The sequence below is a fragment of the Arachis stenosperma genome, chromosome 3, assembly GCF_014773155.1.
Source record: "Arachis stenosperma cultivar V10309 chromosome 3, arast.V10309.gnm1.PFL2, whole genome shotgun sequence".
NCBI classification, from domain to species: Eukaryota; Viridiplantae; Streptophyta; class Magnoliopsida; order Fabales; family Fabaceae; genus Arachis; species Arachis stenosperma.
Window position 1 is genome coordinate 23,910,446 of NC_080379.1, and position 72,089 is coordinate 23,982,534.

At 36.7% G+C, this 72,089-nt stretch overlaps 3 protein-coding genes, 1 long non-coding RNA gene and 1 other non-coding gene across 7 annotated transcripts; 2 read left to right on the plus strand and 3 right to left on the minus strand.

The window, feature by feature from the left end:
* Positions 1–27,029: 27,029 nt before the first annotated feature.
* On the minus strand, positions 27,030–28,031 carry LOC130965695 (uncharacterized). Its single transcript, XM_057890452.1, has 2 exons — positions 27,447–28,031; positions 27,030–27,287 (listed from the first exon to the last, which is right to left on the minus strand). The coding sequence occupies exons 1-2, from the start codon at positions 28,029–28,031 to the stop codon at positions 27,030–27,032; spliced, it is 843 nt and encodes a 280-aa protein (XP_057746435.1).
* A 5,970-nt stretch (positions 28,032–34,001) lies between these two features.
* On the minus strand, positions 34,002–38,082 carry LOC130965697 (tetraspanin-19-like). Its single transcript, XM_057890453.1, has 7 exons — positions 38,071–38,082; positions 37,336–37,772; positions 36,739–36,838; positions 35,961–36,041; positions 35,724–35,828; positions 35,146–35,298; positions 34,002–34,436 (listed from the first exon to the last, which is right to left on the minus strand). The coding sequence occupies exons 1-7, from the start codon at positions 38,080–38,082 to the stop codon at positions 34,425–34,427; spliced, it is 900 nt and encodes a 299-aa protein (XP_057746436.1). The 3' UTR covers positions 34,002–34,424.
* TRNAV-UAC (transfer RNA valine (anticodon UAC)) lies at positions 37,864–37,936 on the plus strand. The gene has a single exon. It is a non-coding gene; the product is annotated as a tRNA-Val (tRNA).
* A 5-nt stretch (positions 38,083–38,087) lies between the features above and the next one.
* On the plus strand, positions 38,088–41,116 carry LOC130965432 (uncharacterized). The gene is made up of 4 exons (XR_009081223.1): positions 38,088–38,366; positions 38,463–38,535; positions 38,637–39,110; positions 40,846–41,116. It is a non-coding gene; the product is annotated as an uncharacterized LOC130965432 (long non-coding RNA).
* A 3,582-nt stretch (positions 41,117–44,698) lies between these two features.
* On the minus strand, positions 44,699–47,289 carry LOC130968104 (uncharacterized). Of its 3 annotated transcripts, none has more exons than XM_057893186.1 (3): positions 47,120–47,289; positions 46,606–46,927; positions 44,699–45,214 (listed from the first exon to the last, which is right to left on the minus strand). In XM_057893186.1, the coding sequence occupies exons 2-3, from the start codon at positions 46,850–46,852 to the stop codon at positions 44,985–44,987; spliced, it is 477 nt and encodes a 158-aa protein (XP_057749169.1). In that variant the 5' UTR covers positions 46,853–46,927; positions 47,120–47,289; the 3' UTR covers positions 44,699–44,984. The 3 variants fall into 3 exon arrangements, with proteins under 3 accessions (XP_057749169.1, XP_057749170.1, XP_057749168.1); XM_057893187.1 differs by having other exon boundaries at positions 46,606–47,032; positions 47,120–47,214; XM_057893185.1 differs by having other exon boundaries at positions 44,700–45,214; positions 47,033–47,231.
* Between the last annotated feature and the right edge of the window lie 24,800 nt (positions 47,290–72,089).

Sequence of the window (72,089 nt, forward strand, 5' to 3'; positions counted from 1 at the left end):
CTCTCAGCCTTTTTCAACTCATGGCTTTTTCTTAAGCTTTCTCACTTTGCCTTTTCTCTCAAGAAATTACAGAAAGATAAGCTTAGAAAAGTTCATTACAATTAGAAAAACATGAAGGAGATTGACTTCATCAACAGCCTCTGTGCTATGCGAAAAACCTGATTAGCAAGCCTCTGATTTAGTTCTTCATACTGGCGGAATACACCTTTGAATAGGTTACACTGTCCAGTTAGTTGAACTTCTTCAAAGAGCTCTCTCAGAACAAACACCTCAAGTTCACTGGTTATCTCTCCTTACCCTGAATGAACAGAAAAACTTCTTTTTAACTCCTTGCATGTTGCTGGGTCCTTCTTCCAAGGTCAACATCTTGAGCCTTGAGCTTCACCAACCACAGATTCACTTTTTTTTCTCCTTAATCCTCAGAGTAGAAACTTTCCCTCTGACTTCCTCATCTTGACCGAAAGCCACAAAGTAGTAACCATAGAAATCTTCTCATGGTCAACTTGATCTTAGCCATAGAAAAGCTACTTGGTCCCCAAGTATCACTTGTGACCGTAGATGTGAAACAGAATAGGGCAGAGAACCACTTTCCCTTGAATGCCATTTTCGGATATAGCAGAGAGTTGGGAAGAAGAGAAGAAGATTTGATGCAAGCAAGATGAGATGGATTACCTTTGGCCTAAGCTTGATTTGGTTTGGATTTTTTGATTAAGTTTCTGTGTGTCAAGCTTTACCTTTCTCTCTTTTGCTTCTTTGGTGTTTAGTTTGGTGAAGAAGCTTTTTCTCTTTCTTGCTTTTCTGAAGGTTTGATTTGACTTGATTTGAGAGGAGGGGAACGTTGCTTTGGTTGGAGCAATATGGTGGGAATTGAAAAATCAATTCGGGCTTGGATCATGTAACCCCGTTTGGCCTATCTGATTTCTTTGGCTTCTATCCTTTGCTTTTGTTTGGGCTTTACCCATTAGCCTTGCTATATTGTCTTTATACCATTTGGGCTGCATAAAAGAATTTGGCCTGCAACATGAAATAAATAATTAGTAATATGCCATTAAAATTGATCAACACTAATTATTTATTTTGCCCAAAAATAATGTTTGTCATCACTAATTAATTTAGTTAATTTCTTAACTCAACAATCTCCCCCTTGATGACAAACATGATTTAAGCAATAATCAAAAGGAAGTGAAGTAAGGTATAGAGACTCCCTTTGATTTTTGTCATTTGCTTTTTTTTTTTATGTTGCTCCCCCTTTCCTTTTCAAGATTAGCTCCCCCTGGATTTATGCTTTCCTCTTTGTTCCTGTTTATGCATTGTACTTAAAGAAAGCACAATAAAGAGCTATACACATTTATCTTGTCTAGGGTTTATCATGTGAAATCAAATTTTAGTGCAGCAATTAGACAGAAATCCGAAAGAATTACTAGTAGCTGCATTAACATCAAAAAATACCATCATTACTCCCCCTTTTGTCATCAAGGGTGGAAATTACAAAAGATCAACAAAAACATCAATGCAAATCCTGCAAGAAAAGGTTAGATCACAGTTCAAAGTTCTAACTAAACCAACAAAAGTGCAGCAGTATTTAGAGTTATTACAGTCATCCAAAAAAAATTAAAAAAGTTCAACAGATGCAGAATAAATAGAATTCATGAGACAAAAAGAGAGCAGCAGCAGCAGTCTTCATGAGACAAATCTTAGGCATCAGAACCATCCCCTTCTGATCCAGCTTCCTCTTCATCCTCAGTGGCAATGTCTTCATCATTTTGAAGGTTATCAATGAAGGTCATGAGCACAGCCACCCTATCCCTCGATTTCTTCAGAAAGTTCTCATGCTTGCTAGCTAGTTTCCTTTGCTCCTTGCTCATGGCAATAAAGTGATTTGATTGGGAGACAAACTCTTGAGCAACATCCTTAACCACATTTAGCAGAGTCGATTTCTTTCCAGTGGAGATAGATGTTCCCTCAGTGGAAGGAGCAGGAGAATCCTCAGGGACAAAATCATCATCTTCATCATCTAGGACAACTCTTTCAGATCTAGTGGGTCCTTTGTTCTGTTTCACTGAACCACCTCCCTTTAGATATGAATGTCTATTTTCATATTTCTCATTGGTCAAGTCAACACCAAAATACTCAAAAATACAAGTTAGAAACATGCCATAAGGAAGAGCTTTGTCCTTTTCACTTCTAACAGAGTCAAACATGTATCTAACCATCAAATATGCAAATGAAATTTCAGTTTTGGTGAGAATGGCATATAAGACAAAAGTGTCAGTGTATGAAACCCTTTCATATGAACCACTTTGAGGAAGTATAATGTGGTTGACCATTCGGTGCAACTGAGCACGTTCATATCCTAGGGCTTTGTGTGTGGGTGTAATGCCATCTATTAAGGAAACATGTTCACAAATGCTAGCCAGGGCATCATTGTAAGAAACACCAACTCCTTCATCCCACTTAACTGACGTGTATGCACAAGGCCCAACATCAGTATACTTTAAAGCTTCACTGATGGTCTCATTGTTTAAAATGATGTCTCGGCCTTTGACATACGAATGAGCGGTGCCTTCATGATAAGTCATGTTTGCATAAAACTCTTTGACCAACAATGGATAAACAGGTTTTTTGATGTCAAAAAGGTGATTCCAGTCCAGGAAAATTAAGTTGTCAACAAAAGGAAAACCTTTTCTTTTCAAAGAAGGCAGATCAGCGAGAAATGAAGAGCATAGGGTACGATACTGGATGACTCCCTCATAAAAATCATTATTCATGGCAGATTTGAATCTATAGGGGTTATAGTTTGAATGAGAGGTCATAAAATGGGCTTTGTGATCAAATGGTCCAATTTCTGGTTCTTTAACATTTTTGAGAGAGACTCGAGTGTTACCTCTCTGTGAACGCACAGGAACTGACCTTGCCCTGGGTTGTTGTGGCTCAGGAACAGGTTCCTCCGTCGCCGGACGCTTCCCTTTGGATGAGGGTGGCCTTGAAGAGCCAAGTTTTGAAGAGGCAGGTTTGGAAGGCGTCGCCTTTGGTGGTGGAGTTGGTTTGGCAGAGGCAGGGAACCTTGGAGTGTTCTTGGTTCGAGCCATGGGGTCACAGCGAGGAGGAGAGGTAGGAGGAGAAGGAGAAGGGGTAAAGGTTCAGTCTTGAGAGCGAGTGGAAGGCTTTGTGGGTGGTTTGTAAATCTTCTCACGAGGAGCCCTTTTTGCAATGACTTTCTTCCTCATTTTGGTTAAAATGATGCCTTTGATGAAAGAGAGATAGTGGTGTGAGAGGGAAGAAACCGAAGGGTTGAGGAGAAGTTATGGAGGGAAGAGAGGGAGTGTTGGTAACCGTACCCAAAAGCAAATTTCCAAAACCATGCAACTGCATCACCATTTGAAAAGACTTGACAAGACATGACCTCATAAAAGAGAAGATCTTATTTGATTTTTAAATTAAAACAGGAAATTAATTTTAAATTTTGAAAGGCAATCAGAATTAAATTGAAATTCATTTCGGACCAAAGTAAAAAAAACTTTTTCGGGCCACACAAAAAACTTTTAATGAAAACTTAAACACACAAGTAAGAATGTAACATTCACATTGGGCCCAGATGTGGTTTGAATTAATGAAACATATAGGACTACCCAGATCTGAATTGATGTTGGCCCAGATTGATTTTTCACTTACAATAAGCCTAGAACACGCTATTTTGAAGGAAACATTCATCATCTGCCCAGAATTGTCTCATACCTGTTCATGAGACAAAATTCTCCAGCAAACACATCAGCACTTTTTAAATAAAGAATTATAACTCAAAATTCCTAGACAAGTCCTAAGCATGCAGAATCTATCTTCAGCTAATGGTTTAGTGAAAATATCTGCTAATTGCTCTTCTGATTTAACAAATTGAATGCAAATATCCCCCTTTTGGACATGTTTTCTTATTGAGTGAAATTTCACTTCAATATGCTTAGTCCTAGAGTGCAAAACTGGATTTTTAGAAATATTGATGGCACTCATATTATCACACATTAAGGGAATATTTTCAGCATTTAATTTGTAATCAGTAAGCTGTGTTTTTAACCATAAAAGCTGAGAACAACAAGAAGAAGCAGCTATATACTCAGCCTCTGCAGTGGATAAGGCCACTGTTGGTTGCTTCTTACTTGACCAAACATTTAAGGACTTTCCAAGGAAGCAGCATAAGCCAGAAGTGCTCTTTCTATCAACTCTATCACCAGCAAAATCTGCATCACAATAACCAATTGCAGAAAAATCATCAATCTTAGGATACCAAAGACCAAAATTGGATGTGCCATGAACATATCTAATGATCCTCTTAACTGCCGAAAGATGTGACTCTTTTGGTTTGGATTGGAACCTAGAACACAATCCAACACTTTGCACAATATCAGGTCTAGAGGAAGTTAAGTACATAAGAGAACCAATCATTCCTCTATACCTCGTCTCATCAACATCTTTCTCATTTTCTCCCTTATCTAATTTAGAATTTGGGTGCATGGGAGTTCCCATGGGTTTGGCATTTTCAAGGCCAAATTTCTTAACTAATTCCTTGGCATACTTTTCTTGATGAATGAAAATACCATTTTCAATTTGTTTAATTTGTAGCCCAAGAAAAAAATTAAGTTCACCCATCATACTCATGTCAAATTCACTTGTCATGAGCTTTCCAAATTCAGTACAAAGGGATTCATTTGCTGATCCAAAAATAATGTCATCAACATATATTTGGACTAAAATAAAAGAGTCATTAGAATTTTTGATAAATAGAGTTGTATCAGTGGTGCCTCTTTGAAAACCATTTTTTAAAAGAAAAGAGCTAAGTCTCTCATACCAAGCTCTAGGAGCTTGTCTTAAACCATAGAGAGCTTTAGACAATTTAAAAACATGATTGGAAAGCTTTTTATTTTCAAAACCAGGAGGCTGCTCCACATATACTTCTCTATCTATCACACCATTCAAAAATGCACATTTCACATCCATTTGGTATAGTTTAAAACCACAAAATACAGCATAGGCTAGGAGAAGTCTTATGGCTTCCATTCGTGCAATAGGGGCAAAAGATTCATCAAAGTCTATTCCTTCTTCTTGGTCATATCCTTGTGCTACTAGCCTTGCCTTGTTTCTTGCAATGCTACCATCTTCTCCCAACTTGTTCCGGAATATCCACTTGGTGCCGGTCACTTTCTTTCCACTTGGCCTTGGAACCAACGTCCACACTTGGTTCTTTTCAAACTCAAGAAGCTCATCTTCCATAGCCTTAATCCAAGAGGGGTCACTAAGGGCTTCCTTGACGTTTTGAGGCTCCATTTGTGAGAGGAGGGCAATGTTTGAACCTTCATTTGCCTTTCTAGTGGAAGACCTAGTTTGCACTCCATGAGAGACGTCCCCAATTACAAATTCTTCAGGATAATTCTTCAAGAATCTCCATTCACGAGGTCTGGTGGACTTGGAGGCAGATTCGGTCACCAATGGATTCTGTAATCTGCTGTCTGCAGAATTTCCTTCAGATTCATGAGACAAAATGGAATTGTCTCTTGAATTTTCAGCATTTGCTGTTTCTGGTTCAGCTTGTCCAGAATTTTTTTTTCCATGATTCTGAGTAGCTTCATCATCCTTTTGAGCTTGATTTCCTGCATCACCATCTTCCAAAATGCTTTGCACCAAGTTAGTATCACAAAATGTAACATGTATGGATTCTTCAATAATTCTAGCATCTTGATGATAAACTCTATATGCTTTACTAGTTGTGGAATATCCTACAAACAAGCACTCATAAGCCTTTGGATCAAATTTTCCCAAATTTTCTTTGTTATTCAAAACAAAACATTTGCATCCAAAGATGTGCAAGTAATCTAAGTTTGGTGGGTAGCCTTTCCAAAGTTCATAAGGGGTTTTCTTCAAAAATTTTCTTATGATTGTTCTATTCAAAATGTGGCAAGCCGTGTTAACCGCTTCAGCCCAAAGAAATTTTGGAACATTACTCTCACAAAGCATAGCTCTTGTCATCTCTTGTATGCTTCTATTTCTTCTTTCCACAACACCATTTTGTTGTGGTGTCCTTGGACAAGAGAAGTTGTGAGATATTCCAAATTCCTCACAAAAGGATTCAAACAAATTATTTTCAAATTCAGTTCCATGATCGCTTCTTATAGAAGAGATTTTCAAATCCTTTTCATTTTGAATTTTCTTGCAAAAAGGTTCAAAGGCCGAAAAGGCTTCATTTTTGTGTGCAAGAAATAAAACCCAACCAAACCTAGTATAGTCATCCACAATTACTAAACCATAATGTTTACCACCTAGGCTTTGAGTTCTTGTTGGACCAAATAAATCAATGTGTAGCAACTCAAGTGGTCTTTTAGTAGAGATGCCTTCCTTTTGTTTAAAAGAACTTTTTGTTTGTTTTCCCATTTGGCAAGCATCACAAGTGATGTCTTTGTCAAACTTTATCAAAGGAAGACCTCTTACTAATTCTTTCTTTACAAGTTTGTTTATTTGAAACATACTTGCATGGCCCAATCTTTTGTGCCATAACCACTTTTCAGAATCTTTAGAGTGGAGACAAGCTACATTTTGATCTTTTAGTTCATCAAGAGTAAGTCCATACATATTATTGAAACGCTTGGCAACAAACATCACTTCATTTGTCTTTTCATTTACAACACAACATTCAAGCCTTTTGAAAACAACTAAATATCCTAAATCACACAGCTGACTTATGCTCAAAAGATTGTGCTTTAAACCACATACCAAAAGCACATCATCAATGAAAGTAGATTGCTCATTACCTACTTTTCCAACAGCAATGATTTTACCTTTACCATTATCTCCAAAGGTCACAAAACCTCCATCATACTTATTTAGTTTGATAAAGTAAGTTGACCTTCCAGTCATGTGCCTTGAACATCCACTATCCATGTACCACATGTCCTTTTTGTTCTTGGATGCTAGGCAAATCTGCATGAAGAGTTTCAAGTAGCTTTAGGTATCCAAACTAATTTGGATCCTTTGAAGTTAATCCATCTTGGTTGCCCAAGTGCATTGAAATCACAAACAATATTGTAAACTTTGTTTCCTACAACTCTCTTTTCAATGAAGCATTGTGCATATGAGCGACCAGATTTTTTGCAATTAACACAATGATTTTCTGATGTGTGCCGCTGAAATTGAGGTGAGTTATATTGCTTGAAATGATTAAATGGTTGGAATTTTCTGGTTTTTGGAGGAGATGCATTTCTTTTGACAAACTGATTTTTGTTATAATTATTCCTCTTTGTAAAAATGTTTTCACCAGAATTTTTTTGAATATTTTTACCTTTCAAAAATGAGGTTTTGTTGTAAAATGGTGGTTTCTTGAAAACATCCTCATTTTTCGAAATGTAACCCAAACCTGGCCGGTTTGAACTCGGTTCAGTTTTTGGTGAATGCTTAGTTTCACTTGTGTATATTTCATCAATTTTTTCTTCAAATGTTGGAGCATTTTCAACACCAATTTTGTTTGGTATAGTTTTGGTATTTGATGAAGAAGCCACAAACTTTATAGTGGAAATATTAGAAACTGCATCTTCCTTGGCTATGTAGCCTAAACCAGATTTTTCAAACAATGGTCTTTGATTTGCAAGTAATTTGTCCAAGTTACTAGAACCTTGAGCAAATTTTGCTAAGTCACCATTCAGCCTTTTAATTTTATCATTTAATCTTTCATTTTCAGCAATCAACTCATGAGAAGGATCCACAATGTGCTTTCCTTTTAATTTTTCAAGTTCAGATTTTAGAAATCTGTTTTCTTCAATGATGTCCAAAGCACATTCAGTTTCCTTCACTTTTTCTTTTAAAAAAATATTTTCAGCTCTTAGCACATCTCTTTCAGATCTGCATTCATTGTATTTGTCAAGCAGTTTTGAGGTGTTTAAGGTAAGATCATCAATAATAGCATGCAAGTCCTCAATGGTCAAATCATAATAATTTACCTCATCCAGATTGTTGTTTCCAGCCATGAAGCAGTCTTTGTTATCTCCTTCTGATTCTTCTTCTTCATTTGAGTCATTCTCAAGATCCTCCCAAGCTGCCATGAGTACTCTCTTCCTCTCCTTCTTTCCTTTGTCCTCCTTTTTGAGCTTTAGACAGTTTGACTTGAAGTGTCCAGCCTCCTTGCAATGATGACACGTCACCTTGCTCAAATCTATCTTGTGCTCCTTTGAACTTGAGCCCTTGTATTTGCCTTTGCTCTTCAACATCCTTCTAAATCTCCTAGCAAAAAACAAAAGCTCATCATCTGAAATACCATCACTTGACTCACTCTCTTTCGGTTCTATTTGTGACTTAAGGGCTATTCCCTTTTTCTTTGAGTCTGTGTTTGTGTGTGTGGCTTCATAGGCAAGGAGTTTTCCTCTCAGCTCATCATAGGTTATGGGACTTATGTTGTTACTCTCGGTTAGGACAGTGGCAGTGTTTTCCCACTCTTTTGTGAGGCTTCTAAGGAGTTTTCTCACTAAGGTTTGTTCTGCATAGTTTGTACCCATAGCATCAAGGTTGTTGATTATGATTGAGAATCTCTCAAATGCTTCATCAATGCTTTCTCCATCCTTCATGCTAAACATCTCGTACTCTTTTCGCAGCATATCAATCCTCGTTTCTTTGACTTGTTTAGTGCCTTCGTGTGTAACCTGGAGTTTTTCCCAGATTTCTTTGGCTGTCTTGCATCTAGACACCTTCCGGTATTCTTCAAAGCTGATAGCACAGTGAAGAAGGTTGATTGCTTTAGCATTCAGCTCTATCTTCTTCTTATCATCTTCATTCCATTCAGCTTCTTCTTTTGGAGTCACCACTCCATCAGCACTTGTTTTTGTTGGGATCTTTGGACCGCTCACAACGATCTTCCATAGGTTGTAGTCAATGGATTGGATGAAGATCCTTAACCTTTCTTTCCAGTAGGAATAGTTCTTCCCGTTGAAGAAAGGTGGTCGGTTGTTTGACTAACCTTCAGTGAGGGTGTAGGCAACTGTGGTTGTGCCCAAGTTGTTCGCCATTGGATCTTTGCTCCAAGCGGTTAAGCTTGATTCTTGAGACCTAAGCTCTGATACCAATTGAAGGTTGTGGTAGGCTTAGAGAAGGGGGGTTGAATCTTTGCCTTCCTTTTCAGTTGCTGTTTTGACCCTTTTTAATCAAAGTTACAAATCTGATTCTGTTTGAACTCAGCAGCGGAAATTTATGAGACAATTTATTTTTGTCTCATGAATATCAGAAAACAGAACATGACAAAGAAGAAAAAGCTAACACCAGCATATATCCTGGTTCGATTGCTTTGTGCTATGCAACCTACATCCAGTCTCCTCCACAAATATGGAAGAATTTCACTATAGTTAACAGTATTACATACACCAATTTCACACTCAAGTTCTAACCTAACTTGACATTGGCTATGCTAACACCTAACTATTTACTCTTAGTGCTAACCCAACTAAGAAAGGGATACCAAACAGGTACATGATACAAGACACTTAACCAACCTAAAGAAATCTGAAAGTAACTCTAGGCTTTTCTCTCAAGTGTATCTCTCAGCCTTTTTCAACTCATGGCTTTTTCTTAAGCTTTCTCACTTTGCCTTTTCTCTCAAGAAATTACAGAAAGATAAGCTTAGAAAAGTTCATTACAATCAGAAAAACATGAAGGAGATTGACTTCATCAACAGACTCTGTGCTATGCGAAAAACCTGATTAGCAAGCCTCTGATTTAGTTCTTCATACTGGCGGAATACACCTTTGAATAGGTTACACTGTCCAGTTAGTTGAACTTCTTCAAAGAGCTCTCTCAGAACAAACACCTCAAGTTCACTGGTTATCTCTCCTTACCCTGAATGAACAGAAAAACTTCTTTTTAACTCCTTGCATGTTGTTGGGTCCTTCTTCCAAGGTCAACATCTTGAGCCTTGAGCTTCACCAACCACAGATTACTTTTTTTTCTCCTTAATCCTCAGAGTAGAAACTTTTCCTCTGACTTCCTCATCTTGACCGAAAGCCACAAAGCAGTAACCATAGAAATCTTCTCATGGTCAACTTGATCTTAGCCATAGAAAAGCTACTTGGTCCCCAAGTATCACTTGTGACCGTAGATGTGAAACAGAATAGGGCAGAGAACCACTTTTCCTTGAATGCCATTTTCGGATATAGCAGAGAGTTGGGAAGAAGAGAAGAAGATTTGATACAAGCAAGATGAGATGGATTACCTTTGGCCTAAGCTTGATTTGGTTTGGATTTTCTGATTAAGTTTCTGTGTGTCAAGCTTTACCTTTCTCTCTTTTGCTTCTTTGGTGTTTAGTTTGGTGAAGAAGCTTTTTCTCTTTCTTGCTTTTCTGAAGGTTTGATTTGACTTGATTTGACAGGAGGGGAACGTTGCTTTGGTTGGAGCAATATGGTGGGAATTGAAAAATCAATTCGGGCTTGGATCATGTAACCCCGTTTGGCCCATCTGATTTCTTTGGCTTCTATCCTTTGCTTTTGTTTGGGCTTTACCCATTAGCCTTGCTATATTGTCTTTATACCATTTGGGCTGCATAAATGAATTTGGCCTACAACATGAAATAAATAATTAGTAATATGCCATTAAAATTGATCAACACTAATTATTTATTTTGCCCAAAAATAATGTTTGTCATCACTAATTAATTTAGTTAATTTCTTAACTCAACAAGATGAGTATCAAAAATGTAGAGAAGTATGTGCAGACAATGATCAAGAACCAGGAAGAGGAACAAGCAAATTCCTTCCCAAAAGATACAATGCAAGATCCTATGGAAGAAAGTGAGAAAACCAATCAAAGGAGTTTATACTCCAGTGAATTAGAGAACTTTCCACCCTCACATATGGAAGAAGAGGAAGATGCCCTTGGTAAGTAATGAAGAAGGGATTGAATTAGAAGAAAGCTACCAAGAGAAAGAGGTTGAAATTGAGGAAGCTTGCAAAGAGGTGGAAGAATTCAAAGAAGAACACAAGGGAGTGGAGCTTGCAAGACCTCTTCCAAAGTCATCACCATCCAATACAACATTCAAGTGGGTAAAATTCCTATCCTTAACCTTTACTTTTCCACTTGAATATGGGCTACTGGAGACGGATGGTCAACTTAGAGCTCTTTGTGGCATTAAGAGTAAGAGGAAGATGGTTAGTGGCAAGAGTTGTCAAGCAAGGTTCAATATGGTTGCATACTCCAAATTGAAGTGCAAGGATTGGTGTAGAGCTAATCTAAATGGGTCTAGATGGTTGTTTGGATGTCTCTGTGAGAATTCAGATCGCTTGCCACCTGGTGAGAACAATGGTGATACACAAGAAGACGGGTGTAAAAGCAAGATTTGGGACCCTAGAATTCATTCCCACAATCAACACTCTTGGAGTCTTGTCACTTGCTTCAACTTGTTCGAAGGCGTTATGCGCCTAGTTTGGGATCCCAGTAGCCATGGGAATTACAAACATTGGTGGAGATTCCTGGATCAGTACAAGCACAAGCCACCATGACAAGTAGCTCACCACATGTCCAACTTAAAGACTTTAACTAAAAGTGCTTGGTGGGAGACAACACACCGTGGTATGATCGTTCCTTTTCATTCTTAGTTATTTTTCGTAGTAGTAGTTTTCTTACTTATTTGGTTTTTATTGAGTTCTTACTAATTTTTTGATCATGCAGCTATTTTAGAATAGGAACCGGATAAATAAAAAAAAGAAGAAGAGCACCCGACGCGTAAGCGTCAGATGGGTGCGCGTAAAAAAATTAAATATGAACAGAGAGTTGTGCGGGAGTGGCGCCAGAATGAAGCCTTTCCCACAAACAAGCTCACGCAAACGCGTACCCCACGCGTGCGCGTCATTGGTGATTTTGGCACACCACGCGTACGCGTGACCTAGAAAAACGGCGTAAATATATATTTCGGCAGAGAGTTGTGCGTGCGCGCGGCTGCCTTCGCACGAATCGCACAAAACCTAGGGCAGGCGGACGCATGCCTGACGCTAACGTGTCATTAAGAAAATTTCCGCGACCCACGTGTACGCGTGCTGCACGCATACGCGTCGCCTGCGCTACACAACTACACTAGTTCCTAATTCTCTCTTGTTCTTTTATCCTTTTATTCTTCTTCCATCTTGTTATTTGTTTCTATTTTCAGATTTTCTTTACTTGAGGACAAGCAAACCTTTAAGTTTGGTGTTGACGCATCGCTTAAGAGTTTTCTGTTTAATTTTATGGCACTAAGGGAGGTGAATCATCTTCACAAAGGAGCACAACCTGAAGAATAAAATGACCGCTCGGATAACTAAGGTGGTTGAGTTCCTTTCATTTCTTTTATCCCTTCCCGCTTTTACTATGTTATGTTTCGGTTTTTTGCTATTTTGCTTTGTTCGTTGCATAATCCTTTATTAGTTAGAATCCTAGGACTAGTTTCATTCTCCCTATTGCTTTAATTCTGAAAAGATGTCTCATGTATTACTCACTGAGCTTGAATCCAAATAAAAAAAATACAGGAGTGATATATTGCATGAAAAAGTGGGTCTATATTGAAGAATAGTCTTTTTTACTTAAATGTGGTGGTATTTTCTGTGATTCTGAATGCATGACATGAACAGTGCATATTTTTTATAGTGAAGTTTATGAATGTTAAAATCATTGGCTCTTGAAAGAATGATGAAAAAAGAGAAATGCTATTGATAATCTAAAAAATTATAAAATTGATTCTTGAAGCAAGAAAAAGCAGTGAAAGACACAAAGCTTGCGGAAAAAAAAAGAGAAGAAAAAAAAGAAAAAGCAAGCAGAAAAAGCCAAGAACCCTTTAAACTAAAAGGCAAAGGGTAAAAAGAATCCAAGACTTTGAGCATTAATGGATAAGATGGCACAAAGGAATAAAACCCCTGGCCTAAGCGGCTAAATTAAGCTGTCCTTAACCATGTGCTTGTGGCGTGAAGGTGTCAAGTGAAAAGCTTGAGACTGAGCGGTTAAAGTCGTAATCCAAAGCAAAAAGAGTGTGCTTAAGAACTCTGGACACCTCTAATTGGGGACTCTAGCAAAGCTGAGTCACAATTTGAAAAGGTTCACCCAGTTATGTGTCTGTGGCATTTATGTATCCGGTAGTAATACTGGAAAAACAAAATGCTTAGGGTCACGGCCAAGACTCATAAAGTAGCTATGTTCAAGAATCAACATACTGAACTAAGAGAATCAATAACACTATCTGAATTCTGAGTTCCTATGGATTCCAATCATTCTGAACTTCAAAGGATAAAGTGAAATGCCAAAACTATTCAGGATTACAGTTGTAAACCCCACTATAAGAAGAGACATGAGGTTAATCAAACTTTCATTCTCATGAAAATTCACATCCTAAGCTTATATTAGTTTTGGTTGCTTGAGGACAAGCAACAGTTTAAGTTTGGTGTTGTGATGCGTGAGCATCTTTCCTATCTTTTTCTAGTGAATTTGTATCTAATTTGTTGAGTTTAATTAAGAATTAATTATATTTTAGCCACTATGGATGCTATTTTGAGTTTTGTGCAATTTTATTTATTTTAGGTAGCATTCGGATGGATTTGATGAAGTTTCTGGAGAGAAAGAGAAGAAACCAAGGAGATGGCAGCGAGGAGCGACGCGCACGCGTGCCTGACGCGTGCGCGTGATCTGGAAGTATCCATGGCGACGCGTACGCGTGACTGACGTGTACGCGTGATTTGAAGATTTGCTCAGAGACGCGTCCACGTGACCGACGCGTCCGCGTGACTCGCAAAGAAGACCAGCGACGCATCCGTGTGATTGACGCGTACGCGTGACATGCGCCACGTGCAAAAATCGCAAAAATCGCTGTGGGGTGATTTCTGGGCCCCATTTTAGCACCCAAGTTAGGCGCGGATCCAGTGAAACCAAGTGGTCCCCACGTTACAAGACGCGGATTAGTTAGTTAATTCTGATTTAAATTCAAATTTGAATTTGAAAATAGGAAAAGATATTATCTTAATTTTAGATATTAGATTTTAAAATTAATTAGGATTAGTTATAAAAAGGGGAGACTTCTATTCCATTGGAGAGAATTCTACCTCATCCCATCAGGGGGAACATAACTGACAATCCTAATTTTCTTTCTTTTCCATGAGTAACTAAACCTCCACTGTTAAGGTTAGGAGCTCTATCCATTTGTATGAATTGATTTTATTACTTTTTCTATTTTAATTTATGCATGGATTTATAATTTAAGAATTATTTTCGCTCTTTATTTTATGAATTTGGGTGGAACGGAAGTATGACTCTCTTTCTAGTTGAGTTCTTGTATAACTTGAAAAAGCTCTATACTTGAACAATAGCTTGAAAACATATTCTCCTAAATTTTAATTATCTGGATTTAATAGCATACGTGACATATAATCCTTTTATTTTTGGGTAATTAGAATTTTTGTGGCATATAAACTGAAATTTGATCATCAACCTCTAATTGGAATTAATTGACCAAGGAATTGGCTGTTGATGAATTTTAGAGGAGACTAGGAAGGTCTAAGGAATTAGGGTCTAGTCACATATAGTTTGCCATAAATTAAATCCTACATAATTAAAATAGTTAGTAAGAAAAGTTAATCCGAAAAAATTAGATAACTCTGAAACCTTAACTGTTTTCTCCATATTTTCTTCCCAAATTATTTACTCGCCTTCCTTCAATATTCTTTATATTGTTTAATGTCTTTTATATTGCCCAAACATTACTTTCTGTTTGCCTAACTAAGCCTATCAAACACTATTGTTGCTTAATCCATCAATCCTCGTGGGATCGATCCTTACTCACGTAAGGTATTACTTGGTACGACCCGGTGCACTTGCCGGTTAGTTTGTGGGTTGTAAAATACCGCACCATAAACCACAAAAAATGTTATTCTACTTTGTCATAAGCCTTACTCATGTCTAACTTCACAGTCATTTCAGTTTCACAACCATGCCTTTTAGTCTTGAGGTAGTGCATATATTTGTGAGCTATAAAAATATTGTCTGAGTTTCAGCCTTCCCTTGAAGTCTCTGGACAAGAACTTTAGATATAATTTTGTAAATGACAAAAGATAAACTAATGGATCTTACCTGAGTCATATTAGAGGCATCCGAGATCTTTGGAATCAAACATATATATGTATGGTTGAAACTTTTCAGTATTCTTCTACCTGGATAGAAACTATGTACTGCCCAAAATACATCTCCGCTAGCCAAATCCAAAAAATGTTGAAATAATTTTGCAGTCATGCCATCATTTTCTGGAGCACTTTAAGGATGTACACTAAAAGTAGCCCTCTTCACTTCCTCAAAAGAGATCGGCCTTCGTAACCATCGGTTCATGGAAGCTATAACCTTAGGTTCGAAGTCCGTAAAAAATAAATATGGATCAGCTTGGCAAGTTGAAGTGAAAATTTCTCTGAATTAGTTTTCAACCACTTTTGTAATATCCGCATTCAAAGTAGCTACCTCGCCTTTAGGACTCACAAGCCTCCAAATTTTATTACCCCTCATTCTGTTTTTAAACTTTTGATGAAAGAATTTTGTGTTTTGATCTCCCTCTTTGAGCCACTTGACTTTGGATTTGGCTTTCCATTACAATTCTTCATCATGATAAACTACCTCAAGTTTTCTCTCGAATTCAGTCAGTTCAGTGTCACAAAAAATCTCAACTGATCTCAGCTCCTCTATGCGATTAGTGAGATGCTCGATTGCCTTTCTTGAGTTTTGGTTGCGTGATTGCTGCCATTGTACTAATTTATGTATGCACCCTTTAATCTTCTACGTCAAAATAAACATAGTTGATCCTTCTATTCTCTCCCCCCAAATATCACAAACAATCCTCCTAACCTCTAGCATAGAGCACCATCTTTTTTGGAATTTAAACTTCTTGTAGATCTTTCAACACTTGGTTTGGAATCTATAAGAAGAGGCGCATGATGCGAACCAGTTTCTGATAATCTAAGTATCCCAGAAGAGGGATAGATATTCATCCAATCAGCACCAGCAAGAATCCGATCTAAGATTAGTGATAGAAGAGAGAAGTATCATGAATGAAATCTTGAAAATTGTTGATAGAAGATTGATATTTATCGTTACCACCCTATTTTTTAGCTTGGGAAAGAATGGCATTGAAGTCACTCGCAACCACAAACTTTAGAATCGAAAATTGTGGAATTATAGTTTGTAAATGCATGAATTGAGAGTAGTGAACCTGCTCATTTGTACTCAAATAAACTCCTATTAGCCCCCAACTCTTGCCAGAATCAGATTCTCTAATCTAGCTGCAATGTAAAACCGGTCAGATTGCAAAATTTGGATCTGTGTCTATCAAGAACTAGTTTTTAAAATTCGCAGACCACATTTCAATTTCTACCTGGTAAGCTTGGGTTTTTGTCTCGCAAAAAAAAAAAAAATTGAGCTCCGGGGAGTGGGATCATATCACCCCTTTAAGATTATGGACTATCAGGGGTCTCCTTAAATTCCGACAGTTCCGTATCAGTAGATTCATGTCTTCTTGGGTGCCATTTGACGGCTGGCACCCTCTACCTCAAAGTCAGCAACATGTTTATCATTTGGACAGAATCTCTTTTGAATACCTTCATTCTCCTTGTTTGTCATCATTTTTTTGCCTCCCACATACTTCTTGAGTGAAGAACTTTCGTGTCGCGTTAAATGTTTCATGTTTGGAGCTTTGATCTATTTTATAGTGATAGGAGTAGTGGTATTTTTGGGGGGAATCTCCTTTAATGGCAATCTAAGCTCATCCAACAGAGTTGGAATAGAAGCTTCTGAAGTAGCTAAATCAGTTTCGACAGTATCACCCTTATTACCTCCTATGTTAGAATTTGTTTTGCTCATTACGTTTGCTTTGAAATTTCTCTCATCTCCAGTACTTAATTTTGAAAAATCCTCCAAAAGCCAAGAAGGTGTGGGTTTCTTTTTTAGTTGAAGGACATTCTCATGTGCTGACCTGAATTTGAATAATGGGTCTCAATTCGGGGGGAAGAACTGGTAAGAGACATAAAACCATCCATTCCGGATTTATATTTGTTCGGATAAAATGTTTAGCTAATTCTATACGTCGAACCAAAAATTTTTTTCTTCTTCCAACTTTTCGAGCCTCCCATTCATTTTCATTGCCCGTGGATCCCCCTTCTCCTAATTCTTTCCACTCTACTAATGAAGAATTTATAAGAATTGTCAAATCCAGATCGCCTAGTTGTTCTCGAATAGCACCCGCTCCACTAGAAATTTCTCTATTTCGAAATGTATCGAAACCCTGTATAGTAAAAAAAAAGTGGTATGCTATATTTCTAGGATTGGATTTCATATTCGAATAAACCTCGTAATCGTAAGAAAGTAGGCTTTTTAACGACGGGTCTAGCAAACGAAAAATTTGGATAGGATCCAACCAATGGATCAATGGGATCTCCCCCTTTCAAAATCGGACGTGAAAGTTTCCTTTCATCCGGCTTAAATAATTAAGTCCAACATCCTCTTTTTCTTCAATCCTTTTTCCTACTTAATCTGCTTTTACCCAATCTCCGATTTTGTTCTACTGTATCTGATTATTTGTTGAATCCACGATCTAAATTGGGCATGTCTTAGCTTCCTGACCCAACCTGGCGCAATAGGTGCAACAATTGCCTAATTGTTCATACTGCAACCTTACTTTAGTTAGTTTCTTATTCGAGCCAGCAACTTTAACACTCTCTTGGATCTCCTCTCCATCAATAAAAATTTTTGCTTTGAGAATCCTTGTTTCCTTGCCCCGAACCTCAAGAAATTTCATGTTGTAGACTCTCTCCAACTTTCACCAAATTTTCTCTCTACTTCCAAAGTTTTGAATATCTCTGGCAAACCCCAGAATTGCGTCCAAACTAAAAATTCTGTGATAACTATTCCCTCCAATTCCTCTAAAACGCTCCACCTTTTAACGTATAAAACATAGTTCTTAAATAGTTATGGAGAACCTTTCTCAATTCTCACCAATTCGGCTTCCAGATAAAAAAAAGGACTAAAATTGATTATGGCCAATTCGAATCACACGAAACCCAACCGGTTTTTCCCATATGACCCTTAGTGCGTTTTTCATAGTGCTTACTAGAAAGGATTTGTCCGTAAACATTCTCCCTCTTAAGCTATTGGCACCAGATTGCACTCCCTCAAATATATTCTCTTCTTCAGGATAGATAATCCCCTCATCACGCTCCTCTGGTTATTGTTCAAACACGTGGTGATTCTCACATTTTCCATCTATACTAAATTGCCAGCGTCAACTAGTCACACAATGTAGGGATTAGAGATACTCAGATCTGAGAATGAAAGTGAAAGAAATCCTAGTGAACACTAGAATTCTAGTAGAGCACAAATAGTTTTAATGAACTACACGAATACCAATTATAGATTCACAATAAATTAGTCTTAAAAAAAAAACGAAAAAATATAAGTCGATTAGAGTAGCACATATGTTTTGAGTTGAAATATTAGTTATGAAGTGTTCAATGCCAGAAACAAATGTTTTTGTCACTAACATCTTCCGTCTTATAACGTTAATCAAAGTCCAAAGACTACCCTGTTTTTTTACTTTGAAGAAACCCAACTATGCCGTAAAGTTTAAGATATATGAGCAAATTAAGAGTAAATTTGTCTCTGAGACAAATGATTATTAGTATTTCTGTTTTCAATTATAAAAGTATTAAGTAACCAAATGCTATCCTCTTTAGGATATAGAAAATATATAGGAGCTAACTATGCACCAAAAAGCAAAAAAAAAAAAAAATATAGGAATTTGTCACACCTCCTTGGAACACATTATGAAAGCAAATAAATTGTTTCTTAGCCTAAAGGTAAGACATGGGAAGAGGAAGTTTAATTTGTTGTGTACCTTATTATAATGTATGCTTCCTGCTTCTTATATATGCTAGTAGCTCAATTAGCTTAGCTTATTGTATTAGACATCATTAATTATTATTAACCAATTAAGGTGCTCGAGGGTACCACAAAATCCGCGGTTATTGTGGCTTCAACTGAGTACACTATGAGAGATCCAAGGTCACGATTCTGGAACCTGAAATTCTGATTACCAACGTAGTAGCACTTAAAAAATTAAATTGAATAATAAATATATATTGGGAGGAAGTGAAAAAAAAAAAGAGTACTAGTATTCCTACGACTACTACTAAATTTTGAGAAAGGGTTTTGTGATTTCTGCATAAGATTCTTTTACATTTGTTTTCTTGTGTGCAAGATTGGAAGATACACACATGACACAATTAATAGCAGCTATAAAACATTATATTTCTGATTTATACTCGATTTGGTCGCCGAGTTATAAGTTGAACATTTCTAACTATACCATTCTAGTTACTTAATTACATACCAATAATTTTACATATATATGACCTTAAAGATAAAGTACTGCATAACTGCGGTTTTTTTATTTAAATAAAATAGATTAATTATTTACTCGAATAAATTAATTTACAGAATTTTTTTAACATTTAGTTAAAATTTTGCTAGCACAAAAAGCAAAAACGAAAATTACATATTTACACTGAAAACGGATAAAAGAGAGAAAAGAAAAATGTGGGAGTGATTGACAATATTCATTTTTTCTTTTTGCCCATTTTCGATGATAGCGTAAACGTAGAAAAAAAAATTGTTCTATTTTTGCTAATAACAACAGCAAAAATACAAAAATAATTCAGTACTATTTTTGCTGTCAATACTAGTGCAAATATCGTCATCTTCATTTTCTTTTGGTGTGTCAGCGAAATTGTAACTAAAAATTAAAAAAAGTAAAATTTAATAAATCAATTTATTTAAGTAATTAATTATTTTATTTTATTTAAAAAAAAAACTAGCATAACTGCATTATGGCCAGTAATTACAGATTTGCAGTTGTTATAGATTAGTTGTAGAGCTCCATCTTATTTTTTACTTTTATGTAAATTTTTAATTGTAAATATATTTTATGTTTAGTAATTTGAATTTATTTTAGAAATATAAATTTAGTTTATAAACTTTCAATTAATTTTATATGTTTATTTTACCTTATAAATATTGTTTTAGGCAGAAAAGTGCTTCTTACAAAATGTGATTTTAAAAATTAATTCTTTTAAAATTTCAAAAACTAAATTAAAATAATTTACTTATAATTTTAATAATAAAATTAAAATTTTTACCCTTTTCTATGAAGCACAAAATATTAATGAGTAAAAAAAATGTATAATAATAAAAAGTTGGATTATATTAGTTGGATTAGTATATTATATATGGATGTTGAATATATTCATCACTTATTTTTTTGTTGTAAATATAATTGGCAAGTGTGGAGTGTATGAGTATTGTTCATACCCTGGCCCAATGTTAAGGGCCCAGGACCAATCGAAAGGCCTGATCCACTAGGTTAAGCCTATCAAAGCACCCACCTCCATCCAAGAGGTCGGTGTTAACCCCGACTTGGTATGAAGAAGTCGGTTGCGAGATTAGCTGGCAGATAAATACTCATTCAAATGAGTAACCGCCCCTGAAATCTCTCCAACCACTTCATAAAGCCATATCTTAACCTCCCTAAGATAATGGGACGGTTATTATCCTAAAGATACGGCACTACTCCAACGGTGGTTATTGGCTCACCACTATAAGTACACTGACACGCCTCAGGTATTCCTAAGTCCAATACTCTCTAAGACCCGCTCACACCCTTGCTAACTTAGGCATCGGAGTGTCTTTGCAGGTACCACCCCCCATTCACACGCGAGCACAAGTCGGACGGAGCCTCCCGAGTTGCGGACCCACACGGAGTCCTCCTCCATCATACACTTGGGCCGCCGAACGCCATCCATTGGACTAATCTCCGGTTACCCATCGTAACATTGGCGCCGTTGCCGGGGACCCGAGAGATCATCCCTTGATGGCAGAAAGATCCCATGAAGAAGGCCATGTTGAAACAGATTCTGAGCAAGAGAATCTAGGCCTGGGCAACGACAATGAAGACACAGCCCAACATCAAGATAACGACCAACACAGAGAGGGTACCTCTGGAATGAAGAATCCAAAGGTAAACTCCTCAGATGGACGTGAATCAGAAAAGGGTGGACCATCCCACGTAACAGAATTGATGGGACTAGTCCATAGCCGCCTGGAGCAATTGGAACAAGAGCGGGAGAGGCAAAAGGAAACCGAAAGGTACCTTAAGGAAGAGATGGAACGGCGAAGAGAGTTGGAAAGAAAACTCTTGCAGCTAGAATCCTCTCTCAAGAACTCCCGCGACGAAGGAGAAGATCAACCCCCAGGCGGAGAAGATCCTTTCAGCGAGGACATAATGAGGGCAAAAGTTCCAACGAACTTCAAAAGCCCTGATATGGACCTCTATGATGGAACTACGGATCCAAAGCATCATCTTAGCAACTTCAAAAGTCGGATGTATCTAGCTGACGCCTCCGACGCTACGAGATGCAAGGCTTTCCCGACCACTTTGTCGAAAGCAGCGATGAAGTGGTTCGATAGCCTTCCCCCAAGATCCATCACCAGTTTTGAAGACCTCTCAAGAAAATTCTTGATGAGGTTCTCAATCCAAAAAGATAAGGTAAAACATGCACCGAACCTCCTGGGGATAAAACAGGAGGTCGGAGAATCTCTACGAGCCTATATGGAAAGGTTCAATAAAGCATGTTTAGAAATCCAAGACCTGCCCACGGAGGCAGTAATAATGGGGTTAGTCAACGGACTTAGAGAAGGTCCCTTCTCACAGTCCATATCTAAAAGACACCCCGTCTCTCTAAGTGATGTACAAGAAAGGGCCGAGAAGTACATCAACATGGAAGAGAATGCCAAATTAAGAGACCTAGGTTCACGACCTGGACCCACTTCCTCCCCTAGGGAGAGGGAAAGGGAAGTCAGGAAGAAGGAAGAACCCGGTCTCGAAAGGCCCAGAAAGTATCACTCTTATACTCCTCTAAAGACTTCTATAGTGGATGTATACAGAGAGATATGCAACACTGAAAGGCTGCCACCCCCAAGACCTATTAAAAACAAAAAAGGGGGAAGTCGCAGCGAGTATTGTGAGTACCATAAAATATATGGTCACTCCACCAACGACTGTTACGACCTCAAAAATGTGATAGAAAAGCTGGCTAGAGAAGACCGGCTTGATAGATATCTCATGGAGAGGTCGGACATCCATGGAAAGAGAAAGCGGGATGACATGGACAGGAGAGATCCGCCACCACAAACCCCAGAGAGACATATCCACATGATCTCAGGAGGATTTGCGGGAGGTGGGATCACTAAATCTTCTCGCAAAAGACATCTCAAAAGAGTCTATCAGGTCGGGGATGAGACACCCGACCTCCCCACTATCTCATTCACGAAAGAAGATGGGCAAGGGATAATCCCCGGGCATGATGACCCCGTGGTGATAACTATGATCCTAGCCAACGCCCATCTCCACAGAACCCTAGTAGACCAAGGAAGCTCGGCGGACATCCTTTTCAAGCCCGCCTTCGACAAACTAGGGTTAGATGAAAAAGAACTGAGAGCTTACCCCGACACTCTATATGGGTTAGGGGATACGCCAATAAAGCCACTGGGATTTTTACCCCTTCACACCACCTTTGGAAAAGGGGAAAAATCAAGGACTCTGAGTATAGACTTTATAGTCATCGATGAAGGGTCAGCCTACAATGCCTTAATTGGCAGAACTACCCTTAATCGACTTGGAGCAGTAGTGTCAACTCCTCACCTCTGCATGAAATTCCCGACTCCAGGAGGAATAGCAACGGTGAGGGGAGACCAAAAATTGGCAAGGAAGTGCTACAACGAAAGCCTGAATCTGAGAGGAAAGGGCAAAGAAGTCCACACCATAGAGTTAGGTGGGACAAGGACAAGAGAAGAGCTACGACCCCAGCCGGGTGGAAAAACCGAGGAGATACAAGTCGGTAAAGAGGAAGGAAAAACGACTTACATAGGAGCCAACCTAGGGGAAACCCTGAAACAAAGGTTGGGTGAACTCCTAAAAGCTAATTCCGACCTCTTCGCCTGGAAGGCTTCCGACATGCCCGGGATTGATCCCGAGCTCATGTCTCATAGGCTCTCGGTTTACCCAGGGTCCCGACCTGTACAGCAAAGGAGACGCAAACTCGGCCCAGAGAGGGCCTCCATAGTAGAAGAGCAAGTACAGGCGCTCCTGGAAGCCGGCTTCATCAGAGAGGTCAAATACCCAACATGGCTAGCCAATGTAGTGCTAGTCAAAAAACAAAACGGTAAATGGAGGATGTGCGTCGACTATACCGACCTGAATAAGGCCTGTCCTAAGGACCCTTATCCCTTACCAAGTATTGATACCCTAGTAGACTCCAGCTCAGGGTACCAATACCTATCATTCATGGACGCCTACTCGGGATATAACCAAATCCCGATGCACGAGCCCGACCAAGAAAAAACATCGTTCATCACACCAAAAGCCAACTATTGCTACGTGGTCATGCCATTCGGACTGAAGAATGCAGGAGCCACGTACCAAAGGCTGATGAACAAAGTATTTTCCCCCCATTTAGGGAGCTTAATGGAGGTATACGTCGACGACATGTTAGTAAAAACCAAGCAAGAAGTCGACCCCTTAACCGACCTCTCACAAGTCTTCAACACTATAAGGTCGCATGGGATGAGACTAAATCCCGCAAAATGCGCCTTCGCAGTAGAAGCAGGGAAATTTCTAGGCTTCATGCTAACACAAAGAGGGATTGAGGCCAATCCCGACAAATGCAGAGCCATCCTAGAAATGAAGAGCCCGACTTGTTTAAGAGAGGTTCAACAGCTCAATGGCCGACTTGCAGCCCTCTCCAGATTTTTGGCAGGATCGGCACTAAAATCCCTTCCATTATTCTCCTTGTTAAGGAAGAGATGCCAGTTTGAATGGACTCCGGAATGTGAGGAGGCGTTCCAAGAGTTCAAAAAATTCTTAAGCCAACCTCCTATCTTAACCCGACCAATACCGGGAAAAGACCTCGTCCTATACCTATCCGTGGCAAACAGGGCTGTCTCCTCAGCCCTGGTCCGAGAAGACGAGGTCGGTCAACACCCGGTCTATTTTACCAGTAAGGTTCTACAAGGCCCTGAGCTAAGGTACCACAAACTAGAGAAGTTTGCCTACTCCTTAGTGATAGCCTCACGAAGACTACGACCTTACTTTCAGGCTCATACAATAAGAGTCCGTACGAACCAACCCATGAAGCAAATCCTCCAAAAGACGGATGTTACAGGGAGAATGGTTCAATGGGCAATAGAACTCTCCGAGTTCGATTTGAAATATGAAACTCGGACAGCAATCAAAGCCCAGTGCCTTGCCGACTTTATTGCAGAGTATGCAGGAGAACAAGAGGAGAAACCGACTACATGGGAACTCTATGTAGACGGATCCTCCAATAAAACAGGGAGCGGCGCAGGCATAATATTGGTAGACGGAAAAGGAACCCAGATAGAGGTCTCCTTAAAATTTGAATTTCCGGCTTCAAACAATCAGGCAGAATACGAAGCCTTGATTGCCGGATTAAAGTTAGCAGAAGAAGTTGGCGCTACAAAGGTGATGATCTATAGTGACTCACAAGTGGTGACTTCCCAAATAAGTGGAGAATATCAGGCGAAGGATCCCAACATGAAGAAATACTTGGAAAAAACCTTGGAACACCTAGGGCACTTTGCGGAAATCGAGGTCAAGCATATAACTCGGGATCTAAATAGCAGAGCCGACGCCCTATCCAAGTTAGCAAGTACCAAACCTGGAGGGAACAACAGAAGCCTGATTCAAGAAACTCTCCAAGAACCCTCGGTAACAAAAACGGAAGATGAACAAGAGGTACTTGAGGTAGTCGGCCTAAACCTCGGATGGATGAATCCCTTAGTCGAATACCTGAAATTCGACATCCTCCCTAAAGAGGAGAAAGAGGCTAAAAAGATCCGAAGGGAAGCACAACATTATACATTGGTGAAAAATGTCCTTTACAGAAGAGGGATATCAACACCATTACTGAAGTGCGTACCGACCTCAAGAACCACCGAGGTGTTAGAGGAAGTACATAGTGGAATCTGCGGAAATCATCTCGGAGCAAGATCGTTGGCCAGGAAAGTAATCCGAGCAGGATTCTATTGGCCGACCTTGCAGAAAGATGCTACAGACTTTGTGAAAAAATGCCAGCCATGCCAGATGCATGCGAATTTCCACGTGGCTCCACCAGAAGAGCTCATTAGTATAACTTCCCCTTGGCCTTTCGCAAAATGGGGAATGGACTTGTTAGGTCCTTTTCCCCAAGCACCAGGACAAGTCAAATACTTGATCGTGGGAATAGATTACTTCACAAAGTGGATAGAAGCAGAACCACTAGCCACCATCACAGCTCAAAGAAGTCGCAGGTTCCTCTACAAAAACATTATCACAAGGTATGGAATACCTTATTCCATCACCACTGATAATGGGACCCAGTTCACCGACGCCACCTTCAGAAGTTTGGTTGCCAGCATGAAAATCAAACATCAATTCACCTCGGTAGAACACCCACAAGCCAATGGGCAAGCCGAGGCAGCTAACAAAGTCATACTGGTAGGACTAAAGAAAAGATTACAGGAAGCAAAGGGAGTTTGGGCTGACGAGCTCCCCCAAGTGCTATGGGCTTATAGGACGACCCCCCAATCCGCCACAGGAGAAACACCCTTCCGATTAGTCTACGGCGTAGAAGCCATGATTCCTATAGAAATCAGTGAGCAAAGCCCAAGGGTAATTCTCCACGATGAGGTCGGAAATGTACAGGGGCACAAAGAGGAGCTTGACTTGCTCCCCGAAGTCCGTGAAAACGCCCAGATCAGAGAAGCAGCACTAAAGCAAAGGATGACTACCAGGTACAACAAGAAAGTCATTCGAAGAACATTTGCCTTAGATGACTTGGTCCTAATCAGAAACGACATTGGAGCCAACAAATCGGGAGATGGAAAGCTCGCCGCAAATTGGAAAGGGCCATACAAAATCAAGGAAGTGTTAGGAAAAGGTTATTATAAAATAACCGACCTGGATGGCGTTGAACTACCGAGGTCGTGGCATGCTTGTAATTTAAAAAGGTACTATAGTTAAAAGCGAACTCTGCTCCCTGGTGTACTCTTTTCCCAACTTCATGATTTTTTCCCAAAAGGGTTTTTTCTGGAGAAGGGTTTTTAACGAGGCATCATAGTAGAGGCTAAGGGAAAATATGCTATCAAAACCCTTAGTAGCAAAAAGTACCTTCTCGATTAATAAAGATCTTTTTCATTTCATAATATCTCTTATAATATCCTCCTTTATTTTTCTAAGTCTTTCTACGAAACGCGCCGACTTAAGCTCGACAAAACGTGAAAATCCCATGAACCGACCTAGATGGTCGTCAGGATAAAACGACGAGGTACAAGTCGGTGTAAAGAGGTTATACAAGTCGGTCGTAAAAGCTCGGTAACTAACCCAACTCATAAGTCGGAAAGAGATCCCGAGTAGGAAAACTTGGAAAAACTTTGATCCGCAGATCGGAGTATAACACCAAGTAGAAGAAAAACGCATGGCAAAAATAACCTAAGTCATAAAAACTCACTAAAGCAAAGTCGAGTATAAAGGATAACAAAAGGGATATGACAACCTGAAAAGTTTAAAGCTTGCATACAAGCCTTTCCACGAAAGAGGCTCGAAAAAATAATGCAAGCTAACAGAAGGTTTTTTGAAAAGATCAAACATATTTCAAAAAAGAAAAGCACGTGCACGCGTAAAGTAACGTAAACCCTTATCCAAAAGGGCACCTACTTCGATTAGATAACCCTTATCCAAAAAGGGCATTTATTTCGTTTAAAACCCTTATCCAAAAAAGGGCAACAAACAGAATATTTTGTTTACGGCCTCAAAAGGCCAAGAAGCAAATTGTTCAACACCACCAGAAAATAAATAGAAGTTTAAAAAAGGGGGGACCCACAGGCCGGGCCCCCATATAGCCATAAAATTAAAGAAGTTATTTTTTGGAATCACCACCACCATGAGGAACATCACCAGGGCTGGAAGGAGGAGCCAAAGAAGAAGTCGGAGCAGGAGCTGAAGAACTCGGTGCATCTTTAGAATGAGGAGGAGACTCTATAATCCTCTGCCCCCGAGTCTTTAGGTCTGACTCGGAAAGGACCTCGGGAGCAGGAGGATCAACAATGACGCTATCAATCACCACTTTGTCAGGATGTAATGGAGAAAGATCCAAGTCGGGGGCTATAACCCTGACCTGCTCTAGGAAAATTCTCCAAGACTCCTCGGCGCCATCGGCGATAGAGTCCTCCAAGTCAGCATAAGCATTCCGAGAGTTCATCAAATCCTTCTTCACCTCCACCATATCTTTAAATAGGCTTTGGTAACTCTCCTGGGCTGCCTTCCTTAAATTTACCTCCATAGTACATTGGGCTCGCAGCTCGCTCTCCTTCTTCCGGAGGTCGTCTCTCTCCTTCCTCAACTTATCCCTCTCCTCCTTTAACTCCTTCTGATGTTTCTCAAACATAAGAAGCCTCTCCTCCAGCTCCTCGACCTTTGGGGAAGTACCCAAGGAGCTGAGGGGAGTCTTCTCAAACATGTCCAGAAGTTTGCCACAAACTCCCGCCGCCCTAAAACTTTCTTCGGCCAGAGTGGCAAGGTGCTTCCGAACAGAAACATCATCCATATTAATAAGTGGATAGATGTTCTTTCGGACGAAGGCAAGAGCCTCCGCCCTAACACCACCTTCCCAAGAAGGGCCAGACTCTGAAGTCTTGCGCTTCTTACTCTCTGGCTCGGAGAACGGTTGGGCAGAAGGGAGTGGTCGAGTCAAATTTGAGGAGGAGGAAATAACAATAGGTTGAGATGGAGTACCCACGTTCCTAGGAGGAGGAGGAGGAGGAGGAGGAGAGACGACCGCCTTACCTCCGGACCTAGCCCGGGACTTCGCCTTAGCTTCCTGTACCCGCTGGTAGGACTCTTGAGCATTTTTCTTTGCCATATCTACAAAAGTAACAACCAAGTCGGTAAAATGCAAGTCGATAAAATGCAAGTCGGTAAAATGCAAGTCGGAAAAATACAACTCGGGAACAAGAAATGCATGCACTACCTATGCAAGATTGAACAAAGACCGACGTCCCCTGAAGGATTTTTCTCGTGTCCAAGTATGGGGCCCTCCCCCATGCTTCTCGGAAAAACCCAACAATGGCTGCCTCCACTTCATCTAGGTCATCTAGACCAATCTTTTCGCAAGGAGTGGCCGGCAGCCAGTAAAGGGGAAAGCGAGGGGAGGAATGCTCGTCCAGAAAAAAGGGGTGGTGACCCTCTACAACTTGAACCTTGAAGAAGAAGTTTTTGAAATCGTGGAAGGACTCGTCAAAAAGGGTGAAAATCCTCCGACCTTGAATGGCTCGGAAGGACACCCATTGTTGCTTGTTGTTTAGCCCACTGAAGGGCTTAGTCATATGGAAAAGATAGAAGAAGATTCTCAAGGAAGTCGGAAAGTCCAAAGCGTGGCTTATAAACTGGTAAATCTTCAAAAAACCCCATGAATTGGGGTGGAGTTGAGTAGGGGCAACCTTACAGTGGTGCAAGACGGATATCTCGAAATCAGAGAAAGGAAGAAAAACACCCAAACGGGTAATCATACATTCATACATGAAGAAAAAATGAGGGGCCGCCTCATTAGCCCTTCCAAAACAGACCCGGTCTTCAAGACCTGGGATTATCAGTTCATATTTGGGCTCGTTCTCGTCCGAAGTACAGAGCCTATGGTGGGTACGAAGGTGGGTGATAAACTCAGCGTCAACCAACGGTTCCTCCCCAAGGACCGTATCGTCAACCCACTGAGAAAGAATGTCTACAGAGGCCATTTTTTATAAAGAAGAAAGTGGCAGAAAACCTACAAAAAGGAAAAAGAAAAAGAAAATCAAAAATTACGGCCACTAAAGAAGAGAGATTCGAAACTAGAATCTACAGGTCAACCTATCTACTCGCGAAACATGCAAACATAAAGCATGGCATGAATAAAACAAAACTAACCTTTATCCGAAAATGGAGGTTGGAGAAGAACGGAAGTCTTCGAACGCAAGGATACAGTACGAACAAGATAAGGAGAAAGTTTGAAAGATTGCAGAAACGGAAAATGGAAAGAGAGGGAAAGTATTTATAAAAAAGGCTAAGGGGCATAATGGTAAAAACGAGGCAGTCATTAATGAGACTGCACCGTTACCAAAGCCCTCAAATCCCTAAATAAACCCTCAACGGACACGACGCTTGAATTGACGTAACTGTCAGAAACCAAAAGTTGCGAAAATCACGTCGGTTTCCAAGATCCGTGTTCTTTCAAACAAGTCGACTACGAACCCGAGTTAAATACTTGAACCCAAACTTTAAAAGATTTGGGCTCAAGTAGGGGCACTGTTCATACCCTGGCCCAATGTTAAGGGCCCAGGACCAATCGAAAGGCCTGATCCACTAGGTTAAGCCTATCAAAGCACCCACCTCCATCCAAGAGGTCGGTGTTAACCCCGACTTGGTATGAAGAAGTCGGTTGCGAGATTAGCTGGCAGATAAATACTCATTCAAATGAGTAACCGCCCCTGAAATCTCTCCAACCACTTCATAAAGCCATATCTTAACCTCCCTAAGATAATGGGACGGTTATTATCCTAAAGATACGGCACTACTCCAACGGTGGTTATTGGCTCACCACTATAAGTACACTGACACGCCTCAGGTATTCCTAAGTCCAATACTCTCTAAGACCCGCTCACACCCTTGCTAACTTAGGCATCGGAGTGTCTTTGCAGGTACCACCCCCCATTCACACGCGAGCACAAGTCGGACGGAGCCTCCCGAGTTGCGGACCCACACGGAGTCCTCCTCCATCATACACTTGGGCCGCCGAACGCCATCCATTGGACTAATCTCCGGTTACCCATCGTAACAAGTATCTAATTTTTATAGACTAGTCTTTTTTAAATTTATTGAAAGAATATTTTTTAAGTTGGACAAAAATAATAAAAAGAAAGAAGGATCGAAAGAAATGATTAATGTGTTTATTTATTATCATTTAAAATATTTGAATAAAAAATAGAATAATATTTTAGAATAAGAACAAATATGTAAAAAAAATTATCAACATATCCTTACTTAATTATAAAGAGTGAAAAAATATAGATATTTTTTTGTTGTTAATGATTATGCTGAAAATAACAGTAAAATATATTTTGTGTTGTTATGTTACTGACTTATTGATTAGCTGATTGATATATTAGTCTGTATTGTTTCGTTTCACTTTATTAGATTGAATTTTTTGTTTAAAAAAACATAGAGCATGAATTTAGAAACTATACTAAAATTTCTTCATTGGCACATTTTGCAATGTAGATAATTACAAAAGTTTGTGTCCTACCTTTGATTTTGTAGGTATATATAAATGTATTATAATGTTAAATGTATATTAAAATATAAAATATATATTAAAAATTTTTAATATATATTTATATATAAATATATGATTATTATTTTTTATGTACAATAATATTTTTGAATATGTTGTATATCCTAATCTCAATGTTTGGCAAAATTAAATCATCAATAGATTTCCTTGATTATGGAGAATGATTGAATAAGGTAACCACGTGTAAGAGTAAGATTTACAAAAGGCTTCGAGACACGCATCAAATCCAACAGATTTGGTGGTCGAAATGCGGTTTAAAGAAGCTTTAGTTTAGTTTTGTACGACTCGGATGCGTTTGCAAACTTTTTCATAGACACGTAGACACGTTTAGATTAGAATTTAATTTTTTAAATTTTTAATATAGTTAACCGTAAACTAATTTTATACGTATATTTAGTTATATATATTTTATTATTAAAAATAATTATTATTTTTATTAATTATATAAATAAATATTTAAAAAATAATAAAATATTTTATATTATTAATATATTAAAATTAAATTTTTTAAATTATTATTACTTTTAAAATAATATGAACTATCTATTATTAATAAATAAAGTCACTCATAATGTTAACCCAATCAAATAATAATACTGAGAGTCCAAATAATTTAATTTAATATGACTAAAATTTTAGACAGATTTTAATTACTCATTATGAAAACCTATTTGCAATATATAAACCCAACATTAAATAATAAAAAATATTAGATGATCATCTTTCTTATATTCTCCCACATTTGAGCCAATACTAGTCAAATCTCTCTCTCTTTTTTTTCACTAAAATTATTAGTTTCTTAATATTTCTCTTAAAATAAATTAAAAAACATGAACTTTGACCATCTTTGCCTTTAATTATGACACCCCGGATTACCTAAGGAGACAAGCTCAACGATGAAAACAAAAAAATTCAAAGTTTCTCACTTTCAGTTGCACTATAAGTTCTTCGTACAAAGTGCAGCAATACTCTTTTAAATTTTACAAAAGCATATTTGGCAGAATAAAATAATAAATGCCCATGAATCACGATGTCCTAATAAAGGAGTTATCTAATTCTCAAATACTTAAACACAACTAAAATGGTGGTTCTGGTTAGGCTCAATAAAGTATGATTAAGTGGTCGTTGATGAGACCTTACGACTCCATGTGAATTCACTCAAATTTATTCATGACCATGATGCATGTTTGTTTGTTTGTGAGAGAACCATGGACACCATAATTTCCTTTCAACTGATCTCTTAGGTAGCGTTTGTTTTGAGGTACTGAGACAGAGACTGAGAGACTGAGACTCAGTATTGTGTTTGTTAGTTCAGAGACTGGTACTAAAATTTCTGTCTCTGTCTCTAAAATTTCAGTATTTCAGTACCTCCAAAAAGTAGGGACACAGGGGACTGAAATTTTTAGAGATGAATACTGAAACTTTAATAACATTTTATATCTAAAATACTTTCATTTCAATTAATTAATTCCAATTTTACCCTTTGTGAAAATTAAATTAGAGTTTCATTCTTGTTTCAATTCCTGTCTCCCATTTTGCACCAAACAGAATACTGAGATTTATTTCAATCCCTGTCTCTTAGTCTCTGTCTCTCAGTCTCAGTCTTTCCGTCTCTGTCTCTCCACCAAACGCTACCTTAGCGTTTGTTTTGCAGTATTGGAATAGAGACTGAGAACGAGACTGAGACACAGTATTATGTTTGTTGGCTTAGAGATTGGTACTAAAATTTCTGTTTCTGTTCCCAAAATTTTAATATTTCAGTGCCTCCAAAATGTAGGGACACAGGGGACTGAAATTTTTAGAAATAGAGACTGAAACTTTAATAACATTTTATACCTAAAATACTCTCATCTTAATTAATTAATTTTAATTTTATCTTTTGTACAAATTAAATTAGAGTTTTATTCTTGTTTCAATTTTTGTCTCTCACTTGGCACCAAACAGAATACTAAAATTTATTTCAGTCTCTGTCTCTTAATTTCTGTCTCTCAGTCTCAGCCTTCCAGTATCTGTCTCTCTACCAAACACTACCTTAATGCTGTCGAACGCTGATAGGTTCCAAATAAGAGTGCAACGTTTTTTGAATTTTAAAATATAAATTTTAAATTGTAAATCTAAGTTATTAATATAAAATAGAAAATTTTTTAAGTATACTAGTATATTGGTATTTTAGTAAATTTTAACCGTTGTTCTTAATTAAATATATTATATATATTTTTAATAATTAAGATTAACGATTAAAAATCACTGAAACGGTTGGGGGCAATGAAGTAGGTGAAGTGGTTGGATTTTGCGAGCTGTTCCAACCACTGCTGGATGTGATTCCAAGAGCCAAACGAGAATGAATACCACACAGAAGAGTAAAGACCAGGCTCCCTAATGGAATGTTTAACCGATCCATTCCGGATCGACCGAATTGGTACGGAAGTTGTAACATGGGAAAACCACAAAGAATAAGAAAAAAAGAAGGTTACTAACCACCCCGAACTACTAGTCGCCAATACCTAACTGCTAAAAAGAAGACTTTTCCGTCCCACAACGAATCTAAAGATTCTCCTCCCGAAATACATGAAATAGCTTCTGCTGAAGCAAATTCCAGTGCATTGGTGCACTTAAAAATTTTTCTATAAAATATAATAAATAAAAAATAAATTTTGTTTAATTAATAAAGAATAAAGCACTGTTCACTTACCGAACTTTTAAGTATGAGCCTTAATGCTGCTGCTGCTGGAATTATACGTGTGGCCTTTCTTATTTCCGTGTGTTGTAAATTTTGTAACCTGTTAATAATACTCTATGCGTCTTGTTCCTCTGTTTTGAAAAAAAAAAATGTAGCTTGAAATAAATAAAATTAATTTACCACATTTTTTATCCTCAAAATTTTCACACTATATTATAGGCAGATGAATAAATCTTTTCAGTAGTATAAAATCATGGAGTACCTGAACTAAAGAAACAGTGGTTCAGAAATGTTATATGAGAAAGGAGAGGAAAAAAGCCTTTAGTAAATGCTAGTGCTATAGCTTCACCTAGTAGAGTACTAGTGTTTTGTTTTGTTTCTTCTTTCTCTACACCTCTACATGTGTTATTGCATGAGGAAACAAAAGACTTCACGAGTTGTCCAAACTAAACCACATGGTAGGGGCAAATTTTTCTTCAAAACTGATCTACTAACAGTCACTACGTGGTATGACCTAAAACTTCCACAACTTATAATTTTGCCAACTCTTTTTAGGAGGAAAAACTTATAGTAGTTTCAGTGCTAGTTCTCACTGAAGCTTCAGCACGTGCTACTCTAGATATGCATATTTCAGAAGGGGCTACTCACATGGTGATTCCCTAATAATATATATAAAGATTAAATTCGAAAAAAAAAATTGACTGACATTACAGAACAAAAATTATACTTTTTTTTTTGGCAAATATATTTAGTTTAGGGTACATATTCATGATGCTTGATTAAAGATATTCTAGGTTAGGGTGTAACTTAGATTCATGGCATGCTTCACTGATGCTCTAAGTAGGGAAAAATAAAATTTTATTTATATCTGCTGATCCAGTCCAACTTCTTGACAGACACTTTAAACAGAATATGCATAATGCATGGGAAAAAAAAGAAAAAAAAAAGGGGGGGGGGGGGGGGGGGATTAAAAAGGGACTGGATTACATATACATTCTAAAAGCATTAGTCATACAGAACGAACATATCGTCTCATAACTATCATGGCGTTGTTGTATCAAATGCTAGAGTCAGCAAGCACTTGTTTCCTCCCATCGCCATCAATTTTTCTTCTGATAGAATCTTGCATCACTATCATGTAAAATTGCTAATCCGTCTCCAGCTGACAGATTCTTAACTATGTCAACTTCGATTTTAAAACAACGACCATCCCTATTTCTTTCCATGGCTCAAAATGTCGGAGCAAAAGGTCACCTATTTGCCTGAATAAGAGATAACGGCGGGATTGTCAATGATAGAGAGTTAAGCCGGAAAAAAAAAAAAAACAATTAAGGTTTAGCATGATAACTTTCTTAATAACGAGTAGAGCTTCAAACCCCTTTAATCCTACTATAGGAGTAACTGATATATAGTAACAAAATAAAACCAAGCAGGATATCTGTTAATGTATCCGAGAACTGAAAAGATAATGTTCTATTGTAGTTATGAAAAATGGACAACAACATCAGCAGCAAAAGTTTGTGCTCTGAGCAGCATCTTGAAACCCCAAGTATAGAGGATGCTAACACACATATATATGAATTTAATTTTGATGTATCATCAGTGTAAAACAATTTTATATGTACATCTAATTACACAATGCCACATCAGCAAAAATAACTACGTTTTACATTGCTTAGGCGAATGATTATCTAAAAGAACGAATGTAATTAGACGACGGTATAAAATATTTTACACTGTCAATACATTAAAATTAAACTTTTTCTTATAGTTGGATTATTTTATTTACCTTCAAATGAGACAAACTACGATCACATTCTTCCAAATCTTATATCTATTTAGATGTTTTATACTAAAATATTATTCAAGTTATGCTTATTTTAGGATTCAATTAGATTTTTCTCTACAATTTCAATTAATATATCTGAGATGTAAAGCGGTATCTGTGACAAAGCATTCTAATAGTTTTACCTTGTCATTAATCCTAAGCCATGCTTCATTTTTAGCATAAGGCGGAGCATTCTTCAAGAGCGGCACCCTGTCAGGGCCATACTCATCATCACTGTCATAGGATTGATGTGGCCCAAGACCTTTGAGAATCATTGATATTAGCAAAGAGAGGCCCTGCTAGTAAAGGGGACAGCAGCCATCCATCAACCAAAATTCACCGATTCAAAATAGAACACTACTTCACCATCAGCTTTATTTCTTTCTCTTTTTTTTTTTTAAACAAAAGGTTAGTACTTAGCAGCAGAAAAATGTGCCCAAGAACAACAAAAAACTGAAAAAAGTATCCATCAGCTGATCAGGTACCATTGAAGGATCTTAAAAAACGAAAAAAAAAAGAAGATACCTAAAGATCCATTTAAAAATAAAATAGGTATCCAGGTTTTGCTGTCAGGAAGAAATAACTCAACAAGCAAGTTGAATTCATGTTTCTAAGAAAGAATAAAGCACTTTTTCAAACATTTATAAATAGGAAACATCGGTAAATGCATCTTAAATTGTTGTCGTTGCACGCACACGCACACACACGGAGGGAAATTTACCTGCAGAGCAACAAGTGACAGACCAACCCATTTGCACATCTCAAAGTTTGATTTTACGAATTTCTGGAACTGATCAAAGTTGCCTGTGGGGTCGATTGGAAAGTCCTGATTTCAATTGCCAAGTTAAAATGGTTCAGACCATAACTTAACCCATTGAATTTGTTACTTCGAGAAAGAACTACATGTGTATTGAATTAACGAAAACATTACTGTGGGTGTGTTTCCATGTATACATACCTTCTCCCAGTCTGAGTGTAAAAACACATCAACTGCTAATGAAGCTTCCAGCATTATAAGGATAACCATGAACACCATATACTGTAAGCAGTCAAGGTCAACAGTGCTTTAATGACATAATGATATCATAATATGAAATACTTCTAAAATTAAACACAATATTACTAGCTTACTGCTGTCTAGGGCTGTTTGAAAGGTCAATTCAAGGGGGGAGAGAAAGAAATCTTTTAGTGCGCTTTCACTCTCAATGTTTTTGTTTTCTAAATATTGGGAAGAAAAAAGTGAGAACAGTGATTATAATAAAATCTTTTCTTTTATTTTCATGTCCTGTATTCACCTTTTTCCTTTATAAAATTCTGAAAATAGAAAACATTTTTAACTTTAGGATAAGTACCTTTTATATAGATCATGAATGATCCATTATCCATACAATAAATAAATAAGACTCTTTTCAATAGAAAACATGAATTGGATTTGGGAATTCAAGTACCTTAAAATTTTCTTAGTTCTGCCCATAGTTACATGAATTCACTAATTAGGTAGCGTACCAGGTACCAATTCATCTACGTATTGGAACGTCATATGTATATTTTCCACATAAAATATTTTACATATGGCGTTCCACATACTGCATACCCGTTCCCGTACCAGAACATATTGCGTTCCATGTAACTATGGTTCTGTCTTGTCTTCTATAACCTCATGCTGTGTCTGATGCAAACATGAATATGCATTCATCATGAACCGAGATTATTAACAATAGTCAAGAAAAGGATACCATATACAAGCAACAGCCATTGGCAGTTTCAGCAGCAACATGACCAGTACAGGTGATCATACAGAACACAACTCCAAGGAAAAGAAATGTGTAAATGAACCTGATTGTGTTCGGAAAAAAAAAAAAAAACCAAGCAATTTGATCACCAACAAACAATCAACACCAAAAAATAAAACAAAACAAAATAAAATAAAATAAAATAAAATAATCAACATAAAAAAAACTCCGTGTGTTCAGACAAGGAATCAAATAATGCAAATTTTAGGTTCCAAAATGCAGCATCCCCGCTCAAAAAATCCTGCTTGCATGTAAAACTCTTTAATCACCAAATCCCTTAATTTCCAAAACTACTAGGAATTCAACAGCCTTCTCTCCCATGCAAAACAAAAATCCCCAATAATAAGCAATTCCCCTACCCTATTTAATTCCTTGATTTCCAAAAATTTCATCTTCCATCCAACAAATCAATCATAAAAGTAATTAGCATCCACTAACATCACATTAACCAATCTCTCCTTCCCTCTGTGCCCCCTTCCCAACAATTTTATCTTCAATGGACAATCAAAATCTAAATTTAAAGGGAATTTTATAATTTACCAGGGAGGTGGATATTTAGAATCCGAACCAAATGGAAGCTCACCCATCTCCCTCTGCCAAATCCTGATCATCCACGCAGAATAGAGAATCATGGCTATTCCAGCCATTCCAATAAACGAGTTGACCATCTTCAATATCGATTGAATGCAGCTCCTCAAACCCTCACCATTTTCCCTTTTTTTTAATTTTCTTTTCAAAATCACAAAAAAAAAACCTGGAGAATAATGAAATAAATCAAACAATTGAACCCCCTGAACAGAGTAAATTAACAAATGCAAAAAACTTTTTCGATAAAATGCAAGGAACCCTAGAATTTCTAGGTCCCTAGCACGTATAGATTTCCTAATGGAACAGCCAGGTTGGTTTCTTTTCTTTCTGCCCTTCTTTCTTCTATTTTTCTTTTCCTGTTTTTGTTTCAGGTGATGGATTTTCCTTCGCTGATTTTTCGATTATTTTTGTGGCGTTCAATTTTTTTATGACGTCATAATTACTTTATTATAAATTTTTATTTAACGGGGAGACATGCAGGTTGCTGTGGTGTAGTGGTTATCACGTTAGTCTTACACACTAAAGGTCCCCAGTTCGATCCTGGGCAGCAACAATTATAGTATTTTTGTCTCAAATTCTTGATCTGCTGTGTCCATTTGTGTCCGCGGTCATAACAATTTTCGAAAAAAAAAGGCGCCCATCCTTAAAATATTTTGTTTTTTGAATTCAAACCATTCACTCACACACTCTCTTAGCCATTTGAGGTAGACCAGCACCATTGGCTTCACTGGTGAGATCTTGAATGAAAAGCAAAAGCTCTTGAATCTTCCTGATAACATCTCCATCTTCAATACTCTCCGGCGGAGGAAAAATTGGAAGCCATCGCAGAGAATGTCGCAGCTGCTGGATCGCCACCGAAGAAGAAATTTATTGGAAAGAGGGGAGAGGAAAAAAATGGAAGAAGAAAAGTAGAGAGGGAGACACGAAACAGAGCAACCGCCTGCTATTCCCCGTGGTCACCGCCGGAGAGAAAACCCTAAAGAGTTAAGTATTTCATCTTCACACCCAGTTGATTTTAGAATTTACTTATCACATTTATGCTTTCGATTTTTAATTTTGAACTGTTTTGACCACTTCAGGAAGCTCGGGGAATGCTTTTTCTCCGTGCCATCTCCGCTGTCATCTTCATCTGGGTTCTCTATGTTGGAAAAGGTTACTATTTTCTATTCCTGTCTCTTGATTATAGTGTTGGATTGTGATTACAATTGTTTTTCATGTCTCTAATTTATTAATATTCTACTTTATTTTGGCAGAATTATTCGGGATATAATCCAAAACCATCAATAATGCATTCACCGTGTTTATGCAATAGTGGCGCTATCTAGATACGTGCTCCATGTTTTTTAAATTTTCCATTTTTTCTTTGTTGCCTGATGTGGTGTTGCTTTCTATGAGTTGACCACTTTTTAGATCAACTTCTAATGCAAACTCTTAATGCTATAATTGTTGTGGTATTTAGATGATAAGGTTGACAAAATAGCCATTTTAGTTGTTTTAAAAGTAAGCTAAAAATTACTTTTAAGCATGTCTTCTTGACTAGGAAAAGTATTTGCAAAAAGGGCACTGAAAGATCCAGATTTGAGGATGGCCTCTATGGTGCATAAGATGTCATTGGTGGATAGAATGCTCTTAGTAGCGGACGATTTATTTGATAAAACTCCATACATTCACGCTGCATGGCATCTTGCAGCCACAATTAGTGTCAGTACCTGCAACAAGCTCCTTGAGTACGTGTTCCTCCACTCGGTTCGATTCTTAGTTTCTATTTAAACTTATTGTTGGGATAAATAAATAAATATGCATTGCAGCTATTTTGTTTGTGCTTAGTAGAATTATCTCATATGCTAGCTGATCTTCCATTCAAGCATTTTATATTGAGAAAGGCTTCAACTCAATTTTCATGTTGTTTTGCTAATAGTTAAAATAAAGATTACTCTGTACAATTAACACTTAGGATCACAGATAAAATGCTTTATGGGTTTTTAAATAAAATACTCAAATTTATCCAACACAACTATTTTTTATCCCTCATTTTATTGAAGTGTCTTAGATAAATATTTTTTTTTGCTTATCTTGCTTCATCATGGAAGTGTTTATTTATTGTACTCTTGGTTCTTTAAAAAAGTTTTATGCTCTTTGGAAGTGTGTTGAGTTTTATTGCTTGATTGTGCTAAGTAGTACTACTACTATTCTGAAGTTGAATCATTTTAAATTAAACTGAATTTAGTCCTGAAGACATGAACAACCAAATGGTAACTTGGAAGTTTAGGTATTTAGATATACTAATATGTACATTATGCTTGCGGTCAAGAATCATGTAACATATGTTATTGGACTTATAAAAGCAATAGAAGGTTGAGGACAATTCTTTGACTTTTGTTTTCCATGATGAAGGGATGGCTACAAATAAATCCATGTATGTACAAACCAAAAGCACTAGATTATTTTCATCCCTTCATTTTCAATCAATTTCATTTAAACAACAAGCCATGCAGAGTCTGTTGAATCATGTTGAATGTGAAGGCCATTGTTTTATTGAATGAATAGATTCTCCATTTTGATGTCATCTCAAGTTCTCCTTCTATTCTCTTTGCTAATAGCTACAATATTCATAGAAGGAGCTGCTGGATGATATGCCTTTTTTACTACCCGAAGTTATGTCTTATTCTTTTATAATTGTTAGTTGATGGTAGTTTCTCTTATTATTCTACATTGGCTTCTATCTATATAATTTTATGCTTTCGAGTGTAATGTGTGTCGTATAATTTTCTGTTTATTTGAGAAATTTTCTATGTAAAGTATTTTATAAGTGAATGATAGCTAATATGAACTTGCATAATGCATTGGCTTGGACATGATAACACTTACAAAACTACAAGGAGAAATAGTAGCTATATCATCTATATCTTGCTCTCTTTTACGTAATAATTTCCCTATGAGCTGTGGGGTGAGAATTTGGTGATGAAGAGAGATGTATGATGAGTGCGGTTATTTTGTTGTGTTCGGGTTATTGTTTTGTGTTATTACTTGCGTTGTCGAAGAGGATAATCATGTCATCGTTTTATATAGGGTCGAGCTCTTTACTAACAATTTAAAAAAAATCAATATAATAAAAGGAAATTAGTTATTCAATCTGTGTAACATGCAAAAAACTTTACTATTCATATATAAAATCCTTTGCTATAGATTAAGGAACCAAAAGATAAAACAGATTTGCATTCCCGCGGGAAACACCCTAGTATATCAAACAGTAGTAAAGACACTGAAATTTCAATCATGCCTTTGTCTCGGTTCGTGTCAACTGAAATGCCTTTGTCTGCATTAACATATTAATGCTTTGCTATAGTGGCATGTAAATTTACAAGGTTTAAAAAGTAAACTTATTTATATAGGGTCATACCAATTTGATTAAGTTCTATTAAAAACTTCATTTCAAAATATCCTTTTTTTTTTCTTGTTCAGTCTACTTGAATTTGAATTTGAAGGTGGTGGTTTTGAAGAAATGAAGGGAAAATGAGGAGCAAGCTGCTGTCTCTTATTACAGTTCTTTGGGGACTTGTTTTTGCATTGGAACACACAGTTATACTACATTTAAGGATATCTTGGGTAAGGTAAATTTATAATCAGTAATATGAGTAAACATTTTGCATTTATAGAGGCCATGGCTAGCCTCTATTGGATTTTTGGCATTCGGAAGTGATAAGTCTCAGCATTTATTTTAGGATGAAAATGAAAATTGGCAATGCTAATCTTATCTTAGTCAGGAAGATAGTTTCAAGCTTTATATTTTTTCTTTTGGTCTGTCTTTTTAATGTACTGTAAATTTTACACTTGCAATTAATTATAAAATATGTATATTACAATCTGTCTCTCTAAGTATTATTTGGTATTTTAAAGTTGAGTTATAGTATAAGTTTCAGGTCTGCAAGGATTCAAAATTGTTTTCCTTGAATTGAGAATCCAAAGATTTATACCCACTATAGTCTCACATCGGATAGATATAAGAAAAGGAAAATCCTTATAAGCCTCTGACTGTGGTTTTCTGTTCGCCGAGCTGTGTAACGATAGCTTGTGACCCATGTGGGGGCAATTAAGGTGATGGAACAAGTGCTTCTGGCCTGCGAGGTTGGGCTTGCTAGGGCAAATTGTTGGCCTGCCCACTCCAAGTTGAGAGTTGGGCCCGGTAGTCTGGGCGAAGGCTCAAGCTACTCGGCTCCTGTAACGGAGGGCAATGCGCGAGGCTGGTTTAACAGAGCAGCGACCACCTCCTGCTCCCAACAGTGGAGGAATCACAGGCCGAAGCTCCTCTGGCCCAATATGGCCTGGTGGGCCTAGCAATCTTGGACCATCATTTTTTAATTTTCATGCTACAACGTTATGACCCAAAAATAAAAAAAATGCTACACTCTTTACTTGGTTTTAGATTTGTTAATCTTTTGGGTTTTACTACTATGTAGATTCTATATTCCATCTACAGATGTTGAAGACATGTGTTAGTCGTCTAACAATATAGCAGGTTGACTGGGATCATTAGTGAAGTTAGTAGACTTGTTTAATATTTAGGGTTAGTTTATTAAATAAGTATTATGTTAATCTTTTAAAAAATACTAAAATATTTATTATTGATAACAATGAATGCTTTTAGTATAATAATACATACTTGATGAAAGAAAATAAAATTTTATTAACAAATTTTAAAATAATATACTTGTCATATATTTTAAAATAAGATAATTTATTTTTTATCATCATTTAAAATGCTATCTAATTCTTAAGAGATAAATTTCAAAACACAATTTTTCTCTAACAGTAAGTTTTTTTGGCCGAAAATCAAATTAACTCCGTTTTTTTTGGGGGGGGGGGGGGGGTGAACAATCCTATTTTTCGTTTTTCTTTTTGATATAATTATCTTACGAAAAACTTATGGAAATAATGCACTTTATATATGGTATATAATGTTGTGACTATATTTCAATCCACACAGCAGCAATAGCGATCAAAATAATATGAATTATGTTACGTGTACACTAAAATCAATCACTAGTATAAAATATATATTAAAAATAAATTAAATCATATATATATATATATATATATATATATACATTAGTGACTAATTTTAATATACAAATAACATTTTTTAAATAATATACACTGATGTAACCGTGTTTAAAGGATAAGCAATTTTAAACATAAATTTTTATCCGAATAATATTCACATGATGACATTTTTATATAAAAATGACATTATAAATTATTAGATAATTAATTAAATATATTTAATCAAATATATTAATTCATTTAATAATCTATAATGTTATTTTTATATAAAAATATCATTATAAAAATATTTACCTTTCCACGTACATATATATTCAACATTTCAAATACTTCTACTCTTTTTTTCATCAAATACCTAGTATTTTCTGTGTCTTAACATAGACTATCCACCCTATATATATAGTCAACATTTCAAACACTTGCCGTTAGAGAATGATTTTGTATTTTGAGATTTACCTTTCTAGAATTAGATAGCATTTTAAATGATGATAAAAAATAAATTATTTTATTCGGCATAGTTTATATCTAATTTTTTTCCAAACTCTAATTAAGTCCCGTTTTTATACAAAAAAAATAAATATAAATTTACTAGTTTAACTAATTTTATATTGATTATTTATTTTTACTTACATCATTGATACTTCTTATTATTATTATTATTATTATCAATAAATTTAACTCTTTTTGGTTAAAATATATGACAAGTATATTATTTTAAAATTTGTTAACACAATTTTATTTTCTTTCATCAAGTGTGTATTATTATACGAAAAGCATTAAATGTTACCAATAATAAAATATTTCAATATTTCTTAAAAGATTAACATAATACTTATTTAATAAACTAACCTTAAACATTAAACAAACCTACTAACTCCACTAATGATCCTAGTCAATCTGTGCATGTTCTGCAGAGATTCAGACCCTATTCTCTTATACACATGCTTTTTAAAATACGTGCCATATACTAAGATCCTACATGTGTCACAATGTACATTGTTAGACGGCTGACACATGTCTTCTACACCTGTAGATAGAATTTAGAATCTACATGGTAGCAAAACCCCTTTTTATGAGTAACCAGCATGAAGTATATGATGTTTATATACATAAGCATAACGTACATTATTTAATAATACACCTTGCCATCCCACTCACTCATTAAAGAAAGCATCTTATTATTATGTTAAACCAAACTTTTTACTCAACTCGTCACGAAGACTATAATTGTTCTTGGAGCACAGCGGTAACGGAATATTAACAATGACTGCTGATGAACTTGAGTGCAATGAGAGAAAATTGAAAAAGCTGTTTGGTTGACCAAATAAAAATGCTCCTAAGTTTTTTCACTAAAGTCAATAGAGCCATCGACAATTTGGTCAAATCTATTGGGGCTCGAAGATGGATAATTGGAAGAGACGTGGAGTTTTCTGAGAAGATATTATGCATGCAAAAACAAGTGATAGTTATTTAGATAACTTAAATATCATATTTTGTGTGTTATTTTTAAAAGACAATATGTATGTAGAACTAGTGGTAGACTTTCAAGTATCGAATATATTGGAATTTACACCAATGAACTAAAAAATAGGGATGCACACGGATTAGATCGGATCGGATACAATATCCGCATTTTTTTAGGCCGGATCCGATTTTCGGATCGGATATCGGGTATATCCACATAATTCAAAAAAAAAAACTATTTTAAGATTCTATTTGGCTCTTTTTACAAAAAAATGTCTAAAAAATTCATTTTTTATCTGTTTAAACTTATTTATTCATAAAATATTATCAATAATAGTTCTCTTGAATAACAAAACAAAATAATAACACAAGATTTATGTTTAATTATTCTAAGTTGAAGTACAACATAAAAAATTAAAAACAAAATATCATAAAATAACACTAAAATTCATATGACATTAGGATTTACTTTCTTAAACTATACTATTTATATGTAATGTGCGAATTTGCGGATCCGATCCAATGGCTTTGCGGATCAAATAATATCCGCAAAATTCGGATCGGATGCGGATAATTACCGCGGATATGCGGATATTATCCGATCCATGTGTAGTCCTACTAAAAAAAACAGAGTCGAGCTACATGTACAACAATACAAATGAAAAGTTGCCAAAATCTGGAACTATAACGAATTTTTATTCAAATAACACATCTTTAGTTGAATATCACAGAAATTTGTCTAGTTTTTCTAGTTTTGTAGTAATCATGATATGATTCTGGTTTGTTGATAATCAAAAGAAAAAATAAGAGGAGATAATTGAACCTTAAAGATCCATAGAAAGACGGTTGCTGGTCCTCAATACACAAAAATCATTTCCCCTTACCTTGGAATACAAAAGTAGGCACAAATGCTTGTCTATGAAATATGAATGTATGTTACCCCAAAAAGAATAAAGTAAATTAGAATTGCTTGTTTATCATAACCTTCAAGCCTATATAATCAATAATGTTACAGAATTGATCTTTGTTTCACATTGAGGCAAAACAAACAAAAGATCCTTTTATGAATTTCTACTTCAATTTGAATCAAGTTCCAAGTACATTACATATGCATGTCTTTCCAAGGAGTAGTAACCTTCAATCAAGCGATCAACTTGAAAACCATGTTTCTTGTAAAGGCTCACTGCTGGTGTCCTGGAGGGATCCACATGAAGCATTATGCGCGAAACCTTCCTGGTCTTGCATTTCTGAATCGCTGCTTTCAGCAGTGCCTCGCCGTGGCCTTGCTTCCTCCATTGCTCTTTCACTAACAAAACCAAACCATACCCTCCACATGGTGAATAAACCCAAAAGTAATGATGTTTTTACTGATAAAAAGAATCATTTATATCTTCACCTAACAATTCAAAATGTTGATTAAAAAACTTAGCAAAATTCTGTTTTAAAACCATTTAAAAACAATCTTTTCACTTGCATTCTTCTAACAGAAATACAAAGGAAGAAAGCATGAAGGATATACCTTATTCATGCTTTAATATTCAAAAGAACATGTTATATTTAGTTCATGAAATATTCAGTACACATACACCCTAAAATTATATATATAGTCTCTGAAGTTGCATACATAAGTTACATTAGTTCCGTTTTCTTCATTATGTTGTCTATTTCATTCATATGTCTAACTCATATGTTAACATTACATGTGACATTTAAGTTGACATAAATGAAGCATAAGTTTGAATTAGTTCTTGAAATTTTTGAATATATACTAAAAAGGCCAGTGTTAATTTTCAAATTTCAAAGATTAAATTAAACAGACCCAGATATTCAATTTTAGGAATTGAAATGCACATTTACTCAATATTTAACTAATTTAATTTTAATACTCTCAAGAACTTTTATCATTTCAACAAATTGATAATAAGGCTCTGTTTGGTTATTATAATAGGACACTTAGGCTGTATTTAGAAAGGAAACTGAAACTGAGAGACAGAAACTAAATTAAGTCTCTAGATTGTGTTTGGCGTAAAATATATTGGACTGAGTTATGTCTCATTATCATGTTTGGTTTAAGATAAACATGGAGATTGAGGAGTAGATTTGAAATTTAAAAATTTAAGTGAGAGTATTTTTTGAAAAAAATATTAAAGGTTTAGTCTCGGTTCCTAGAAAATTGGTCCCCTGTGTCTAGAAGTCTAGAAATATTGAAGCCACTAAAACTTTATATTCTAAAACTGAAATTTTAGTTTGAGTTTCTGATCACCAAAGACAATACTCAGCTTCAGTCTCCCAGTCCCAGAAAACAAGTGGATCAGTGACATAGAGGGGCAAAAAGATTTGTTTCCTACTTTCCTATGACAGAAGAGATACAAAAACTGTCCACCATGAGAAGGACTGAGATGGATTGAGCTGGTAAAAGAAATTGTAGTTCCAATTTACTCTCACTCCTTTTCCTAATATTCCAAATTTATCCCCTGTTAAATATTTTATTCTATATAACCAAACTAGCATGAATACACCTTACATTCTCATTTCCCCAAGCGTAAAATAAGAGCTTTCCCATTTTTCATTGGAGAATTTCATCAAACACCTTATAGGACACAACACAAGCTTCAATTTCAGAACAACACAAAGCAATTTGATTTCACCTAATTGGATTTCAACCAAAGTAACAAAGAGAAGTGGAGGTATTGGAACCTGCGAGCTTGGTGATGGAGGCGTAGAGGGAAGAAGGCCAAGAATACATGACATAGCCAACAAGTTCACCATCAGCGTGGAGGTAGAGAAGTCCAGCGTTCTTCCTTTTGAGTTCGTTGTCGAAAAATGCGGCGTATGATTCGTGTTTGGGAAAGATCTTTCTCTCCAACTTCACAATTTCTTCAATTAACTTCGCACGGTTTTCAGTGTTCCTGTTAAGCTCGGCGATAATCGCCGCGTTCGCCATGATTCACGAGGAAGCCAACCAAACCTGTGTTTATTAAATAACAACAGAATCTGAAAGATTCCTTCTTCAAGTATCCTGCAAGAGAATTAGGGATAAGAAAAGAATAGAGAGATTGGAGAGGCATTCTGAATCTGAGGAACGGAGAGGTGTATGTTAAAATTACAAAAAGGACCTTCCCACCTGCATAGAATTATCGCCATGGTTTACTCCTAAACCGAATTAATGAGCAGAGGGGAAAAGAGGGTTGGAGGGGCTGTTCCGCCATACCTTGAGAAAGGGACACTCTTTTTGCAGATTTCACTGTTTGGGACGATCCACCGGCGCTTCTGTCGTCCGAGTTACTGACTTACTGTCTTACTGCGTGACTCTGCCGGCCGGGTTGGTTTTCTTTGGGCTTTAAGCCTTCTACTTAAAAAAAAAAAAAAAAGAGAAATAGGTGTTAGATGCGGCTAAATTTTTTAGAAATGGTAAAAGTTTGTATATTCAATTTTTTCATCAATTGTTTGATAAAAGAATAATTTTTTATTATTTAATATTTTTTTCATAAATTTTTTTGTTCCACTTAAAAAATATAAGATAAGAGATCATATTTTACTAAATAATCGAAGAAAATAATCGAAAAGATCCATTTTTGTATATAATCCAGTGAATGGTTAGTTGGTGTATCTTTTTACTATAGATTTTATTTTTTTTTATTTTAATTGATAAATTGAATAAAAAAAAGTTTGACAAATAATAAAATTTGTAAAAAAATTTAATAATCATATTTTATGGTGCATAAATCGTATGGTTCGATTTGTGTTAAAGTAAATTTTTTATTTTATTATAAAATAAATCGAAGGATCCGATTAGAATATTTCTCAAGAGATTAACATCTTGAATAATTTACAAGAAAAGTCTTATGATCTAGTTAGAGTTTTTAACCTTCCACCTAAACTTCTCCTTGTTATGTCGATTTTTAGCAAATCGATGGTGGTTCGATATCTAGTGATCTGGGAGCGAAACCTACTCCTCTTTGCAAATACCAGTTTTCTAAAAGTGCATCAAAGTGTCTTTGATTAGATGGCGTTTGATATAAAAGATAAAATAAAATATGAAAATCGATAAAAGAAACGAATGAATAAAGTTTTCAAAAAGAAAATATATTGAAAACGGAAAAGTTTGCATTGAAACTTAAAAGAAAAGCAATAAAACGCCTTTGACTGGGTCAAGGGGCTTTGACATGAGAATTAAAAGTGCAGAAATGTAAATTGGATATTGAAAGTGAAGAACACTTGAAAGATAAACTTGCTTGAAAGATAAAGTTTACAAGAAAATAAATTGAAAGAAGAAAATGTGGAAGGAACCCTACAGAACAGTGACTCGATCGCAGAGTCAAGAATTCTCTGGAAATGTGAGTGTACTTGAGTGTTTTTTTGAGATAAAGTTCCAACCCTTGTTCCTTAAAACTTTCTACTATTTATAATCTACATTTGGTAACTGACAATTAACTACAATTAATTATAAAATCATAGCCTTAAATGCATATCCCTTGGTAATTGTTCCCGCCTCCTTGCCTATAAACGTTACCCATGATTTTCTCGCGTGATAAAAGCCTTTAACTTCTCCACTACCATAACAGCTCGATCCACTTATTCGAATAACTTATTCGATTACCTGACTCGAGTATCTTATTCGATTAGACTTGTTCGATTTAATAAGGGACTTGAGATCAAATCCGTGTCGAATACCTCCGTCTAATGCTTGCATGTGTATCTTTTCGAAAACTGTTTATGTCTTTGACCTCTTTACTACTTCGAACCATTTGCCTTTATTGAAAAATATTTTTTTGATCAACAAATTGCTCCCTTGGATTAATGTGTTTGCCTTCGACAACACTATTGGAAGATGAAACACTTAATTCAAATTCAAACCAATTTTTAAATCAGTAATAATTACTATTTAACTTCCCATTAATACTGATCCACTCGACACATTTTCCGAGACTTGTGCTTTCTCTTTTTTCCACTTCACCTTCTTTGCGAAGTTACCTCTTTTCGCATTCCTTCTGTAATAACAGCTACAGTAATCCTTTTAAATTCAACATTCACCTTTATTCAACTTTTTTCGAACCCTTGCTCTTTAAATTTCTCTTGTCTCAAGCTCTCTCACGTAACCTTCAACTTTTCAAAAACTTCCTTTTTCCTTGTTTTGCCATGGCCACTTCTTCCTCTCATGTTGCTACTCAAGACAAAGGTAAAAGTCCTGCAGTAGCACCACCAGCTCCACCATCCCTTCGTATACTGAATCAAATCAATGATGAAGTCATTGATGATCCTCAACTTCAAGTTAATGATACTAGGATCTTGATCCCTTTCACAGTGGGTGCAGATACTCATTGTTTTCTCGGACCGGTGGAATCCCTAGAGAGGGCGAACAAGAAACTTCCTTTCTTCCCTAGTGCTGAGGTGAAAGATTTGTTGATTAACCAGGCCCTCAACATTTCTTTCTTCATTAATCAAAAACCTTTCAAGAATAATCCAAAGATTAATCCTCGAGGATTCGACTTCACAACCTGGTATCAGCGCCTTGCACCCACAAAAAATGTTGATTGGGGGGCTTTTGGGATACAGGAACTACTAAGGCTTTTCCATTTCTCACTTGCAACGCTCCCTTAGATGATTGGAGCTGTGACTTGCTTTTGGAACAGGACAACCAACAATTTTCACCTCCCTTGTGGAATGATCAGTATGTCTTTTAGACATAGCCGCTATCACAGGGTTTCTGATAAGTTCGCCAGATTGTATTCTTGACATGCAGCCTGAGCACCAATACAATGTTATCTTAACCAATTCTTATAGTAATTTCATTGCTCATAACATGGGTGAAGAAGGCACTGATGTTACAGATAATGAGCATGTAGCCTTCTTGTTTTATTGGCTGAATGCAATCATTTTCTATTCTTGAAGTGTTCAGATGTAAAAGTTCTTTCTTCCCTTGGCTGCTCTGCTTTACGAAGGGAAAGCACTTAATTTGGCCAATGTAAGACTCAGAATTTTTGAAAAATCTTATTGTGAACTAATTTCAATTTATTTATTTATTAAAGATTTTAATTTCAGAAATTATTTTATTAAAACTAATTAAATCAATTTTTGATAATTAAATTAGAAATTTTATCTAATTTTATAATTATTGGGTAATTTGCATATTTAAATTATAAAGTTTAGAAATCGTAAAATAATAAGAATTTATATAATTTGATTTAAATAATTGTGATTCTAAAAATTAATACTTTAATTTTTATGAATAAAGAAAATTAATTATATTATCTATAGTTATCGAATTAGAATTATTTATTTGAGAATAATTTGTAAATTGATAATTAAATAATATTTTTAATAAATATTAGTGTTGGATTAAAATAGGTTTTCAATTATCCTATTATTCTTAATTTTATAAAATTATTATATTACTTATATGAATTTTATCTTAATTCTAAATTCCCAAATAACACCCTAATTTTAATCAAATTAAACTATAACCCCCTCCTGATCTAACCTAACCACCGCCACTCATCTAACCTAACCACCCCCCCTCCCTAACCCAAACTCAGTTCCATCCTTCAGAAAAAAAAAGAGAAAGACAGAAAGAAAGAAAGAAACGAAGGCAAGAAAAAGGGAAACGGTGAAGGGGAAAATCAGGGAGGAAGAGAGCGCCGGAGAGGAGCCGCCGCCGCTGCTCAGGATCGTGTCCCGCTCGCTACCGTGCCGCGCTCAGTGTCGTCCTTGCCATCGCAGCCGTGTCGTCGTCACGCACAAGAGAAGGAGAAGGGGAGCGACAGGGAGAAAAGGAAGGGATGACGCCGTGACTGGGCTTGCCGCCGCTGCGTCGCAAAAGCTTCCAGTCCCATTGCTGCCGTTTGCGCTGTCACCTCCAGCCCGCGCCGTTGCCGTTCATGAAGAGTGAGAGAGAGAGAGAGAGAGAGAGAGAGAGAGAGAGAGAGAGAGAGAGAGAGAGAGAGAGAGAGAGAGAGAGAGCTCGGGAGCATAGGAGAGAAAGGGAAGATCCGTGCTCAGCCACTACCGCACCTCTGCCGCCGAGAAGCGCCACTGCCGCCACTGAGATTCACCATCGGTAAGGGTTTTTGAGTTTGGTTTACCTTTGTTTAAGATTCCAAAAACCTTATTGTCTCTGCGTGTTGGTTTTAGTCACCGTCGAAGAAGCTTCAGCCGCCGCCGTCGATTGTCACTAGGGAACAACCGCCGTGCCTCTGATCGCCGGAATCACGGACTGGAGAGAAGGGGGTTGCCTCTCCTATTGCTGTTGTTTCGTTCTTTTATCGTAATAAACGGTCTTTGTTTTCAATTCCATTGAATTTATTTCTGTTTTCGATTCTATAGAGTTTAAATTCTCTATTTTGCTGTAACCATGGTCACTGTTGCTAGAATTATTGACGCCGCTCTCGGTGCTGATTGGATTAACCACCATAGCTATTCTGCATCACCTTCACTTTCCATTATTTCTGTCAAGTACCGTTCTTGCCGGTGTTGGCCATTGGATTTGTAACAGCTCCAACTTTTATTTTCCTCTTGATTCGGTGATTTTTTCTTGTCTTGGAATTCTCGCTGTTAGCGATTCATTATAGTTTATTGAGGATTTTGCGATGTTATTTGCTATTTAATTGAGTTTCGGTTATTTCTTATTGCGATTAGAGTAACTATGGTTGCTGCAAAAGTGGTTTGGAACTACAGTTGTGGTTGCCGCTGTGATGAGCCAGGGAAAAAAAGGGATTCAACGCATTTAATTATGCAGATTGCGAATAATTGAGGTAGGGATTTTTCTTAAAATCTAATTTATATTACATAGTTGTGATAACTAGATATTAATGTGAGAGAACATATGTCTGTGATTATGATTGTCTTCTAAATGTGGTTGTTTGCTGGACTGAATGACTGATTGCTTGATTGCTTGAGTAGTTTTGTGATTGCCGAAAAGAAATTAGTTTGAAAGGTTATTTAGTTGATTATTATGAAAAATGGCTTTTCTTGGTTTTGAAGCTATTTTCGATAATGTAAAGGAATTGGCTTTGGAAATGATTTGGAATATGAAACTGGATTAACTTTGGAAATGGTTTAATTTTGAGTTAGTGACTTTATAAATGATTTAGTATTTGAGCTGGTTTGATTTTAAAAAGAGATTTATTATGGGCACTGATTCGCTTTGAAAATAATTTGATATTGGAACTAGCTGAATCTTGGAAAATGATTGAGGTTTGGAAAAAGGTTTGAGAAATGTTTGGATGGGACCCGAATAGGGTGGCAAAGTCCGAGTTTTAGAGGAGATGCTGTCAAAATTTTATAAAATTGGAAGTTTTATTTAAAGTAATTAACTAAAAAGATTTGTTTTTAAACATTATATATTTTAAGAATAATCTATTTATCAAAAAAAGAATTATGTTTTGGAATTGAGATTGTTAATGAACGGAATGGAAAAGGATTGATGATGATTTTCTTTGAAATATGGTTTTTAATGAATTTGGAAATGAGGTTTGGATTGATGAATGATTATGATGTTGAGAATGTTGAGATATGTGGCTTATGAATTTGAAATATCTGAGATACGAGGTTCCCTGGATTAAGTACCGTAGCTTGCCACCATGTGTACTAGGTTGAAAACTCGACACTTTGTTGACCCTATGACGTAAGTATGACCGGGCACTATATAAATTCCTGGGAATGTTACCCCCATTGAGCAATATTGATTATTTGAGAAAAAGCTATGCATAGACTCTTGGGGATGCATGTCGGGGGACAGTCTAAGGACAATTCAGACTTGTTGGGTTGGCTGGATAACCGACAGATGAGCCTCATCAGCCATAGGACGGGCATGCATCATATGCATTTGTATGCTTTGCTTGGGTTTGAACTTGTTTTGGTTTGCCTAATTGCTAAACTGTTCCTAACTGCTACTTGAACTATTTACTGTAACTGCTTCCTACTTGTGCTTTACTTGTCTATCTTGCCTGTGTTTGTCCTTGCGTGTTAATTTGAGAATGGACTTTGGTGCTGAATTAATGATTGTGTGGTTTGATTGGGTGGTTGGTTTCTGATTGAGATTTGCTTATGAGAAAAGAAAGACCTTGGATTTCTGAAAATATTGAACATTGTTTCTTTGAAAAGGTTTTGAACGATTAGCTATTGGATTTTAAAAGGATTCATAAGGCAATGATAATCACTGAATTTGAAAGCAGTTTTCTTATTGAAATATCTTCTTATGACAACTTTGAAACTCCGTGGTGAGACCGTGTGTTTAGGTTCTCACCCCCTACAGCTTTACCTTTTCAGGAACCGGATGAAGAAGCATTAAGAAGAGTTAAACTCCGTTTAGTTTTATATGTTGTATTAATTAGATTATTTTTTTTCCCTCGTCTTTGTTATTACAATTTTTGCAAGAGGGATAGGAGTTGTATGATTTATATATATTATATTATAAGATATCATGTAAGAAGTCTTGTATATGAATCTATGCATGCTTGTTTTTTTTTAAGATAAAGTATTTGTTTCTGGTTTTCAAAGAAATCAGCGATACGGTGTTGAGTCATAGGTTCCTATTTTAATATTTAGTATGTAAAGTAGTCATAATACTTCTTGCTATCAGAGTGGCGCAGCCAGAAGCGTGACATTCTGGTAGTGAGGGTGTTACATTATGGTATCAGAGCGGTTCTTCCTGTAGAGCCTGAGGAATTGACTGATTATGCTTCAATTGCATACTCTGAGCGTTTGTCATGTAATAAGTCTCGTTCAGATAATGAGAATTAGAGTTTTATACACATGACGGTCTATTAATTAATGCCATTAGTCTTGCATTGCATAATTCCTGGTATTAAGTTTGGCCGGCTTAACACTAGTAAATTATGTATATGGAAGCACCAATGGGTTATGATAGACAATATGCGAGTAATAGAAATGCGAGTTGAGGGTTTTGGGAGCGTTAGAAATTAATTCTTGAAGTTAGTTGACATGTGATCCTTATCTGTGACAGGTGTTAGTTTTACCTTTATCAGTTGCATTGAAAATCCTTGATTCAATGCCTTTCTTGAGATACGGTTTGATTCTCTGTCAAATTATATTTCTGATTATCCCCTGGATTCTTGATGTTATGGTCCTCAATTTTACATTCTTTTATAAGAACTTTGTACTCTAATTTAATTGGAATTTGCTTCGATCAATATATTATCTTTCTTCTTGTTGTTCCTAGCAAAATTTTTTGATTTAGATTCTCTCCTTAAGTTATGATTTGATATCTTGCCTCTATGCTTTGCACCATATGCGTATTCTTCTCTTAACTTGCGCCTACATATTCCATAGATTCTTGACATCACAGTTTTAGGTTCTGTATTCTTCTACTTAAACGATGTAATTTATCGATGAAATATGAACTTGTTTTGCCGTAATACATCATCGTATCTTATAAAGCCTTCTTGTAATTTTTATTTTGGGTCTTCAAAGTAATTCTGGTTTGATTCTCCTCTTACTTGAATATTTTTCAAGATTCTTAAAAGAATATTTTTGCTCATAGCTTAATTAAGTTTATTTTATAAAATTTGCATATTTTATTTTAATTTGAGTTATTTTAATGCAAAATCTTATTTAAACATTTTATGTTTCTTTCATGAAAGTGAATTCGTTTCCTTTTGAGATTATCCATTCTTTGTTAATGCTACCAATGACTTCTAGTATTATTTTTCACTTAGCTCAAATCCAGTTTAAATAAATGCATCGTTCTTCCTCTTGATCGTTTCTACCGAAGTTCTTAAATTCAAGTTTCATCTTAGGACTACAATTTGATTTTCTACCAAGAATTTCAGTAAAATATTTTATCCTTAGCCTAACTAATTTTTATTTCGTAAATCTTGCATAATCTAGCTTGACTTGAATTTGTTTTAAACAAGATGCAATATTTACGTTTTTAATTGACTTTCTTGAATTTTGTAAACAATTACCCTATTCTATTCTATGGTTTCTATTGAAGTTCTTTGAAATCAAAATTCTTTCCTATTTGTATTTCAATTCTTTCTTCTAACATACTTCACGACTTTTAACCATCCTAGTTTGTTGGTGACTAGAATCATTCCTTCATATTTTTGTAAACGTTGCACTTCTCTAATTTGGTTTCAGTTTGTTTTGATCCAATTACCATTATTCTTTTCTTGTTTTCTTTGGAGTTCCTAGATTCAATATTTCCTGTTAAGATGCAAAATGGCTCTTTTTGAGATGTTTTTCATGTCTATACCTTGTTGCTTAGTTGTAATCCTACACCTCCTTCTGAATTCATATGAATCTTATCCTTGTCATTTATTCTTCTCTTCCTGCAATTTGTATCTCTTTGAACGTACTTAATGTATTTTAATATTATTGAATATCCTTATAAAGTGTGATTTCTAGTATATTCTTGGATTGTTTTAGCCTTTTTAAATAAGGTTTGATTTATTTTTATGTAAGGTTGTTTTTTACTCTACATTCCTTTATTTGGGCAATGCCTCTTTTTGCTGTAACTTGAATTTGTTTTGGAGCGACACAACCATCTCTGTTCCATTATAATGCATTTTCTTTTCCTTTTATAAGCAAAACTTTACTTCAAGTTTCCTTCCAACAAGATCGTAATTTTCATGCATGCCTAACATAAGAACGAGAAAAATATATTTTTCTTTTAGCCAAATTAATCTTTCTTTTTTCAAATTTTATGTAGTTTGTTTCGACTTGAATTTATATTGAAATCATGTTACATTCATGCTTTTATTATTCAGTTGAAAGATGTTTGTTACTTATATTTTTTTGTAAAACGTAAAATGATCTTCCCTTAAGATTTCCATTCTTCAAGAACAATATATTCGAGAATATTTTTAAATCAAATTCGAGTTATGAGAGCTTTGTCTTTAGTTTTGGATATTCTTCTTTTATAAACCTCATATTTACTTGACTCAGCTTGAACTCATTTCAACATACTTTATTGTTTTTCATCTTATTGGTCTTATCAAATTCCTTCGATTCAAGAGATATCCTTAAAGTTATCAGTTGATTCTCTTTCCAGCACTCTTTATTGCTTATTCATCCTTGTCTACTTGTGATTTTCACAATTCTTTCAAATTTTCGCGAACATGGTCCTTATCTCTGTTCTTTCTTTTCTATGATCTACTATCCTTCTGAGTATACTCGAGATTAGTTTTGATATCTTGTGCGACTGTTAGGCTTGGTAAATGACACATTAGTCCTTTAGAACACGTTTGATGAACACAAAAGGTAAAATTTGTAAACATACGACGTAGCAAAGAGTTGTGGAATCTTGTTTCATGAGGAAAAGTTTTATTGATGTTAAATTTATGACTACTAAGATTTGCAAAGTATTTGATGAGGTTGAGAACCCTCGGATGAATTGATCGATGAAGTACGATTGAGAATGGTAGAGATAAATTTTGTTGAAATTTGAATAGTTGAAAATCTGAGTTAGTGCGAGATTAGTGTACGAATATTAAGCACGTCGTTTTGACCCCAGTATATTTTATGACCTATCACCACCTTGCCTTACCACTACATGTTTAAACCATGTCGTCATTTGCATCAAACTTGCCTCGTAATTTCTGTCTTGCAATTGCATTCCTACCCTTATATCTTTATGCTATATGGTAATCAAAGTATTTGAAACTAAATAAAAATGAATGCTAAAGTTCTTTACTTTTTACACAAAGTGTTAAACCATGTAACGTTTTCTGTTATACGCCAATTTTTTTAGGACGAAAATTTTTATAAGTTGGGTAGGGTGTAAGACTCAGAATTTTTGGAAAATCTTATTGTGAACTAATTTCAATTTATTTATTCATTAAAGATTTTAATTTCAGAAATTATTTTATTAAAGCTAATTAAATCAATTTTTTATAATTAAATTAGAAATTTTATCTAATTTTACAATTATTGGGTAATTTGCATATTTAAATTATAAAGTTTAGGAATCGTAAAATAATAAGAATTTATATGATTTGATTTAAATAATTGTGATTCTAGAAATTAATGCTTTAATTTTTATGAATAAAGAAAATTAATTATATTATCTATAGTTATCAAATTAGAATTATTTATTTGAGAATAATTTGTAAATTGATAATTAAATAGTATTTTTAATAAATATTAGTGTTAGATTAAAACATGTTTTCAATTATCCTATTACTCTTAATTTTGTAAAATTATTATATTACTTATATGAATTTTATCTTAACTCTAAATTCCCAAATAAAATCCTAATTTTAATCAAATTAAACTATAACCCCTCCTAATCTAACCTAACCACCGCCACTCATCTAACCTAACCACCCCCACTCCCTAACCCAAACTCAGTTCCATCCTTCAGAAAAAAAAAAAGAGAAAGACAGAAAGAAAGAAAGAAACGAAGGCAAGAAAAAGGAAAACGGGGAAGGGGAAAATCAGGGAGGAAGAGAGCGCCGGAGAGGAGCCGCCACCGCGCTGCTCAGGATTGTGTCCCGCTCGCTACCACGCCACGCTCAGTGTCGTCCTTGCCATCGCAGCCGTGCCGTCGTCACGCACAAGAGGAGGAGAAGGGGAGCGACAGGGAGAAAAGAAAGGGATGACGTCGTGACTGGGCTCGCTGCCATTGCGTCGCATAAGCTTCCAGTCCCGTTGCCGCCATTTGCGCTGTCACCTCCAGCGCGCGCCGTCGCCGTTCGTGAAGAGTGAGAGAGAGAGAGAGAGAGAGAGAGAGAGAGAGAGAGAGAGAGAGAGAGAGAGAGCTCGGGAGCAGAGGAGAGAAAAGGGAGACCCGTGTTCAGCCACCGCTGCGCCTCTGCCGCCGAGAAGCTCCGTTGCCGCTACTGAGATTCACCATTGGTAAGGGTTTTTGAGTTTGGTTTACCTTCGTTTAAGATTCCAAAAACCTTATTGTCTCTGCGTGTTGGTTTTAGTCACCGTCGAAGAAGCTTCAGCCGCCGCCGTCGATTGTCACTAGGGAACAACCGCCGTGCCTCTGGTCGCCGGAATCACGGACTGGAGAGAAGGGGGCTGCCTCTCCTATTGCTGCTGTTTCGTTCTTTTATTGTAAGCGGTCTTTGTTTCCAATTTCATTGAATTCATTTCTATTTTCGATTCCATTGAGTTTAAATTCTCTATTTTGCTGTAACCATGGTCACTGTTACTGGAATTACTGACGCCACTCTCGGTGCTGATTGGATTAACCACCATAGCTATTCTGCATCACCTTCACTTTCCATTCTTTCTGTCAGGTCCCGTTCTTGCCGGTGTTGGCCATTGGATTTGTAACAGCTCCAACTTTTATTTTCCTCTTGATTTGGTGAGTTTTTCTTGTCTTGGAATTCTCGCTGTTAGCGATTCGTTATAGTTTATTGAGGATTTTGCAATGTTATTTGCTATTTGATTGAGTTTTCGTTATTTCTTATTGCGATTAGAGTAACTATGGTTGCTGCAAAAGTGGTTTAGAACTACAGTTGTGGTTGCCGCTGTAATGAGCCGGGGAAAAAAGGGATTCAACGCATTTAATTATACGGATTGCGAATAATTGAGGTAGGGATTTTTCTTAAAATCTAATTTATATTACATAGTTGTGATAACTAGATATTAATGTAAGAGAACATATGTCTGTGATTATGATTGTCTTCTAAATGTGGTTGTTTGTTGGACTGAATGACTGATTGCTTGAGTAGTTTGTTTTTGCCGAAAAGAAATAAGTTTGAAAGGTTATTTAGTTGATTATTATGAAAAATGGCTTTTCTTGGTATTGAAGCTATTTTCGATAATGTAAAGGAATTGGCTTTGGAAATGATTTGGAATATGAAACTGGATTAACTTTAGAAATGGTTTAATTTTGAGTTAGTGACTTTATAAATGATTTAGTATTTGAGCTGGTTTGATTTTAAAAAGAGATTTATTATGGGCACTGATTCACTTTGAAAATAATTTAATATTGGAACTAGCTAAATCTTGGAAAATGATTGAGGTTTGGAAAAGGTTTGAGAAATGTTTGGATGGGACCCGAACATGGTGGCAAAGTCCGAGTTGAGAATATGCTGTCGAAATTTTATAAAATTGGAAGTTTTATTTGAAGTAATTAACTAAAAAGATTTGTTTTTAAACATTATATGTTTTAAGAATAATCTATTTATCAAAGAAAGAATTATGTTTTGGAATTGAGATTGTTAATGAACGGAATGGAAAAGAATTGATGAGGATTTTCTTTGAAATATGGTTTTTGAATGAATTTGGAAATGAGGTTTGGATTGATGAATGATTATGATGTTGAGAATGTTGAGATATGTGGCTTATGAATTTGAAATATCTGAGATACGAGGTTCCCTGGATTAAGTACCGTGGCTTGCCACCACGTGTACCAGGTTGAAAACTCGATATTTTGTTGACCCTACGACGTAAGTGTGACCGGGTACTATATAAATTCCCGGAAATGTTACCCCCATTGAGCAATATTGATTATTTGAGAAAAAGCTATGCATAGACTCTTGGGGATGCACGTCGGGGGACAGTCTAAGGACAATTCATACTTGTTGGTTGGCTGGATAACCGACAGATGAGCCTCATCAGCCATAGGACAGGTATGCATCATATGCATTTGTATGCTTTGCTTGGGTTTGAACTTGTTTTGGTTTGCCTAATTGCTAAACTGTTCCTAACTGCTACTTGAACTATTTGCTGTAACTGCTTTCTACTTGTGCTTTACTTGTCTGTCTTGCATGTGTTTGTCCTGGCGTATTACATTTGAGAATGAACTTTGGTGCTGAATTAATGATTGTATGGTTTGATTGCATGGTTGGTTTCTGAATGAGATTTGCTTATGAGAAAAGAAAGACCTTGGATTTCTGAAAATATTGAACATTGTTTCTTTGAAAAGGTTTTGAACGATTAGCTATTGGATTTTAAAAGGATTCATAAGGCAACGATAATCACTGAATTTGAAAGCAGTTTTCTTATTGAAATATCTTCTTATGACAACTTTGAAACTCCGTGGTGAGACCGTGTGTTTAGGTTCTCACCCCCTACAGCTTTACCTTTTCAGGAACCGGATGAAGAAGCATTAAGAAGAGTTAAATTCCGTTTAGTTTTATATGTTGTATTAATTAGATTATTTTCTTCCCTCGTCTTTGTTATTACAATTTTTGCAAGAGGGATAGGAGTTGTATGATTTATATATATTATATTATAAGATATCATGTAAGAAGTCTTGTATATGAATCTATGCATGCTTGATTTTTTTAAGATAAAGTATTTGTTTCTGGTTTTCAAAGAAATCAGCGATACGGTGTTGAGTCACAGGTTCCTATTTTAATATTTAGTATGTAAAGTAGTCGTAATACTTCTTGCTATCAGAGTGGCGCAGCCGGAAGCATGACATTCTGGTAGTGAGGGTGTTACAGCCAAACTCCTTCTAGGGCATATTTTCGAGGAGCTTGGTAAATTCGTCCATTGTCTCCGTCACAATAGTATAATCAGTACAAGGGGCCCTCTCTGGCTTCTCCAATTATGGCTTAATGCCATTTTCAAAAAATTTATGATAAAACCTGGAAGCGATGGTACTGATAAACAGCATATCGAAGACTTTCGATTGGCTGATTACAAGCCCAATTTTCCTAATACACAATCGGATGAAGACCAATTTTGGGCTGTTTTTTCCCTCTTTCATTCTTGTAAAGACTTTGACAATGACAACCTCAATTTCACTCCTTTTATGTGTCAAAATTGTGGTCCTGCATGGCTTGACCGTTTACTCTTCCCTAACAACAACGAGGAATATGAGCTTGCAAACCAGAATTGGGCAAACTTGTTAGCTGTCCAAGTAATTCCTACAGGGCTGCCCCAACATAAAAAGGACCAAAGTAACCCTGTATGCTCCTCATTTATCAGCCAGGCAACGTGGATTTTCTCAAGCAATTCCAACGCCACTACCTCGAAATAGTGACCCATTCTGCCACATCACTTTAACTTCTCAAGAAGAGTTCAACACTTGCCTCTTAAAGAATCAGCAATGCAGGGAACGTTTCAATTTCCTGGTCTATGACCGCAGCTCACATTACCAAATCCTGCTTTGAATGTTGGGCTCCTTTTAGGAAATTATAATTGGTGGACGAAATTGTGATCAATAATATTGGCTCTTTGGTATGTACACAAAAACTATTGTGTCTCTTGTTTAATTCACAACTCGGTTCAACTAACCAGCAAGTGTACTGGGTCGTCCAAGTAATAAACCTTACGTGAGTAAGGGTCGATCCCACAGAGATTGTTGGTATGAAGCAAGCTATGGTCACTTTGTAAATCTCAGTCAGGCAGATTAAATATTGATTTATGGTTTCGAAAATTAATAATAAGAAAATAGATGATATATAATAAAAGGGATAGAATACTTATGTAGATTCATTGGTAGGAATTTCAGTTAAGTATATGAAGATGCTGTATGGCCCAAGGACGCCTGCTCTCCTATTGCTTCAACTCAATCCTTCTTACTCCTTTCCATGGCAAGCTTTGTATAGGGGTTCACCATCAGCGGTGGCTACTTTCAATCCTCTCGGGAAAATGATCCTATGCGGCTGTCACTCGCACAGCTAATCGTCTGGAGGCATCACCCATGGTTGATGGCTACATCCCATCCTCGCAGTGAAAACTAATGCTCACGCACTCTGTCACAGTACGGCTAATCACTGGTTGGTTTCCGCGCCTACTGGAATAGAATCCCTTGATTCTTTTGCGTCTGTCACTAACGCCCAGCACTTGCAAGTTTGAAGCACGTCACAGTCATTCATTACCGGAATCCTACTCGGAATACCACAGACAAGGTTAGACTTTCCGGATTCCCAGGATCCTACTCGGAATACCACAGACAAGGTGAGACTTTCCGGATCCTCATAAATGCCGCCATCTATCTAGCTTATACCACGAAGATTCTGTTGGGGAATCTAAGAGATACGCATTCAAGCTCTGTTGCATGTAGAACGGAAGTGGTTGTCAATCACGCGCGTTCATAAGTGAGAATGATAATGAGGGTTATCTAACTCATCACATTCATCATGTTCTTGGGTACGAATGAATATCTTGGAATAAGAATAAAAGAGGAATTGAATAAAAGAAAATAGAATTTCATTAATACTTGAGGTACAGCAAAGCTCCACACCCTTAATCTATGGTGTGCAGAAACTCCACCGTTGAAAATACATAAGTAAAAGATTCAGGCATGGCCGAGAGGCCAGCCCCCATGGTCTAAGAACTATGCGTTCCAAGATGTCAAATACATTAGTTAAATGTTCTATTTATAATAAACTAGCTCCTAGGGTTTACATGAGTAAGTAATTGATGCATAAATCCACTTCCGGGGCCCACTTGGTGTATGTTTGGGCTGAGCTTGATCAATCCACGAGCTGAGGCTTCTCTTGGAGTTGAACTCCGAGTTATGACGTGTTTTGGGCGTTCAACTCCGGATCATGACGTTTTTCTGGCGTTTAACTCCAGACAGCAGCATGTACTTGGCGTTCAACGCCAAGTTACGTCATCAATTTCCGAATAAAGTATGGACTATTATATATTGCTGGAAAGCCCTGGATGTCTAATTTCCAAAGCCGTTGAGAGCGCGCCAATTGGAGTTCTGTAGCTCCAGAAAATCCATTTCGAGTGCAGGGAGGTCAGAATCCAACAGCATCAGCAGTCCTTTTGTCAGCCTTTTTCAGAGTTTTGCTCAAATCCCTCAATTTCAGTCAGAAATTACCTGAAATCACAGAAGAAACACACAAACTCATAGTAAAGTCCAGAAATGTGAATTTAACATAAAAACTAATGAAAACATCCCTAAAAGTAGCTTGAACTTACTAAAAACTACTTAAAAACAATGCCAAAAAGCGTATAAATTATCCGCTCATCACAACACCAAACTTAAATTGTTGCTTGTCCCCAAGCAACTGAAAATCAAATAGGATAAAAAGAAGAAAATATACTATAGATTCCAAAATATCAATGAATATTAATTCTAATTAGATGAGCGGGACTTGTAGCTTTTTGCTTCTGAACAGTTTTGGCATCTCACTTTTTCCTTTGTAGTTTAGAGTGATTGGCGTCTCTTAGGAACTTAGAATTTTGGATAGTGTTATTGATTTTCCTAGTTAAGCATGTTGATTCTTGAACACAGCTACTTATGAGTCTTGGCCGTGGCCCTAAGCATTTTGTTTTCCAGTATTACCATCGGATACATAAATGCCACAGACACATAGCTGGGTGAACCTTTTCAGATTGTGACTCAGCTTTGCTAGAGTCCCCAGTTAGTGGTGTCCAGAGCTCTTAAGCACACTCTTTTGCTTTGGATCACGACTTTAACCACTCAGTCTCAAGCTTTTCACTTGGACCTTCATGACACAAGCACATGGTTAGGGACAACTTGATTTAGCCGCTTAGGCCTGGATTTTATTTCCTTGGGCCCTCCTATCCATTGATGCTCAAAGCCTTGGATCCTTTTTACCCTTGCCTTTTGGTTTTAAGGGTTTATTGGCTTTTTCTACTGCTCCTTCTTTTTTTTTTCTAATTTTTTTTTCGCCATTTTTTTTTCTCTTTTTTTTTCGCAAGCTTTTGCTATTGACTGCTTTTTCTTGCTTCAAGAATCAATTTCATGATTTTTCAGATCCTCAATAACATTTCTCTTTGTTCATCATTCTTTCAAGAGCCAACAATTTTAACATTCATAAACAACAAGATCAAAAGACATATGCACTGTTCAAGCATTCATTCAGAAAACAAAAAGTATTGTCACCACATCAATATAATTAAATTAAATTCAAGGATAAATTCGAAATTCATGTACTTCTTGTTCTTTTGAATTAAAACATTTTTCTTTTAAGAGAGGTGAAGGATTAATGGAATTTATTCATAGCTTTAAGGCATGGTTACATACTAATGATCATGAAATAAAGACACAAAACATAGATAAACACAATATTAAAAACCGAAAAACAGAAAGAAATAAAGAACAAGGAATGAATCCACCTTTAGTGGCGTCTTCTTCTTGAAGGTCCAACAATGTCCTTAAGCTCTTCTATGTCCCTTCCTTGCCTTTGTTGCTCCTCCCTCATTGCTCTTTGATCTTCTCTTATTTCTTGGAGAATGATGGAGTGTTCATGATGTTCCACCCTTAGTTGTTCAACATTATGGCTCAAATCTTCTAAGGAGGTGTTGAGTTGCTCCCAATAGTTGTTGGGAGGAAAGTGCATTCCTTGAGGCATTTGTTGATGATGAACTTCCTCATGTTCTTCTTGAGGGCCGTGAGGAACTTCTCTTGTTTGCTCCATCCTTTTCTTGGTGATGGGCTTGTCTTCTTCAATGGAGACATCTCCATCTATGATGACTCCAGCTGAGTAACATAGATGGCATATAAGGTGGGGGAAGGCTAGCCGTGCCATGTGTGAAGGCTTGTCGGCTATTTTGTAGAGTTCATTGGAGATGATTTCATGAACTTCTACTTCCTCTCCAATCATGATGCTATGAATCATGATGGCCCGATCCACAGTAACTTCAGATCGGTTGCTTGTAGGGATGATGGATCTTTGGATGAACTCCAACCATCCTCTAGCTACAGGCTTGAGGTCCAGTCTTCTTAGTTGGACTGGCTTGCCTTTGGAGTCTATTCTCCATTGGGCGCCTTCCACACAAATGTCCATTAGGACTTGGTCCAACCTTTGATTAAAGTTGACCCTTCTTGTGTAGGGGCGTTCATCACCTTGCATCATGGGTAAGTGAAACGCCAACCTCACATTTTCCGGGCTGAAATCTAAGTATTTCCCCCGAACCATTGTGAGATAGTTCTTTGGATTCGGGTTCATACTTTGATCATGGTTCCTAGTGATCCATGCATTAGCATAGAACTCTTGAACCATCAATATTCCAACTTGTTGCATGGGGTTGGTTATGACTTCCCAACCTCTTCTTTGGATTTCATGTCGGATTTCCGGATACTCATTCTTTTTGAGCTTGAAAGGGACCTCAGGGATCACCTTCTTCTTTGCCACAACATCATAAAAGTGGTATTGATGGCTCTTGGAGATGAATCTTTCCATCTCCCATGACTCGGAGGTGGAAGCTTTTGCTTTCCCTTTCCCTTTTCTTGAGGAAACTCCGGCCTTAGGTGCCATTGGTAATGGAAAAACAAAAAAAAGCTTATGCTTTTACCACACCAAACTTAAAATTTGCTCGTCCTCGAGCAAGAAAGAAAAGAATAATAGAAGAAGAAGAAGAGAATATGGTAGAGAGGGAGAGAGTAGGTTCGGCTATATGGGAGAAGAAGGGGTTTGTGCTGTGTGAAAATGAAGAAGAATGGGAGGTTATTTATAGGGAGAGGGAGGGTGGGAGTTCGGCCATTTTGGGTGGGAAGGGGTGGGAAATTGAATTTGAATTTTATGAGGGTAGGTGGGGTTTATGGGGAAGGGGAGGTTGATGTGAATGGTGAATGGGGTAATTGGGAAGAGGACTTGAGGTGATTGGTGAAGGTTTTTGGGAAGTGTGATATGGGGAAGAGTGAAATGAGATTTGGATTAGGAGAGTGTGATTAGGATTAAAAGGTAAGGTGGGAATATGGTAGGTGGGGATCCTGTGGGGTCCACAGATCCTGAGGTGAGGATCCTGTGGGGTCCACAGATCCTGAGGTGAAAACAAATACCATTCCTTCACCATATAGGCATGTAAAATGCCTTCATGCATCATTCTGGTGTTCAAACGCCCATTGATGCATGTTCTGGGCGTTCAACGCCCATGTAATGCATGTTTCTGGCGTTGAACGCCAGTTTCATGCTTGTTCCTGGCGTTCAGCGCCAGTTTGTCCTCTCTGTGCACCATCCTGGCGTTTAACGCCAGGTTGTTGCTTGTTTTGGGCGTTCAGCGCCAGAATGGTGCTCTGTTCTGGCGTTGAACGCCGGCCAGATGCACCTTACTGGCGTTGAACGCCAGTCTGCGCTGCCTCCAGGGTGAAAAATTTTTTTCTTCTGTTTTTGACTCTGTTTTTAATTTTTTTGATTTTTTTTTCGTGACTCCTCATGATCATGTACCTAATAAACACAAAAAAAACAAGAAACAAAATAAAATAGAATTAGATAAATAAAATTGGGTTGCCTCCCAACAAGCGCTTCTTTAATGTCAATAGCTTGACAGTGGCTCTCATGGAGCCACATGGTGATCAGGTCAATTTAGTGTGTAGTCCCAACACCAAACTTAGAGTTTGGATATGGGGTTTGAACACCAAACTTAGAGTTTGGTTGTGGCCTCACAACACCAAACTTAGAGTTTGACTGTGTGGGCTCTTCTTGACTCTGAACTGAGAGAAGCTCTTCATGCTTACTCTCTTTTGTCACAGAGGGATGGCCATGTGCCTGAAACACAAGGTAGTCCCCATTCAATTGAAGGACTAACTCACCTCTGTTGACATCTATCACAGCTCCTGCTGTGGCTAGGAAAGGTCTTCCTAGGATGATGCATTCATCATCTTCCTTCCTAGTGTCTAGGATTATGAAATCAGTAGGGATGTAAAGGCCTTCAACCCTTACTAGCACGTCCTCCACAATTCCATAAGCTTGTCTTATGGACTTGTCTGCCAATTGTAATGAGAACAAGGCAGGTTGTACCTCAATGATTCCTAGCTTCTCCATTACAGAGAGTGGCATAAGGTTTATCCCTGACCCCAGATCACATAGAGCTTTCTCAAAGCTCATGGTGCCAATGGTGCAAGGTATTAAGAACTTGCCAGGATCTTGTTTCTTTTGAGGTAGAGTTCTCTGAATCCAAGTATCTAGTTCACTAATGAGCAAGGGAGGTTCACTTTCCCAAGTCTCATTACCAAACAGCTTGGCATTCAGTTTCATGATAGCTCCTAAGTATTGAGCAACTTGCTCTCCAGTCACATCTTCATTCTCTTCAGAGGATGAATATTCTTCAGAGCTCATGAATGGCAGAAGGAGATTTAAAGGAATCTCTATGGTCTCTAGATGAGCCTCAGATTCCTCAGGATCCTTAATAGGAAACTCCTTCTTGCTTGAGGAACGTCCCAGGAGGCCTTCCTCACTAGGATTTTCGTCCTCCTCCTCCTTTGTGCATTCGGCCATATTGACTATGTCAATGGCCTTGCACTCTCCTTTTGGATTTTCTTCTGTATTGCTTGGGAGAATACTGGGAGGAGTTTCAATAACTTTCTTACTCAGCTGGCCCACTTGTGCCTCCAGATTTCTAATGGAGGATCTTGTTTCGTTCATGAAACTGAAAGTGGCCTTTGACAGATCAGAGACTATATTGGCTAAATTAGAATTGTTTTGTTCAGAATTCTCTTTCTGTTGCTGAGAAGATGATGGATATGGCTTGCTATTGCCCAGCCTGTTGCGTCCACCATTGTTAAAGCCTTGTTGAGGCTTTTGCTGATCCTTCCAGGAGAAATTTGGATGATTTCTCCATGATGAGTTATAGGTGTTTCCGTAAGGTTCACCCATGTAATTAACCTCTGCCATGGCAGGGTTCTCAGGATCATAAGCTTCTTCAGAAGCTGCCTCTCTAGTACTGTTGGATGCATGTTGCAATCCATTCAGATTTTGAGAGATTATGTTGACCTGTTGAGTCAACATTTTGTTCTGAGCCAATATGGCATTCAGAGCATCAATTTCAAGAACTCCTTTCTTCTGAGGTACCCCATTATTCACAGAATTCCTCTCAGAAGTGTACATGAACTGGTTATTTGCAACCATGTCAATGAGTTCCTGAGCCTCTTCAGGCGTTTTCTTCAGGTGAATAGATCCACCTGCAAAATGGTCCAATGACATTTTCGAAAATTCAGAGAGGCCATAATAGAATATATCTAATATGGTCCATTCTGAAAACATGTCAGATGGACATCTTTTGGTCAGCTGCTTGTATCTTTCCCAAGCTTCATAGAGGGATTCACCATCTTTTTGTTTGAAGGTTTGAACATCCACTCTCAGCTTGCTCAGCTTTTGAGGAGGAAAGAATTTATCCAAGAAGGCAGTGACCAGCTTATCCCATGAGTCCAGGCTATCCTTGGGTTGTGAATCCAACCATATTCTAGCTCTGTCTCTTACAGCAAAAGGGAAAAGCATGAGTCTGTAGACTTCAGGATCAACTCCATTCGTCTTTACAGTCTCACAGATCTGCAAGAACTCAGTTAAGAACTGATAAGGATCTTCAGATGGAAGTCCATAAAACTTGCAGTTTTGTTGCATTAAAGCAACTAGCTGAGGTTTCTGCTCAAAGTTATTGGCTCCAATGGCAGGAATGGAGATGCTTCTTCCATCAAACTTGGACGTTGGCTTAGTGAAGTCACCAAGCATTCTCCTTGCATTATTATTATTTTCGGCTGCCATCTCCTTCTCTTGTTCTAATGTTTCTGAAAGGTTACCTTTAGAATAATTAAATTTAGCTTCTCTTAATTTTCTCTTCAGAGTCCTTTCAGGTTCTGGATCAATTTCAACAAGAGTGCCTTTATCCCTGTTCCTGCTCATATGAAAGAGAAGAAAACAAGAAAAGAAAGAGGAATCCTCTATGTCACAGTATAGAGATTCCTTTATGTTAGTAGAAAAAGAAAGGGGTAGAAGAATGAAGAAGGAGGTTCGGATTTTTGGATGAAGAGAAGTGAAGAGAAGTGTTAGTAATTAAATAATTAAATAGAAGAAGAAAAGAAAGGGAGAAGAATTCGAAAATAATTTTTGAAAAAGAGGTTAGTAATTTTCGAAAATCAAAGACAAAATATAATTAAAATTAAAATTTAAAACAAAAAGAATTTTTGAAAAAGAGAGGGAGAATTTTCGAAAATTAGAGAGGGAAAAGTGGTTAGGTGGTTTTGAAAAAGATAAGAAACAAACAAGAAGTTAGTTAGTTGATTGAAAAAGATTTGAAATCAAATTTGAAAAAGATATGAAGATAAGAGGTTAGATAAGATATTTTGAAACCAAATTTTGAGAAAGATAAAATTTTTGAAAAAGATAAGATAAAGATAAAATAAAAGTTTTAAGAAAAAGATATTTTGAAAAAGATTTAGTTTTTAAAATTACTTAGTTAACAAAAAACTACAAGATAAGATTCTAGAACTTAAAGATTGAACCTTTCTTAACAAGAAAGTAACAAACTTCAAATTTTTGAACCAATCACATTAATTGTTAGCTAATTTTCGAAAATTTGATATAAAGATAGAAAAAGATTTTGAAAATAATTTGAAAAATATTTTTGAAATTTTCGAAAATAATAAAAAATGAAAAAGATATGATTTTTGAAAAAGATTTTAAAAAGATAAGATTTTAAAAATTGAAATTTTGACTTGACTTGTAAGAAACAACTAATTTTAAAATTTTTTGACTAAGTCAACTCAAATTTTCGAAAATTTGGAGGGAAACAAGGAAAAGATATTTTTTTGATTTTTTTGAATTTTTAATTATGAGAGAGAAAAACAACAAAGATACTCAATGCATGAAATTTTTAGATCAAAACAATGAATGCATGCAAGAATGCTATGAATGTCAAGATGAACACCAAGAACACTTTGAAGATCATGATGAACATCAAGAACATATTTTTGAAAAATTTTTTGATGCAAAGAAAATATGCAAGACACCAAACTTAGAAATTTTTAATGCTTGGAAAATATGAATGCAAAAATGCACATGAAAAACAACAAACAACACAAAACAAGAAATCATCAAGATCAAACAAGAGGACTTATCAAGAACAACTTGAAGATCATGAAGAACACTATTAATGCATGGGATTTTCGAAAAAATGCAAGAAAAATTTTAAAGCATGCAATAGACACCAAAATTAAAAATTGACTCAATACTCAAACAAGAAACACAAAATATTTTTGATTTTTATGATTTTCTAATTTTTTTTGGATTTTTATTAATTTTTTCGAAAAACATAATTAGAAAAACGAAAAATAAAAAGAAAAATTTTGAAAAAGATTTTTGAAAAGAAAATTACCTAATCTGAGCAACAAGATGAACCGTCAGTTGTCCATACTCGAACAATCCCCGGCAACGGCGCCAAAAACTTGGTGGACGAAATTGTGATCAATAATATTGGCTCTTTGGTATGTACACAAAAACTATTGTGTCTCTTGTTTAATTCACAACTCGGTTCAACTAACCAGCAAGTGTACTGGGTCGTCCAAGTAATAAACCTTACGTGAGTAAGGGTCGATCCCACAGAGATTGTTGGTATGAAGCAAGCTATGGTCACTTTGTAAATCTCAGTCAGGCAGATTAAATATTGATTTATGGTTTCGAAAATTAATAATAAGAAAATAGATGATATATAATAAAAGGGATAGAATACTTATGTAGATTCATTGGTAGGAATTTCAGTTAAGTATATGAAGATGCTGTATGGCCCAAGGACGCCTGCTCTCCTATTGCTTCAACTCAATCCTTCTTACTCCTTTCCATGGCAAGCTTTGTATAGGGGTTCACCATCAGCGGTGGCTACTTTCAATCCTCTCGGGAAAATGATCCTATGCGGCTGTCACTCGCACGGCTAATCGTCTGGAGGCATCACCCATGGTTGATGGCTACATCCCATCCTCGCAGTGAAAACTAATGCTCACGCACTCTGTCACAGTACGGCTAATCACTGGTTGGTTTCCGCGCCTACTGGAATAGAATCCCTTGATTCTTTTGCGTCTGTCACTAACGCCCAGCACTTGCAAGTTTGAAGCACGTCACAGTCATTCATTACCGGAATCCTACTCGGAATACCACAGACAAGGTTAGACTTTCCGGATTTCCAGGATCCTACTCGGAATACCACAGACAAGGTGAGACTTTCCGGATCCTCATAAATGCCGCCATCTATCTAGCTTATACCACGAAGATTCTGTTGGGGAATCTAAGAGATACGCATTCAAGCTCTGTTGCATGTAGAACGGAAGTGGTTGTCAATCACGCGCGTTCATAAGTGAGAATGATAATGAGGGTTATCTAACTCATCACATTCATCATGTTCTTGGGTACGAATGAATATCTTGGAATAAGAATAAAAGAGGAATTGAATAAAAGAAAATAGAATTTCATTAATACTTGAGGTACAGCAGAGCTCCACACCCTTAATCTATGGTGTGCAGAAACTCCACCGTTGAAAATACATAAGTAAAAGATTCAGGCATGGCCAAGAGGCCAGCCCCCATGGTCTAAGAACTATGCGTTCCAAGATGTCAAATACATTAGTTAAATGTTCTATTTATAATAAACTAGCTCCTAGGGTTTACATGAGTAAGTAATTGATGCATAAATCCACTTCCGGGGCCCACTTGGTGTATGTTTGGGCTGAGCTTGATCAATCCACGAGCTGAGGCTTCTCTTGGAGTTGAACTCCGAGTTATGACGTGTTTTGGGCGTTCAACTCCGGATCATGACGTTTTTCTGGCGTTTAACTCCAGACAGCAGCATGTACTTGGCGTTCAACGCCAAGTTACGTCGTCAATTTCCAAATAAAGTATGGACTATTATATATTGCTGGAAAGCCCTGGATGTCTACTTTCCAACGCCATTGAGAGTGCGCCAATTGGAGTTCTGTAGCTCCAGAAAATCCATTTCGAGTGCAGGGAGGTCAGAATCCAACAGCATCAGCAGTCCTTTTGTCAGCCTTTTTCAGAGTTTTGCTCAAATCCCTCAATTTCAGTCAGAAATTACCTGAAATCACAGAAGAAACACACAAACTCATAGTAAAGTCCAGAAATGTGAATTTAACATAAAAACTAATGAAAACATCCCTAAAAGTAGCTTGAACTTACTAAAAACTACTTAAAAACAATGCCAAAAAGCGTATAAATTATCCGCTCATCAATAATCCTACTCAAGGTATACTCGTACCTTAGAGGAAATTCAGTAGTCTGCTATTCGAACACCCCTACTACGAAAAGTTCCCCAAAAAGAACCCACAAAAGAAAGGCTGATACTGCTCGACAGCCACCACACAAAAGTCAAAGAACTCCCACCAGGACCTCTAGAAGGGTAACCATTTCCATTTATCTTTATGCCTTTTAACTTGAAATATTCTAAAAATTACATTTACTTAATAACTCTTAATTTTGAGCTTTTATCAGTTACGACTGCAACCATCAAGTGAAAGCTCTGAGGGGAGTGAACAAACCGTTAAGGATACCATTGCAACTTCTCCTCAATCAGAGGATACAGCCAATTCAGATCCTGGTCCTAAACTAA

Coding starts and splice junctions, on each gene's coding strand:
- LOC130965695 (XM_057890452.1), bottom strand. CDS start 28,031: ATGGCAAAGAAAAATGCTCAAGAGTCCTACCAGCGGGTACAGGAAGCT. Junction 27,288..27,446: donor GAGCCCAATGTACTATGGAG/GTAAATTTAAGG, acceptor TTCCTAGAGCAG/GTCAGGGTTATAGCCCCCGA.
- LOC130965697 (XM_057890453.1), bottom strand. Junction 36,839..37,335: donor TCTAAATATCCACCTCCCTG/GTAAATTATAAA, acceptor GAACACAATCAG/GTTCATTTACACATTTCTTT. Junction 36,042..36,738: donor ATGGCTGTTGCTTGTATATG/GTATCCTTTTCT, acceptor GACTGCTTACAG/TATATGGTGTTCATGGTTAT.
- LOC130968104 (XM_057893186.1), bottom strand. CDS start 46,852: ATGGCGAACGCGGCGATTATCGCCGAGCTTAACAGGAACACTGAAAAC. Junction 45,215..46,605: donor CTCCATCACCAAGCTCGCAG/GTTCCAATACCT, acceptor TGGTTTTGTTAG/TGAAAGAGCAATGGAGGAAG.